The sequence below is a fragment of the Nicotiana tomentosiformis genome, chromosome 6 (genome assembly GCF_000390325.3).
Source record: "Nicotiana tomentosiformis chromosome 6, ASM39032v3, whole genome shotgun sequence".
In the NCBI taxonomy this organism is placed as follows: Eukaryota; Viridiplantae; Streptophyta; class Magnoliopsida; order Solanales; family Solanaceae; genus Nicotiana; species Nicotiana tomentosiformis.
Genome location: NC_090817.1, coordinates 111347019 through 111419107, shown reverse-complemented (window position 1 = coordinate 111419107; position 72089 = coordinate 111347019). Strand labels below are relative to the sequence as shown.

General features: G+C 39.0%; 3 protein-coding genes across 5 annotated transcripts; 2 read left to right on the top strand and 1 right to left on the bottom strand.

The window, feature by feature from the left end:
- The first annotated feature begins 25959 nt into the window (after positions 1 to 25959).
- Positions 25960 to 29999, top strand: LOC104086688 (protein cornichon homolog 4-like). Its single transcript, XM_033653528.2, has 4 exons — positions 25960 to 26258; positions 26636 to 26817; positions 29386 to 29508; positions 29591 to 29999. Exons 1-4 carry the CDS (start codon positions 26187 to 26189, stop codon positions 29631 to 29633), a joined length of 420 nt encoding a protein of 139 aa, XP_033509419.1. The 5' UTR covers positions 25960 to 26186; the 3' UTR covers positions 29634 to 29999.
- Positions 30000 to 34799: 4800 nt separating this feature from the next.
- LOC104086689 (general transcription and DNA repair factor IIH subunit TFB5-like) lies at positions 34800 to 39741 on the top strand. Of its 3 annotated transcripts, XM_070177683.1 has the most exons (4): positions 34800 to 35105; positions 35458 to 35490; positions 38781 to 38834; positions 39095 to 39741. In XM_070177683.1, the coding sequence occupies exons 3-4, from the start codon at positions 38800 to 38802 to the stop codon at positions 39270 to 39272; spliced, it is 213 nt and encodes a 70-aa protein (XP_070033784.1). In that variant the 5' UTR covers positions 34800 to 35105; positions 35458 to 35490; positions 38781 to 38799; the 3' UTR covers positions 39273 to 39741. The 3 variants fall into 3 exon arrangements, with proteins under 3 accessions (XP_070033784.1, XP_009589305.1, XP_009589306.1); XM_009591010.4 differs by lacking the exon at positions 35458 to 35490; XM_009591011.4 differs by lacking the exons at positions 34800 to 35105; positions 35458 to 35490 and adding an exon at positions 35513 to 37315.
- A 3980-nt stretch (positions 39742 to 43721) lies between these two features.
- LOC104086690 (AT-hook motif nuclear-localized protein 1-like) lies at positions 43722 to 48609 on the bottom strand. Its single transcript, XM_009591012.4, has 6 exons — positions 48351 to 48609; positions 47735 to 48252; positions 46252 to 46319; positions 45698 to 45829; positions 44496 to 44657; positions 43722 to 44322 (listed from the first exon to the last, which is right to left on the bottom strand). The coding sequence occupies exons 2-6, from the start codon at positions 48159 to 48161 to the stop codon at positions 44083 to 44085; spliced, it is 1029 nt and encodes a 342-aa protein (XP_009589307.1). The 5' UTR covers positions 48162 to 48252; positions 48351 to 48609; the 3' UTR covers positions 43722 to 44082.
- Positions 48610 to 72089: the final 23480 nt, after the last annotated feature.

The following is a 72089-nucleotide window of genomic DNA, read 5'->3' as shown; positions in this document are numbered from 1 at the left end:
TCAGCAGTATCTGAGGCATCTCTATGTTCGGCCTCCGATACTGGGGGCCATCAACCTCGGATAATGATTTTGGCAAGTAGAGAAACTTTATGCTCGAACTGCCTAGGCTCAGTGGATAGGATTTATTGTAAGGACCAAACGGTCAAATAAACCATGCCCACGTAGACCACCTAAGCTCTGACGTGAAGCATGTACACATTTGTAACCTTGTATATTACGCATAGAAATGAAAGAATGTTTCTCCTTGCGTATAAATATTTTGTCCCTTAAACATTTCTATATTTTGTCCCCTAAAGATATTGAGCCCAAGGTCCACCTCTGTCTGGATCCAAGAGATCACTCTCACTCGGAGACTATCTTCCAAGGCAGGCTCAGGCGACCCGGGGTATCAAAGCCCAGAAGCACAAAGCTTCTTAGGCAGGCCCGAACTTTAAAGTCTATGGCCATCTTCATTCGGATCTATTGTCCTAGGCAAGTCCGGATAACTCGGGATAACGATCCCATTGGGCAACACCCAAACTTAAAAGGTTGTGTCCGTCTTAGAACGGCTCGGAGACGTCTGAGATCCGTAACCACAACATAAGGCCTTCAAAATTTCTAAACCGGTTCGAAGGCTACTCTCGGCAAAATTATAAAAAATTCTAAGTGAACATTTCAGGGAAAGCTTCGGTCATACCAAGCCCCCCACGAGACTTAAGCAAAATAGTCTTGAAAATGAACAATGTTCGAACCTCCGAATAAGATCTAATTATTACGTGTTATGACATCCAAAATCTTTGCAATCATAAAGGAAAAAGCAAAACGAATCAAGCTTGAAAATTACTGAAGAGAAAAAGCCTTATATATATATGGCCTCGGCCTCTTCCTCATCCTCGGGGTACACCAACTTCTTGGCCTCGGCCTCGAGCCTCTTAATATTTTCGAGCTCGGCCGATAAATCGAACCCCTGGGCATGAACCTCATCGAGAGCCTCCCTACGGGACTGCCACTTCACATGATCGACTATGGCCTTTAGGCGTTCCTGAGCTACCTCTGCATGGGATTTGTACTGGGCCACCATCTCATCGGTATCGACCTTGGTTATTTTAACCACTGACTTGGTTGATTTAAGCTCCTTGGAGAGGGTCTCCCGGTCAGCAACAACCGAGCTCAGATGGGATTCGAGCTCCTCAATATTTCGGGACCGTGCCTCTACTTTCTCCTTCATCGATCGAAGTTGGGCCTCCGTCGAGGCCAATTGCTCCCGGGTTGTTTCCTTTTCAGAAGTCAACCGGTATATCTTGCCCTTCCACTCCTCGTCCATGGCCTTAACTTCGTCCATCTCAGCCCGGAGCTAGTCAACCCGATCAATCTTCTACTGGACCTGTGGATTCTGACTGTTAGACACCGTGTCTAGCGCATCATCACTAACTTCAAAAATATTTACTTGTTCCAATAAGTCGGAATGTTCTTTCTGGGCCGCATCTAACTTGGCTCGGAGGCTCTTGATTTCACCCTCACGTTTCTCGCTGAGAAGTTTACACATGCTTCTTTTCTCAGCAAGCTCTTTGGCTTCGGCCTCGAGTTAGCTTAGCTCATCCCGGTACCGGAGGAAGGTCTCGTGGTGGAGCACCGAGGCTTGCAAATACGAGAAAATATATTAGAGTTATCAAAAAAATAGTTCAAATATCAGAAAAAATACTGGAATCATCAGGAATTATTAAGAGTTACCCGGTTCAGCGCCTGTTGTACTTCGTTGAGCAGGCATGGCGCGTCTACCTCGTTCATTTTGGCCTGGCCTTCTTCAGTTACCAGGAACCAGAGGTAACTGGCTATCCCTACGGGGGGCGAAGAGGACCCAAGAATCCTCAAAAACTGTGATAACTATGGCCCGCTTCCGACCAAGATCCGTGCTCGGAGCAGGGAACCGGTTGGTTAATTTCGGGCTCGAGCTCGACCCGCCAGCTTCCGAAGGTGGACTTTTCCTTGGAACCTCTAACTCACCAACCCGGTAAAATCTTCCAGGACGGATGAGTCTATACCGTTAAAAATGCATCCACCCCGTGGGCCTCCTCATGGGATCGATCCTTCGTCGTTCGGGCTTCATCGAATATTGACTCTGTGAACGAAGACGATCCCAAAATATCTATAACACCGGGCGGGGAAGGACCAGCAGATCCTTCGTAGTTCGGGCTTCATCAAACATTGACTCTATGAATGAAGGCGATCCCGAAATATCTATAACACCTGGCGGGGAAGGATCGACATCTCGCGAATCCTCGAACCTTACTTCGGCGTCGACCTCGCAAACTTGAAGGGGATCAGCTTCAGTCACTTCCGCCTCGGCTGCCACCCGTTCCTCGGGGATAGATGGAACATGGGCCATGAAGATGTCATCATCGTCAGGCTCGTCTCTGAGCCGGAGGAGTGATGCCGAATCAAGCACTCAGGAGCTGGAGGAAACCTTTGGCTTAAGAACCAGCCTCCTTCTCATTTTCTTTTTCTCCTAGATTGGTGAACTCGGGGCTCTTTTTCTTTTCTTCTCTGCTGCTATGGTCTCGGGCTATCCCGAAGCGGAAGAATCGGCAGGTAAGTCCTCGTCCCTAACTGAGGGCCTAAGTTTGACGGTCTTAGGCAAACCTGCAAAAGGGAAGTAAAGAAAAAATAATAAGAACGTAGAGCTGGAAAAGAAAACAAAAAGAGCCTAACACAACCTACTCGGGAAAATATTATCATGGGAACGGGCCTCCCAACGGCCCTTAGAGAGTTTGCGCCATGAGAGCTCAAAGTAGGGCATCTGTGAGATGATGCATTCGACCCACTCCTTGAGACGAGGAACAACATTTGGGACTCGAGCAATGGCTGCACCACCACAATTACCACTAAAAAAAGGGGTGAACTCGGAATAGACATTTGAAGGAAAACTTTTACTTATGTGATGTATTTCACTTCTCGGTGAATGGCATAAATTCGGCCGGGATCAAATTCGAGGTCCTCACCCAGACAAAACGATCCTACCAGCCTTGGTCCCGATCCTTATCAATACTCAAAAATGGGGCTTTGCTGGACCGGCGAACAAGTTTTATCAGTCCCCTCCCCTCCCCCTCCCCCCCCCCCCAAAAAATTCGGGGACTGTATAAGCGGAGCAGATGATCTATGGTGCAGGTGAGCGAATCGGTTTTATTTACAAAAAATTGGAGGAGGATCACGATCCTCCATAGTGAAGGGTGAATTTGGCCGAGGCATACCTCGTACCTCTTGCAGATCTTTATGATGACCGGATCCATCGGGCCCAGCGTAAAGGGATAAGTGTAGACACTTAGGTATCCCTCAAAGTGTGTAGTAATGGCCTTCTCAGATTCGGGGACCACTACGTATTTATCGGCCCAGTTACAGTCCTTTCGGACTAAGGGGAGATCGTGTTCGGTGATCGAGCAGATAAATCTCAATGCCTCTTCACCGTGACCCAGCACCAAGGAGGGTTTCTCGACCTTGAAGTCGTCAGCGATCGAACAACCTCCGAGAATGAACATCTTCAAAGGAGGTTCAGGAGTCGGTTTCTCGATAGCCACGTTAGCAGCAGGTCTCCCGAGGTCGACCACAACGGAAGTAGTTTCGGCAGTCATTTGGGAAGTAGAAGTAACCTTTTGGGGAACAAATTTTGAGGTTTTGGCCATTGTTCCAAGAGAAAGCTTGGAGAAGATAGAAAAGGATTGAAAATTGGAGGCTCAGATGTGTTGGCCTGAGCGGATGTTGAGTAAAAATTTCAAAGAAATCTCGAATACCGGAGGTAAAAATGCTAGAATGTAAAAGGGAATACTGAAATCCTGAGGGTACGAGGGTGGACGATTTAACGCAAAGTAATAAATGAACGAAAGAGGGGTTATTTATAGTGGTGTTGTGACACTTCGCCTCCAGGAACAGCCGACCGGCGGCTGACATACATTTAATGCCATTATAACATGACTGACGAGATGTTTCAAGTTTTTGTCGCTTACGTAACGGTGTATCGAAGAAGAGATCAGGACACTCATATCGTTCTCATTAGTTTACTTTCCGAGAAACGAGGGGACTATCTGTATATGGGTAAAAATCGGGCTCATGATACACTCCGACCTCTAACAGGATAAAACAAGCTCGAGATATGATTGCAAACGATCGAAATCGAAGCAAGAATATCCTCAAATCAGAGTACGGGGGCCGACAATCTATCCTCGATAATATCGGGGTCATGATTTGAGACCGACCTAAAACTTGAAGAACTACAGAGGGCGTCGCCGGGTAATCAAGCGCGGCTAACAGGAGGCCGTAATATCCGTGATCGGTCGGATATCACGGCGTGGATCTCAGCACGTATCGATGTAGAACTGGCAACTAATTAAACAGAAGATTTTTTTCCTTTTATAGAGTTATACTTAGAGTAGAATTCCCCTACTATAAAAAAGGGGGTCAGATAATTCATTAAGCATATGATAACACCCATTCCAAATCAATATATTATTATTTTCTCTGTTATTAGCTCTTTCTCTTGTTCATCAGTGTTGGCCATAGAGAGCCCGAATCGAGGGTAAATATTTCAATAAGGCTGAAACTATCCTCCTCGTGTGGTTTGAATCTATTTTATCTTTGTTTGTTCAATTTGACTTAGTCTATCGCTTTGTATCAAATTAATCTGTGTATTGTTAAAACCACTTATAAATTTAATTGCTCTTTGATTTTTAGGGTAAACAATGTCAGCAACTCAGCATCTCAAGATTCATCTTCTCAATTTCGGATCAGGAAATCAAGCAACTAAGATTGAGTCATAATCTTTTCTTCGAAGAGCATCAAGATCCAATCTAAGGTTAGCACGAACGAGTAGGTTAAGACAAGTTGACTCCAGAAGACACATAGATAGGAATTTTGTTAACTTTTAGCTTACAGACATATGTAGTTATCTTCTCTTTTTATTTTGATGTAAGCAACAAGTAACGACAACAACAACAACAACAACAACAGTAGTCTTAACTCTAGTTTGGTAGTCCCAGCTACCAAATTGTTTTCAGAACTACACTGACTTGATTCCTTTATAGCCAAGGATATGTAGGCAACCTTGGAAGCAAGGTTCGGTCACCTTTTTTCCAACCAAATGCTTTCATTGGAATGATACATGAGCAAAATTAGCTATGGTATTCACTTTCTTTGCACGAAAACTCTTCATGTTCTCGAGCAAAGAGGGGCAACTGTAAATATCTAATTTTTGCTCTTTCTATTTCTCCTACATAATATTTTTCTATAGGTTTATTGTGTGTGTTTATAGAATTTAGCATTAGATTATTAATTAGTTTGTTAAGGAGCTTAAGGGATTGTATTAATGCCCATTTCAGTTGAGTTATGCATAAATCATGCCCAAACTTTGAGCCCAATTCGTTTGACCCAGTCCAATTGTTGGCTTTCCAAGACCCATATCAAAACTATGTCATCTCACTTAATGAATTCAAGACTCAGTCTCCCCCATTTATCACCCATTCATCTAATGGTCCATATTTGATTTCTCAAGAGGTATATAGAAGGGGAGGTGAGGCTGGACTGGCAGGTCATCCCTAAGAGAAGGAGTTTTAAGTACCTTGGGTCTATTATTCAGGGGGATGGGGAGATTGATGAAGATGTCACACATCGTATTGGGGTGGAATGGATGAAATTGAGACTCTATTAAGGTGTTTTGTGTGACAAGAATGTGCCATCGAAATTTAAGGGTAAGTTATATAGAGTGGTGGTCAGACCAATGATGTTGTATGGAGCTGAGTGTTGGCCAGTCAAGATCGCTCATATCCAGAAGATGAAGGTAGAAGAGATGAGGATGTTGAGATGGATATGTGGGCACACCAGGTTAGATAGGATCAGGAATGAGGTTATTCGCGACAAGGTGTGTGTGGACCCTATTGAGGACAAGATGCGGGAAGCGCGGCTCAGGTGGTTTGGTCATGTGAGGAGGAGGAGCACAGACGTCCAGGTGAGGAGGTGTGAGAGGTTGACATTGCAGGGCCTACAGAGAGGTAGATATATGCCAAAGAAGAGGTGGGGAGAGGTGATTAGGCAAGACATGGCATAACTTCAGCTGACCGAGGACATGACCCTTGATAGAAAGGTATGGGGGTCGAGGATTAGGGTAGTAGAGTAGGTATCTAGAGTGTTTATAACAGTAGTATTGGCACGCTATCTCGCTTTCTGTTGGTAGTAGGTTTTTATGCCTAACCGTTGTTTTCTTTCATTGTTGATCACCTTACTGTCTTGTTGTTTTTATTCTGCTTTTATATGGCTTTTTGGTACTGTCTCTTCTTGTCTATATTTTTATTAATGTGGTGCTTATGCTTTCTTGAGCCGAGGGTCTATTGGAAATAGCCTCTCTATCCTCACAAGGTAGGGGTAAGGTCTGCGTACACACTACCCTCCCTAGACCCCACGGTGTGGGATAATACTGGATATGTTGTTGTTGTTATTGTAACAGAGATTCTATGTGAATAATAAATAGATAAGAGGACAAAAGATCACCTTGCCTAATTTCGCGAGTATGGTAGAATGAATTGGTAGGTTTGCCATTTATTAGGATGGATATGGATGAGGTTGTGACACAGGATATTATAAGTGCAATTAATTTGGGAGGAAAATTTAGGCTCACTAAGGAGCATCTAACAAAGGACCATTCTAGGTGGCCGAAAGCTTTTTCAAGTTCGATTTTCAGCATCACATGACCGGTTCTACCCTTAGCTCTATTGAATGTAGGGGTAGGCATAGTACCGACTGAACCAAAAAAATCGGCCGAACCGTAAATTTCAATTTTTCGATATTGGTTTAATAGGTTATTCGATCGGTGTGCGGTTTATATATTATTAAATTTTGGTATTCGGTGCGGTTAACGGTTTTGGTATTTCGATTTTTCGGTTAACCAAAAAATTGAAATTTTGGGTATGAGAATTGAGAAATATAGGATATTAATTATTGGGTTTGGGTTATCACTTTTGAACATATGGGCTCACCCACCTGGCCACCTCCTTTTTAGCCCAATTTACCCAATACCATCCACAAATCTGAAGCCCAATTTAGCCAAGTCTACTTACGTTACTTCCTAGACCTACTTCCTTAGAAATTAGAAATTGTCTTAGTTCTAATTAGGGTTATTGAGTCCTGACTTCCTTCCTCCTCTTGTTGGCTGTTGCTGTTGTGCCTGTTGTGCCGACTACCACTCGTCGCCTGCTATTGTTGCACCTGTTGTGACGCCTTCTTCCTCTTCCGCTACTCGTTTTGGTGTTATTTTCGATTTTTGGTCATCTTTCCTAGACGTATTTTGGTTATCTCTTGCTGGGTTTGCATATTATTATTTTTTGTGCAACAAATTAGTTTTTCAGACTTGAGCAATTAGTTTTCCAGACTTATTTTAGTTATTATTTTACGGTAGTCCCTAGCAGCCTGTAATCAAAAGGGTACTAGAGCCTAACTGCTCTGCTCTTGCGATCAACCTTCGTCTTTTCTGTAATTTGGTGGTTGGAATGGAATGATAGAGTTGACTATATGAATAAGAATGGAATGGAATTCTTACAAAGTCTGTGGTAAGGCACATGGAACGAATTAGACACATGGAATGAATAACAAATTACGTAGAGCTCAGTTGACTATATGAATTGTACATAACAAAAATTCCGCTGCATTTACTCCTTTTTATTCCAGGAATATGGATAATTTTGTAACATGTATTTGATATGGTCTCTCTTATTCATTTCTCATCTTAGCTAGTTCTTAAATTCAAGGTTCTTGTCCTTTTCCAAGGCAAGTAATCTGATTCTTTAAACACCTATTGATATTCCTTTTGAATTTGGTGTTTCGGATCAGTAAGTTAGGCTCTGCCTTGTATTAATGAGCACCAATTGACTCAATTGAATGATTGATACATAAAAAATCTTGCACCGTTAATAACTAAAAAATAAAACCAGAAATAATCGAACCGAACCTTGAAAACATCGTACCGAACTGTAAATACTTTGGTTTGATTTGGTTATTAATATTATAAAATCGAAAATCGATAAACCAAACCGTATTTTTATACTAACCGATCGAACCGACCGACGCCCACTCCTAATTGAATGAGTGAATAGCTTCTTGGACAATAATACTATTATCACTAGCCTTGTGCCCCTGAATGAAACTACATTGATTTGGACTAATAATTTTGTCTAGTAGTGGTCTAATACAGTTGACTATTATTTTTGTGATGGTTTTGTAAACCGTATTATAAAGACTAATATGTCTATACTGGGTGGTGAGTTCAGGGTTGCTAACTTTAGGGATGAGGGTGATGTAAGTAGAATTAATTTCTGGAGGAATTTGAGATGACGAGAATGCGCCCATACATGATTTATTAATTGCACAACTACTGTCTTCTCAGAACTTTTGAAAAAAGTGTGGGTGGATGCCATCGGGTCCCAGTGCGTTAAGAGGCTTAAAGAATTTGATAGCGCGGAGAATCTTATATAATATAAGGAGTTTCATAAGGTTCAATTGTTCCTCCTGTGTTAGAAAATTAATACTTTTGGGAATGAATGTTTTTAGGCTAGATCTTAGCTCAGTAGTTAAACTTCAGTAAAATAATTTATGATAGTAGATTTAATTACATCTTGGTCCAAAGTCCAGTTACCAACAACATCAGTTAGACCAAGAATGCGATTTTTGCGGTGTCTATGAACTGTAGTTATGTAGAAAAACTTTGTATTTGCATCACCCTAATTTAGCCATTGTACTCTAGATTTTAGCTTCCAAAAATATTCCTCTTATCATAATATATTATTATAAATATAAATAATCTTTGTTTCAAGATTGTGGTGGAACATGTGTTTGTGATTCAAGTCCATCTTTTGAAGACCTTCAATTCTGGTAATGAGCTTCTTCTTTTTAGTAAAAATATTGCCAAAGCAAGTAGAGTTTCAGTCTTGTGCGTGTGTTTTTGAAAGTAGTTGATGCATTGTTGTAATCAAGATTTGAGTTCCAACAGGAAGAAACTATTTTTTTTAAAACTGGGTGACACAACCACATAGTTTCAAATTTAAAGGTACTTTTAGGCTTGGTAGTCGGTCGAATAAGTTTAAGGAGTAAAGGGCAATGATCCAAATCCGTACGAGGTAGGTGAATTACTTTGAAATCTGGGTATAGGTCTAGCCATTATGGGTTGCTCATAAATCTATCCAATCTTTCCAAAATAAGCTTATTATTGTTTTGACAGGTTGGTTTTTTTGTCCAGGTGTACCGTGGGCCTACAAAACCTAAGTCTATCATATTCATAGTATTGATACAGTCAATGAAAGCAGAATTATTTTTATTTTTGATCGGGTTTCCTCCAAGCTTTTCAGAGGCTTTAGTTACTTCATTAAAATCTCCACAAATTAACCAAGAAAGATTTATAATACTAGACATTTCTTTTAAGTTATTAAACAAAATATTCTTAAATCTGGCGTTATTTTTTGCATAGAAATAGAAATAATCCATGTAGGAGAGGAGGTACTTACTCGCATAGTTGCATGTATTTTCTGTTCTGTGAGAACCATTGGTTCAACCACGACTTCATGGTTGTTCCACAGCATTGCTATTCCGCCAGAGATACCTGAAGCTGGTACTTGGATTAAATCAGTGAAGGGTAATTGTTGCAATAAAATCTCATTATCAGTCATATGTGTTTCTGTTAGAGTTAAAACAGATGGTATGTTTCCTTGTAGGATGGCGTCCAGATTATGCCTGAAGGTGGGATTGTTTCCACCTCTATAGCTCCCCAGAAGAATCTTTATGAGTAAGATTGGTGGTGTTGTTGAGTTCCCTCCTGGACCTAGGGCAGGTCCAAGTTCGTTGCAAGAGCTGGACATAGATTCACCACACATTGTTGTATTGGTGACTGATGAGTGGGGATTTTGACTACCTATCGGCACCTTTTTACTTTTGTTTTAGTCCAAAAGCGTTTAATTAAGTTCCCAAAAATTGATAAAATATGTTTAATTGCAGGAATGGTGGAAAATTAGCCTAAAAGATGAAATCCAACTCAAGAAGGAGTAATCTGAACCAAGGACAAAAACAGAAAAAAAAACTCTAAAGTGCGCTTGTCAGAGATCTGTGAGAAGTGCGGTCCGCACATAAGATATGCGGTCGCAGAAGCAAGGCAATATCGGAAGTTCAGAGAACATGCATATCAAGTTCAACGGAAGTGTGGACCGCACAATTATTGTGCGGCCGCAGAAGATCAGCTATGCGGCCGCAGTTGCATTTGTGCGGTCCGCAGAAGAGCTATGTGCGGACGCACTCAGAAATGTGCAGACCGCAGAAAGAGAGAGATGCGGCCGCGGTTCAGAATTGTGCGGCCGCAAGAGTCCAATCCCATCAAGCTGAAGCAAAGTGCGGACCGCACATGGAATTGTGCGGCCGTAGAACCTCCGAAAGGGCATTTTTGTCCGAAAATTTTAGGACTGTATAAATAGAAGAGATTCACTTTTTAGGTCAAGTTTTGACATCAGCATCTACAGTAGACGTTTTCTTTTACTCTTTTTAGTAGTTTTTTCCATTTTGAGCTTTTTGAACATTGATTTCATCATTTTAATTATCAATATGGGTTTAATTATCACTTCTTTTTCTTCTTCTCTTCCAATTTAAGAATGAGTAGTTAGATTCTCACTAGGGTTGTGGACCAACCCTAGTGTGTGAACTTAATGGGTGTTTGATTTATTGCTTGTTTATTGTTGGGTGTTCATTATCTAGCCTAGTTCTAGCTTTAATTTGAAGAATTAATAGTTGCAAACATTATTTCATGCCTATTCGACTTGGTCTCTACTTGAGAAAGAGAGATTTAGTCTAGAAAAACTTGGCTAGCAAGAAATTTGGTCAATCAAGAGATTGATAAGCCCAATTAAAGGGTTGAACTTAGAGATAGTAAACTCCGACTTGAGCTTATTATCAACTGCTTTGTTCAATATACATTTGGACTTGAGAAAGCCAAATTGGGCAAAATCACTCTTTGACCGAGAGGTATCGAGTGAGTATTTGAGTGTTGATAGCTATAATACACCCCGACCAATAAAATAAGCTTTAAGGCTTACAACCCATTAAGCGAACACATAGGTGAAGGTCATAGCCCTAGGCCTTTTATATCATTTGAAAAATAACCAAAAATAATTTCCTAGTTTAAATTCTTAGTTTGTAATCTTAGTTTAAATTAGACCTAGAAATAACCCAAGTTTGTGAAAGTGCAATTTGAGATAATTCAAGCTCATAAACTATAATATATATCCCTAAGACACATTCATAGCTCCCTGTAGAAAATTGACCCCGACTCCTTGTTGGGTATTACTATTGCATCGATCATTTTCATATCCTCAAATAGAGGAGTGAAATTGGACGAGATCAGTTTTTGGCGTCGTTACCGAAGAGCTAAAAAATGGTGTTAGCTATATATTTAGGTGATTTTTTGGAATATCTTCTTTTCCTTCCTTGTTACTAACGTATGAGTATTGTAGGTGCAATCATGGAAAATAACGAGCTCGAAAACATAGCCGTGGGGATGTAGATGTTGATGATGATACAATGGATGAGGTCCCTCTTGAACCTCAAGCAAATAGACGAGGCCGACCGCCTCAAGACAATGTGCCCGTTCCACCCCCACCTCCACCACGAGCGGCTCCACACCGGGTGTTGCCAAATGAAGGATATGCAAGTGCTATAGTCCTACCCCATATTAGGGCGGGCAACTTTCAAATAACCAACGTGATGCTCACTTTGCTCGAGCAACGATGGTTGTTCACCGGTACACCAGGTCAAAATGCATATAAACACTTGAAAGGGTTCGTTGATACGTGTTGGGGGAGCAAACAAACAAATGTCTCCGAGGACGCTTTGAGGCTAAGGCATTTTCCCTTCTCTCTACGAGGGAAAGCCTTAGATTAGTTGGAACGTTTGCCAAATCATTTCAATCATACTTGGGATGAACTAGCGGAGAAATTTATTTCAAAGTACTTCTCTCCCGGGCACATGGCCATTCTTCGGGATGAAATTCTATCATTCAAGCAAGAGCCTAATGAACCACTACACGAGATATGGGAAAGATATAGGACAATGGTGAAAGAGTTCCCCAACAATGATAAGACGGAGAACATGATTCAACAAACTTTCTATCGGGGGATCAATACCCCCAACCAATGTGTAGTGAATCAACTTGCCGGTGGGAAATTCATGACTACGCCGTATGCGGAGGCATGTGATATTTTGGATAAAATGGCGGATACTTCATCGGTGTGGCAATCTAGAGCCAATGTCCCTCAAGGTGATCCAAATGTGATTCTTCTTCATAAAGAGTTACATGACCATTAGCAAGTAATAGCCGAGTTAACAACCACCATGAACCAATTGGCAAAGGCTCAACTTCAACAAGTGCAAAACCCGAGGCAAGTCAATGCTATGGAGGGAGTCAATATGATGGTAAACAAGAGAAGAACTATAAGTTCACAAGTGCAACAAAAAGTGGATAATTTTGTGCAAGATGATTGTGGGTTTGATCAAGGATATTCTTATAATGATCAAGATGAAGAGGTCCAATATGTAAACAACTTTCAAGGGCAAAGAAATAACTACCAAGGCCCTAGTAAACAACAATGGAGACCTTCGAATAATCAAGGCAATTAGAATTCTAGCAACCAAGGTAATTGGAATAGTGGAAACAATCAAGGCAACTAGAGTGGAAGCAATAACCAAGGGAATTGTCAAAATAATAATAATAATAATCAAAACAATTGGGGAGGCAACAACCAAGGTGGGTGGAACAACAACCAAGGAAATCAGGGGTCGGGTTTTCAAAGGCCCCCGATGTACCAACAACCGAGCAACCCACATCCATATCCTTCTCAAGGTCCGAGTTCCTCCAGCAATGAAATGAGTCGTATTGAGAACATGTTCAAGCAAATGATGGAGAAGAATGTCGATTCCGATGCCTAACTTGCTTCACACAACACATCAATCCGCAACTTAGAAGTGTAAATTGGTCAAATCTCTTAAGTTTTAAATTCTCGTCCTAAAGGGGCACTACCAAGTGATACAGTAGTGAACCCAAAGGGTGGGAACATTATGGGGCATGCCATGGCCGTTACTACGAGAAGTGGAAAAGGTGGGAATGCACTTACCTCAAGCCAAAGGAAACTTATGGATGATGAGCAAGTGGTAGAAGAAGAGGAGATCCCGAACATGTGGTGCAAGAAAATGATGAAGTGCAGATTGATATTGATGACACGGTGGAAGAGACTCAAGAGGATGTGAACCCGTCTAGGTATCATGTGATTGAAATACCAGGAATGGTAGTGCAAAAAGCTAAGGATCCATTGCCTAAGCCACCTCCTCCCTATCCTCAAAGGCTTGCCAAGAAAAATGGCGAGAATCAATTGAAGAAGTTCTTTGATATGATGAAGAGTCTCTCTATAAATGTGCCATTAGTTGAAGCTTTAGAGAAAATGCCCGGATATGATAAGTTTATGAAAGACTTTGTGACAAAGAAGAGATTGATAAATTTTGAAACTATCAAAGTCACTCAGCAAGTGAGTGCAATTGTGCATTCGATGGCTCCAAAGTTGGAAGATCCAGTGCTTTCACAATTCCTTGTACTATTGGAAGTGCCGAATTTGCAAAAGCTCTCTGTGAACTTGGGGCGAGTATCAACTTGATGCACTATTTGGTTTCAAAACATTGGGAATTAGGCAACCAAGACCCACATCTATGAGATTACAAATGGCCGACCGTACAATGAAGAGACTGTTGGGGGTGATTGAGGATGTATTGGTTCGGGTTGACGAGTTCATTCTCCCTGCGGATTTTGTGATTCTTGATTGTGAAGTGGACTATGAGGTGCCGATTATTCTTGGTAGACCTTTCCTTTGCAACAGGAAAGGCTTTTGTTGATGTAGAAGCCGGTGAACTCACTTTCCGAGTGGGTGATAAAATATGGTGTTCCGCGTATGCAAATCTATGAGGCAACCGAATAGCAATGAAGTGTGTTCGTTCGTGGACTTAGTGACCGATGTGATTATTGATGATACAAGTACCACGATTAATGTGGGTGATATGTTGGAGGCCGTTTTGCTAAATTTTGATGATGATGAAATGGATGGCTTCATGGAAAGTGTCAATTCTTTGCAAGGGATGGGGTCATACAATTATGCACTTCGGAAACTTTCCTTGGATCTCGAAAATAGGAAAACTCCTCCAACAAAGCCTTCAATTGAAGAGCCTCATATCTTAGAGTTGAAGCCATTGCCTCCACATCTTAGGTATGAATTCCTTGGCCCTTGCTCTACTTTACCGGTTATTCTTTCCTCATGTTTGACTAATGTGCAGGTTGACTCTACATTGGCGGTGCTCCACAATAGGAAGAAAGCTATTGGGTGGACTTTGGCGGATATTCGGAGAATAAGCCTCGCATTTTGCATGCACAAAATTAACTTGGAGGAGGATGCCAAACCCTCCATTAAACATCAAAGGAGACTCAATGAAGCCATGCAAGATGTGGTAAAAAAGGAGATCATAAAGTGGTTAGATGCCAGGGTTGTCTACCCCATTTCTGATAGTTCGTGGACTTCTCCTCTACAATGTATTCCGAAGAAGGGGGAATAACTGTGGTCACCAATGATAAGAATGAGTTGATTCCAACAAGAACGGTGACCGGGTGGAGAGTGTGTATGAACTATCGGAAGCTAAACAAAGTCACAAGGAAAGATCATTTTCCACTACACTTTTTTGACCAAATGCTTGATAGGTTGGTCGGTCGGGCATTCTATTGCTTTCTAGATGGATATTCGGGCTACAATCAAATCTTTATTGCCCCAGAAGATCAAGAGAAAATAACCTTCACTTGTCCCTATGGCACTTTTGCTTTCAAGCCGATGCCATTTGGCTTATGCAATGCACCGACAACTTTTCAACGGTGTATGATGGCGATCTTTACGGATATGGTAGAGGACTACCTTGATGTCTTCATGGATGACTTTTCGGTAGTCCGGGATTCCTTTGATGATTGCTTGGAAAATTTGGATAAGGTTTTGGCAAGGTGTGAAGAAACGAACTTGGTGTTGAATTGGGAGAAATATCATATCATGGTCGAGGAGGGTATTGTCCTTGGCCACAAAATTTCAAAGAAGGGAATAGAGGTCGACAAGGCGAAAATAGAGGTGATTTCTAAACTTTCACCTCCAACATCCGTGAAGGGCATGAGACGTTTCTTGGGTCATGCGGGGTTCTACCGGCATTTCATAAAGGATTTTCCCAAGGCGGTGAACCCCTTGTGAAAGCTTTTGAATTGCTCAATGATGATTGCATGAGAGCATTTGAATTGCTCAAGTTTAAGTTGACAACTACTCCCATTATCACCGCCCCGAATTGGAGCATTCCTTTTGAGCTTATGTGTGATGCTAGTGATGTGGCGGTTAGAGCAGTTTTGGGGCAACGTATCAACAAGATCTTTCATTCGGTCTACTATGCTAGTAAGACTATGAATGATGCCCAAGTCAATTACATTATGATAGAAAGAGAGCTCCTTGCCATTGTGTTTGCTATTGAGAAGTTCCGCCCGTACTTGATAGGTGCAAAAGTGATTGTCCATACGCATCATGCAGCACTTCGTTACCTTATGAGCAAGAACAATTCCAAAGCTCGGTTTATGATATGGGTGCTTTTGTTGCAACAGTTTGACATAGACATCCAAGATCGAAAAGGAAGTAAAAACCAAGTGGCGGACCACTTATCTCGTTTGGAGGAGGAGGGGAGGCCGCATGATGGCCTTGAAATCAATGACTCCTTCTCCGATGAGCAACTCTTAGCCATTTCAAGGAAAGAGGTGCCCTGGTTTGCGGATCTAGCAAATTTTCTTGTAAGTGGGATCACCCCGAATGAGTTCTCTTCAAACCAAAGGAAGAAGCTCAAACGGGATTGTCAAGACTATTATTGGGATGAACCGTATCTTTTTCGGATTTGTACGGATGGAGTTATTAGAATATGTGTACCGGAGGAGGAACAAGTTAAAATTCTTCGTCGTATGGTGGTCACCATGGTAGAGAAAGAACGACGGCTAAAGTGCTAAGTTGCGGTTTCTATTGGCCCACTCTTTACAAAGATGCAAGTGATCTAGTCAAGCGTTGTGATGAATGTCAAAGGGGCGGTGGAATCTCAAAGAAAAATAAAATGGCCCTCACCATCATTTTGGAGATTGATATTTTCGATGTATGGGGTATTGACTTCATGGGACCTTTTGTGAGTTCTTGTGGAAACACCTACATTTTGGTCTCGGTTCATGTGTTTAAATGGGTTGAGGCTGTTGCTCTATCCAACAATGAAGCAAGAAGTGTGGTGGCATTTTTTAAGAAGAACATCTTCACAAGATTTGGTACTCCGCGGGCTATCATAAGCGATGGGGGGTCGCATTTTTTGCAACAAAGCTTTTTACACCTTGCTTAGAAAATATGGTGTTACTCATAAAGTTACGACTCCCTATCACCCTCAAGCTAGCGGTCAATTGGAAGTCTCCAACTGGGAGATAAAGAGTATTTTGTCCAAACAGTGAATGGTAATAGGACGGATTGGTCAAAGAAGCTTGATGATGCACTATGGGCTTATCGGACTGCTTTAAAACTCCTATGGGGATATCTCCATACCAGTTGGTGTTTGGAAAATCTTATCATCTTCCGGTAGAACTCGAGCACAAGGCCATGTGGGCTTCAAAGAAATTAAATCTTGACTGGGATGCAACTGCTAACTTGCGAGTTGCACATTTGAATGAATTATGGTATCATGCATATGCAAGTTCATCCTTGTACAAAGAAAGAATGAAGTACCTTCATGACAAATACATCCGAACAAGGGAGTTCAAGGTGGGCGATCTTGTTTTGCTGTTCCACTCACGATTGAAGATGATTCCGTTGAAATCCAAATAGAGTGGTCCCTTTGAAATTGTGGGTGTGAAACCTTTTGGTGAATTGGACTTGAAAAACAAAAGTGATAAGATATTCTGAGTCAATGGACACCGGGTGAAGCATTATTTGGAACAAGCTGATGATGGCCACATGGTGGCAGTGATTCATTTGAAGTGATGATAATCTGCGTCGTGCCGCGACATTAAATCAGTCGCTTCTTGTGAGGCAACCCATATTTCTTTTTCTTTAGATAGGTCTTATTTTTGTGCTACCTGGTTTTGAAATGTGTTGTAGGAACTGTGCTCAGAAAAATTGGCTAAGTATGGAAAAATTGTGGACCGCACATGTATTGTGCGGACCGCACAATTTTGAATGCTACAGCAGAAGTCAACTGCGGCCACACAATTCTTGTGCGGACCGCACAAACTGAGATGGAAAATTACAAACTCTCTGAAGTTTGTTTGTTAGAGAAATGGTCAAAGTGCGGCCGCACAAGGAAATCTGCGGTCCGCACCAAAACTTGCGGTCGTACACATAATTCTATGGATCGCAGATCAACGGATGGAAATTGAACAACATGTAATAGAGTGCAGACCGCATAATGAATTCTGCGGCCGCACTCGTCTCTTGAACCCTCAGCCAATCCCGTATAGTATAAATAGTAGCCCTAAGGCTATTGTTGAGACTTTACACTCTCTGAGAAATTAAAACAAAAGGATAAAATCTTGCATACTACCGAGTCAATTATCTGCCACTTAATTGAGGATCTTTAATCATTCCTTAACATCACTTCATCACTGGTATGTTCAAATCATTTCTAAAATTCTTCAATTTTCTTAGTTAGTTTATAATTTATTAGTTATTTTAGACCATTTGTCAATTTCATATCTATGAGGGGTGTAATTTATGTTATGTAAACTCCTAGTTGTTATTTGGGGAATGGGTATTTGGTTTATCATGTTTAATTGCTACTACCATGCCCAATTTGTGTAAAAGATTGAAACCCTATAGGACTGTGCCCGATTTAATTTTGAAATGTGCGGCCGCACAAGGAATTGTACGGTCCGCATAATTACGTGCTTAGGGCATTTAGTTAGGCAAAAGTGCGAACCGCACTTGAAATTGTGCGGTATGCAGAAAAGTGTGTGCGGCCGCAGCTTGGGGCATTCTCTGTCTTCAGAGAGTTTCCATTTTTAAGGTATTCACTGTGCACTCAAAAATGTATGGTCCACACTTCAGATGTGTCGCACTAAAAATTGCGCAGATCGCAGTTTCATCTCTGCAACCGCACTTTCAAATTGTGTAGTCCACACAACCCAACCTGCGGCCGCACTTGCAATTGTGTGGACCGCACTTCCCCACCATGCAACATATTTTGTTCTGTGACTTTCTGTTTATCTGCAATTGAATTAGAATTAACTCTTGCTACTATTTGTTGTAGAAAATGGTTAGATCCTGTGGTCGTGGTGATACATCAAAGGGGTTGGGTGAACCTTCCAGAGGTAGAGGCAAAAGTAATTTACCCCTCGCCCTCCAAAGAGTAATCAATAAGAAAGCCACAACAGACCGACGAAGACAACCCGAGCCTTCCGAATCAAGTTCATATGCCCTGTCTAGGGAAGCATCGGAGGGCAACTCAGTGCAAGAGCGGCCTGCTGTGTAATCATAACCACAACCGCTTCAGGACAGATACTAACTGAGAAACGAGCCTACCTCTTCTGAGAGCACTTCTAAGGGGTCAGAAGGTAACAGTCAGGCTTCAGAGCCTTCATCTACACATGCCCCCGACGCACCAGCTAACTACAGTGGATATGGATGAGATCCCGGATGATGGCCGAGTGGGTGATACCAGAGTTGCCGGCCTTGAGAGGTCAAAAAAGAAAGAAATTTGGGAAGATAGGTTCGTCAGTCTAACTATATTCAATGGTTTTCGAGAGTGGTGGCCGTCGGGATCGCTCACTCCTGAGCATTAGTTCTTGTTGAAGATGCTGATAAATACAACCTGGCAGTGTTGAGGCAATTCCGGGAGCGGAAGGGGTGGACATGGTTCACTCAAAGTGTGGTAGATGCCAAATAGTACCTGGTCCGGGAATTTTATGCCAATGTGGAGCACATAAAGAAGGGGACCAAAGTGACGAAAGTGTGGAATCTGAAAATGAGGTTTGACCAGAGCACCTTGAACACATACTTAGAGTTGGAGGATGTTGAGCCGGTGCAATACTTGGAAAAGCTGGCTATGGGCGATGCAGCTCGCCCATGGCTAGCTGAGATTCTGGCAGCTCCGGGACCACCACCACCATGGATCACAGCAGGGGTTCCTATTTAGTGGAACACCCTAAATTTTGAGGCAAAGGGATGGCAGACGTTTGTGTGTAGCAGAATAGACCCGTGCCAAAATGAAACAAATCTCCCAATCCCGCGGGCAGTGCTAGTCGCCTCTATCATGGCCGGATACCCAATCAATGTAGGTACCGTGATGTCGGCCAACATGTCTTTGGTTGGCAGGCAAAGTGACAGTTCCTACTCGTACCCCAACACTATCACTGAGTACCTTACGGATGCGGGGGTGGAGCCGAGGAATTTTGACACAAAGGTTCGGGAAAAGAAGCCTTTCACTTGATACTCTCTAAAGGACCCGAGGAACCCGAAGAATAAAGGTCAGCAGACTACTACCGTGGGCCAGTCTGATGAGCCTTCAGTGATAGCGGTAGAGTCAGTAGACATGCCTTCCCCTCCAGCAGTGCCTTCTACTAGTACAACTGTCATGCAACCACCTCTTTCTTCAAGGCCTTCAACAGCAGTTCCCTCCACCTCGACTTTAAGGCTGGTGCCTATGCCCGCCCATCCACTATCTGTGCTGCGAGTCTCCCAGACACTGGCGAGCCTCAACAACTGGATGCAGACAGCTACTGCAAAGCTATCTAACTTATCCAGTGTTGTTGTAGCACAGTCATCCACCCCGACACCCCAGATTCCTCCAACAGTGGATGACACATTGAAGAAGATCTTGGAAAACCAAACCACCATCATGAACACCTTGGTAGCACAGGGATCAGTGATTGAGGAGCTGGGGAAGCAGGTACAGAAAATGAGAAAATCACAGGCGTCCAAGAAATCAGTTGACAGGTTGAGGAGAGAGTTGACCAAGATAGCAGCAGCTGGTGAGCTTCCTTTCGATATGCTCATAGGGTCAGACCCACCAGCATCAGTAGCTCCAGCAGCACCATCTGTTCCAGTGGCACCAACTGGCTAGTCTAAGGAGCCAGACATGACTGCCGACACTGCTGAGGCGGTGCGACAGATGTTCACCCACCCAGTTACTCCCAGAGCTGAGGATGATGAGATCCAGTTAGAGGAGACTGAGGGCGGTGACACTGCTATATACACAGCCACATAGGGAGTCTTCTTCACTCTTACCCTTCTTTATTCTTCTTTTGTTAAGCATTGGGGACAATGCTTACTTTTATTCCGGGGGGGAGGGGGTGGAGTTTATTGGATATTTGGATGATTTGACATTTGGTTTGTAATAACTGATAATATTTTTCTTTTTCTTTTTATCATGTATAGATTCTCCTCTTTCTCTCTCTATTGATGTATATATTTTATCTTTTCCTCCCTCATTATGTACATTCATTATGCTTGCAGTAACTTGCTTTGTAACTTATTTATTTATTTTCTTATTAGTCAATGTTTAATTCAGTAACTTTTTTTTTAATCTAATAGCTTCGTTTTAATCTAGTAGCTTCTTTTTATGTTTGAGTGGACAATAAGCCTTTGGTTTTCTTAATGCCACGGTTCTTTCCAAAGGTAATTTTTGTGTGAACCAGGTGACTCTTCCCAACGATGGATGGCGTGACAACCTTCTTAAGGGATTGAATCTGTTTTTGGTGTTTAGGTAAGAATAGTAGTAATAAGGAATAAAAAGACCTAATTGAGTCAAGCTCAAAGAGTCAAATATGCTTCACTTGGTACCAACACACTTAACTACGTGCTTATGGTTAGAAAGATTTTTTTTTTGGAAAGAAATAGCTCTAGTTAGTGACCTTGTGACTCTTGTGTTGACTTAGGCAATCATCGAGGGGTTTAGCCGAGCCATAGTGATTATCAAATCTTGATTATGATCATTGTGGACCCTCGACTCTATCCTTTTTAACAATCCAGCTGCGTGAGAGGTGAGATGTTTTTGTTGCAAGTCCAAGCACCCGTGCAAATGGTCTAGAACTTGCCACGAATGTGTTTCTAGGCGAAATTTTAAGTTTTGCTTGGCTTGAGAAGTGATTGTAGGCTCTCCTTGACCCGCTTGAAATTTTCCATGGTCCATCAATGTTGTTATCCCTAGTCAACCCATTTGAGCCTAAAACCCTTCTCATTTAATCACCATGTTACAAGCCTTTACGAGTTCTGTTGTGACCCTCTCTTGGCACCCGAGCTTTCCTTAACACTCTTGTGAAATAGTTGGCTAAAAATATAAGTTTGGGGGAGAGACGAGGAGTTTGAAAAAGGTATCAAGGCACAAAAAGAGAAAATAAATGAAGAGATGAAAAGGTAAGAAAAAGAAAGAAGAACAAAAAGGAAAATGCAAAAAAAAAAGTGAATAAGTTGAAGAGTTGAAGGGATTTCAAAGAATAGTAATGATGCAAGGCATGGAGAAAACAAAGAAGGAGAAAATGAATATCATAACTAAGAAGGAGTGAAGCTAAGTCTCTTCAATCCCCCTATGGAAAAGAAAATACCTCAAAAAGTTGGCAAAGCATGAGCCGATAAGAAAAAATGGAGTGCTTAAGGAAAGATGAACACGTTCTATCATAACATATCCAACCTTAGTCTAAAAGCCTCCATTGCATTTCAAAAAACCCCTATGTGATTTCAAGCCGTGCGAGCTTACATTAGTGGTAATTTACATGAGGGGCAAGCCTATGATACTTAAAGCCGTACTTGTGACATTCTTTTGAGAGAGATGAGCGAACCTTTCACAAATCTTTGAATTGAGTGCTACATGCCTAAGTGAGATAAGCAAACGGAGAATAGAAGAGGAGGAGTTTGGGATCCACAATGACCTGCATAAAAGAGCGAGTTTTCTTGATGAATTAAGTCAACTCTTGATGCTCAAGTATCACATTAGAACTATTTGTGCTTAAAAGTTCAACCCATTGCCTTGTTAATAATTCATAAGTGTGTGGGTAATTGTTAGTCCCAATTGATGTGTGATTTATGCATTTTTTTTATTAGCTGGAATAGCTCTTAACTTGTGGAGGTGTGAATTACCTTATTTGCTTGAGGACAAGCAAAAACTTAAGTTTGGGGGAGTTGATGAGTGTGGATTTTGACTACTTATTGGCACCTTTTTGCTTTCATTTTAGTACAAAAGCATTTAATTGTGTTCCCAAAAATTGATAAAATATGCTTAATTGCAGGAATAGTAGAAAATGAGCCTAAAAGATGAAATCAAACTCAAGAAGGAGTAATCTGAACCAAGGACAAAAACAGACACAAAAACTCTAAAGTGCGAATCGCAGATTATCATCTGCGGCCACAGATTGTGCAGAAGAACTTGTCAGAGATCTGTGAGAAGTGCGGTCCGCACATGAGATGTGCGGCCGCAGAAGCAATGTAAGACCGAAAGTTCAGAGAACATGCATATCAAGTTCAACGGAAGTGCGGACCGCACAATTATTGTGCGGCCGCAGAAGATCAGCTATGCGGCCGCAGTTGCATTTGTGCGATCCGCAGAAGAGCTATGTGTAGCTACACTCAAAAATGTGCGGACCGCAGAAAGAGAGTTGCGGCCGCGATTCAGAATTGTGCGGCCGCAAGAGTTCAATCCCGTAAAGCTGAAGCAAAGTGCGGATCGCACATGGAATTGTGCGGCCATAGAACCTCCGAAAGGGCATTTTGTTCGAAAATTCCAGCACTGTATAAATAGAAGAGATTCACTTTTTTAGGTCAAGTTTTGACATCAACAGCTACAGTAGACGTTTTCTTTTACTCCTTTTAGTAGTTTTTTCCATTTTGAGCTTTTTGAACATTGATTTCATCATTTTAATTATCAATATGAATTTAATTATCACTTTTTCTTCTTTCTCTTCCAATTTAAGCATGAGTAGCTAGATTCTCACTAGGGTTGTCACCCAACCCTAGTGTCTGAATTTAATGGGTGTTTGATTTATTGCTTGTTTATGGTTGAGTGTTGATTATCTAGCCTAGTTCTTGCTTTAATTTAAAAAATTAATGGTTGCAAACATTATTTTATGCCTATTCGACTTGGTCTCTACTTGAAAAAAAGAGATTTAGTCTAGGAAAACTTGGCTAGCAAGAAATTGGGTCAATCGAGAGATTGATAAGCCCAATTAAAGGGTTGAACCTAGAGATAGTAAAACCCGACTTGAGCTTATTATCAACTGATTTGTTCAATACCGATTTGGACTTGAGAAAGTCAAATTGGGCAAAATCACTCTTTGACCGAGAGGTATCGAGTGAGTACTTGAGTGTTGATAGCTATAACACACCCCGACCAATAAAACAAGCTTTAAGGCTTACAACCTATTAAGCGAACACCTAGGTGAAGGTCATAGCCCTAGGCCTTTTATATCATTTGAAAAACAACCAAAAACAATTTCCTAGTTTAAATTCTTAGTTTGTAATCTTAGTTTAAATTAGACCTAGAAACCACCCAAGTTTATGAAAGTGAAATTTGAGATAATTCAAGCTTATACACTATAATACTTATCCTTAAGACTCATTCATAGCTCCCTGTGGAAAATCGACCCCGACTCCTTGTTAGGTATTACTATTGCATCGACCGTTTTCATATCCTCAAATAGAGGAGTGAAATTAGACGAGATCAGTGACCATGCACAAGACCTTATGTTGAGTGATACCTTGCGTATGTTTGGTGGTGTATGAATTAGAATTCGTTCTTTTGCATTTTCGAGAAAGGTTAGTGTGAGGCATTCCTCCGTCAAGATGATTGGCTCCATCACCTGATCTTGAATGTTTTGTGGGTTTTCCACCAGTTCCGGGACCTGTGGAGGTGGGAAATTTCCTGGCATTGAATGGAACGATTGACTTGTTGCTCCCATTTCCGGCACTATCTGCTCTAGTGTCAAGTTTTTCATTTGCGCTGCTGTGATCGGTGTCTGTAGTGCATGTAGGATCTGATTGAGCGACAAGTCTGCAAAGATGCTTAGTGGGAATGAGTGCAATTTGAAGTTCTGTTGGCGTGTTTGGTTGCTCGATTCCAGCAGCACGTTGCCCAAGGATAGCAGTTCCTCCTCCTGAACTGTGTGATTGTAAACTAAGGACTGGTAAGCTTGAAGTATCTCCGATGCGTTCATGGTGTATGGCTCGACGTTTGGAGCAGTGTTTTATAAGGCGTGGGCGTAAGGTGAAGCGTTTTACATATGCCTCAGCGAGGCGTAATCCCCGAGGCACGGGGCGTAATCCCCTTAGGTATTTAATTTTTAATATTTTATTAAAAAAATATAATTACAGTAAATATTTATAAACAGTTAAAATTGCATAAAAATTGAAGAAAACTATAAATATGTGAAATATATATATATAGATGTGTTTTATCCCCACAAAAAACTAATCAAAATAATTTATTATACGATACTTAGAAGCACAACTAACTCGAGTCGAAAAGAATAAAATTTTCTACATGGAGGACAAAAAGGATTACTAACATGTAATTTGAACTTTGAACTTGCTGCTATGAAATTACATGTAAAGGACTTATTCAATAAATTTTGTTTTAATTTAAAAAAGTCTGTGGGGATTACGCATCACTAAAAAAGCGCGTCTCAAGCACCCAGGCGTACGCCCCGAATTGCTGGGCGTACGCCTCTTGAGACTTTCGCCCCACACCTTCGCCTCGGGACGTTTTTGGTGCGCCTCGTCCCAGGGCTCGCCCCGAAAATGCCTTTTAAAACACTGGTCTGGAGTTAGAGGTGGAGTTCTATGGATCAAGTTTTGGCCGTTCCAGTTGTTCATGGGTGGTAGTATTGAGGATTCCATGAGTTGATTTCCCTGTAATGGATAGTAGTTGAGGGAGTGGAGTGGAGCTTGGTAGGGGAGTGATCGTGTTGTTCCCTAGCGGTAGGGGAGCTAGCCGGAACATGCATGGGAGTGGAGGTAGTGCGCATGGAACAAAAGTGGATGGTTTGTTGTTGGAGGGTGTGGTTGTGAGTTCATGTGGTGGGGTGGCTGGTTCTGAGAGTAGCGACGATTGCAAGGCATTTTTGTTTTGTGTTTGCAGTTGTGTAGTATTTGCTAATGATGGGAAAGTAGAAGTTGGGATTGGTTTTATAGAAGTGGAATTGTTTATTTGTAGGTGAGTATTATTTTTGGTTTGGTTTTTAAATGTCTTTTCCGTAATAGTTCATTAGGTTTTTTCACATGGGGGTGCATTGAATGAAGGATATATTGTGGGAGTAGGGGTAGTGTTTTAGTATTAGCAATTTTGAGCAATGGGATTTCCTTTGTTTTATCGTTTAGATCACTGAATTTCGTTAGATACAAACTGAGTATTACTACTATTTACCATTAAGAACCAAAGGTGGGAATAACTTCCGTCTTGTTAATGATTTCTTTTTTCACTACTTTTGAAAGAATTTTCATCACTTTTATCGCTAAAGACCAGGAAATAATTGAAAGTAAACTAAAGAGAATTTCTCTTTAAAAGAAAGACTACAGAGATTCAATTGATGTCAAATAAATTAGTATTGGGGACATAAACTTAATAAAAAGGGCCTTTGTTAGTGAAACTCTCCATTCCGTTTAGATTCAAATCAAAATCAAAATAGTTACAATTTCTAACTGTTCTTTAGGTGGCACTTTTTTGTTTAAAAGAAACTACCTAATATTTGTTAAGTGTTAGTTTCAAAAATAAGTAATTTTTTTCCCACTCCAACGCATTAAAGATTTTTAAAAAAAAAAAATTCTAAAAAAATTAAAAGGAAAACAATGTGTTTGGTTAAAAAATCAATAGTTTGTAATCTAATAGGAGTAGCTGAAAAAATTAAAGAAGTACTGTAATGATATTGTTTTTTTCTTTCCAACACCGGCTCCATCTGCTCCGGTTCCAAAGTGGATCGGTTTCCTCGGGTTGAAAACTGGAATCTTTGCCTTTTGCTCCGATTCGTTGCTTCCTCTATAGTACTTACAATCAAATCTCCAATAGAAAGCACTGGGGGCGCATCACGCACCTGGCCCAAATTAATCACCAAATCCTCCTTTTGATTTTGCTGAGCTAGTAATATGGCAGATGTTTGGGCATGGCTCCTCTTCTTCTTCATTCTCATTTCTCTTCTTGTCATGGTTGTTTTTCAGGTCTGTCTCCTAAATCCTACTCTTTTCCCTTTACTTTCACAACTGCCCACTTAGTTTCCTTTAGCTTGTGCTAGACTTAAAATTAGGGTTTTATCTGAGTTCAGTGTTTCATTAATTTGATAATGCAAATGTGAGATTTGTATTGCAGTAGTTTTTCATTAGTTAGCGTGATTTCTCAATCTACTGAAGATGATTTTTTTTTGGCAAATGTTGATTAAAATTCTGTTGCACTTTTGAATTTTCATGTGTTTATGTTCTATTGAGTTAGCATGACAAAGCTGTACCTTCTACTGAGTATAGCATGATGAAAACTGCAGAGAACTTATATGCTTTTTTATTGCTAAGGTGAATTTTCTGACATTTGAAATGTGTTACAGCTGATGTGCTTATCAGATCTAGAGTTTGATTATATCAACCCATACGACTCTGCAACTCGTATAAATGGGGTTGTTTTACCTGAGTTCATTACACAAGGAGTCCTCTGCTTGCTCTATCTGATAACAGGGCATTGGTTTATGTCACTTCTATGTGTTCCATATATGTACTACAATTACAGATTGTAAGTTTCCGCTCATCTTTTTTGGTTCATGGCTAATCTGCAAGTGAAATTAAGTTTTTATCAAATTCAGATTAGCTTATCTTCAGAATACTGCATTCATGTAGACACTGCTGAGACAGCATATGCTAGTTGTTATAGCATATTGTTTTAAGTCTTCTTAAGAACTGAAATATGTGTAGAGATGGAATTAGGTTTTGTTCCTCCATTATGCACCTCTGTTGTGATTCTCTGCAGCATTTATTTCTGATTCCCTTTATGAAGTACTTTTACATAGACTAAGCGCCCAGCATTTTCTTTCCTTAAAATTGATGGTTTTCTTAGGATTTTTATTTGTAAAATAAACTGTTAAATAGAGATCTGACAATATGTTTCTTTGCTAGAGCAAAACCTGGTTTATAGACCACATGAGGAGTATTGAATTTTGTCCAGAAGAGACTCCTTTCTTTTTTCTATTCTTATGGCGATTTACTTGTCTTAATTGTTTAGGAATTGTCACAAACCTAAATATATAAACAAAATTTGTCTTCTCTCCCGCAACTTAAGCTTTTAGATGCCGCATCACACAATTCAATATGGTATAGAAGCTGGCAAAGTTCCTGAACTCGAGAGTCTCATTATCACCCATCAATAGAAATATTTTACATTCATGTTGCTAACCTAAATAAATAAATAAAACTATTCCCGCTCTAGTTATTTATGCTTTATAGATGAGGCGGTACGTACAATTCAACAACAATATTTCTGTATAGGTGCCGTATGTGGATTTTCTGTTGTGGAGTTATTTTCTGGTCTCAAGGTTATCAGCAGATTTAGGGTGTTTCACAAATTTGTTACTTTTCAATTGTTATCAGGATTGCATTTGCATGATTTGAGCTGGCTCATATTAGCATGGGTTGTTCCTTCTCGTCCAGTTTCACATTGCTGAATTTGTAAAGCCAAAGTTTATGAAATTTAAGATGATATCGTGTTAATTTATGAAACTAACTAGGGAATCAACCCAAGTTTGAATCTGGAAAGTGTTAAGATAAGTGAAAGTAAGATAGAATATACTTGCACTGCAAGTTTAGCCCTCATAAGAAAAAAAGGTTAAGGTGAGTCTAGAGGAATTACTGATTAAAAATTGTGATATTAGAGGGGATTATGGTGCCTAAATGTCAAATTTCAGATATCTAGACTCGATCTTCCAAGAAAATGGGCATGACTGATAACAATGTAGTACATAAAATTAAAATAAGATGATTGAAATAGAGGATGGGATGCTAGGTGATAGAAAAAACCTATTAAAGTAAAAGGCAAGTATATGAAAAGTTGTGAAAACTAGCAATTGTACATGGGAGTGAATGATTTGTCTACAGTGCCCAACATATCCACAAGACGAGTGTTGCAAAAATGTGAATATTAAGATGGATGTACTGTCATACAAGATTGACTAGATTAGAAATAATCACATTCGATAGAGGCGCAAGGAGCATGCACAGAGGTGAAAAGATGAGGTCACTTGAAATGGTTTGACCATATTCTACATAGACCACTAGATTCATTGTTCCATAGGTGTGACATTATGATGATTGAAGGTGGTAAAAAGGATGAGGTTGTTGTTCTAAAATCCTATTGAGGGAGGGTGACTCGAAAGACCTACAATGGCTCGAAATTCATATGAATTTAGCTAGGAACAAATTATGATGGAAACGAAGGATCTATATAGGTGATATCAACTCTTTTAGGTTAAGGCTTAGTCGTTGTTGATACACTTGCATTAGGTCTGGTATTAGCAGAAGTTTTATTAGTTTGGTTAATTGTTGTCAATGCTGGGATAGGTGTGTGGTCTGGAAAACCTTGTTCGAAAATTACTGTGTATTGAAATGATATGGACCCAAATAGGGGAAATGGATATAGAGAAGTCATATAGCCAACCCAAGTTTGTTTGCCATTGAGATGTATTTGTTTGTTGTCTACTGAAAATGGAGGGTTTTTATTGATACCACCTAATAGATTAATTCAGAGATAATACCAGTAAGTTTTCCAGTGCATGGATGGTTTTTTTAATAATTCTTTTTCTTATTTATCCCTCTGGAAAAAAAGGTTTCCATTGAGCCTTTTACAAATTGACCAAAGAAATGGTAAAATCACTGAAAATATTGCCAGTATATCTGTTGTTATAGTTTTCAACTTAATGATGAAAGGAAGTCCATGGGGCATCTTGCCATCTGAAACTAGAGGAAAGGCTATATTGAAGTATTGTTAGGGTGGATCAGAAAGATAGTCTTAGCTGGCTTAAATCGTTGTTTGGTAAAACAATGATTGTTCACTGGAAAGCTGGTACTTGTTTGCTAAATAATATTGGTATTACCAGTACTAAGTGGTTAAAGGATCTGCATTGTGTCCTAGTTGAAACTGAAGCAGTCCTTTTTTATCCTTCCGTTACCTTCTTTTCAAATGCATTCAAAATGCCGCATGAACTTGTTAGTGCTTGATTCAGTGATTGAGATTTAATTAGATATCAAACCTCTCCAATTTTGCTGATGTGTTTCCTCAAACAAAATTTCTCATAGTTGCTTCGTGCTCTAGGTACACGAGAAGGCAGCATCTTGTTGATGTGACTGAGATTTTTAATCAGCTTGATTGGGAAAAGAAACAGAGGCTTTTCAAACTAGGCTATATCGTCCTTCTCCTCTTCATATCATTATTTTGGTAAGTAATTAAGTAGCTCTTTTTTACAGAGATTCTTATAAATAAGACACTTTTTGACCGAGTCCATGTGTTCTTTCTGCAGGCTGATCTACAGTGCCTTGGAAGATGATGAAGAGTCTCTATAGGTTCTCTAGTTTGAGCAAAGTATATGCACCCTACTGAACAGCTGCAGTTGCTCATTTATTGGCTTGTCTAGTTTATTATTCTTGCAAGTTTAGGGTTTAGAGGGAGCAGATTTGGTTGCAGATTGTAGTCTCATACAAAATCAGAACCCCCCCCCCCCCCCCCCCTCCCTATTCAATTCTCAAGCAACTACAGGTTTTTTTAGGTTCTAATGTTCTACTGCAGAGTGTAAGTTATTTTGAGTTGCATAGTACCTTTTGTTCAAAAAACAAAAAATTGGCTTCAAGAGTTCCACTATGCTGCAATGGACTTATGATGTTCTTTTGTTTTGCTCTCCATTAATGTGAAACTGCTAATTGAGGGTGCAATATTTTTATCCTATCTGTGACAACGAAATCCTTTATCCCTGTTATATTTTTTCTTGTGATGGTGAACAAGTTATACGAACTATTGACTTATAGGCAACATTTCTTGCTTATTGATTCCGTAGTTTCCGTTCATTGTAATCTGGAAACCTATTACCATTATAGCTTCTTTTATTTCCTTCTCTCTCAATTTCAATCAGACATATATATGGTTACTCACTCTAGTTGTGACCAATTTGAAACCAAGATGGCCTATCTGTTTGTTTTCCAAAATTGGCAACAAACGGTAGGAAATGGTGTATTCTCTGAGAGAAGCAGCAAAAAAGAAGCAACATGGAAGTGTAATCTTTTCAGGACTAGTACAAAACGTTCTTCCTTTATTTTCCCTCTACAAGAATTTGCAATATAACCTTTTCGTTTCAATTTAAATGACACACTTTTCTTATTAGTCCAAAAAGAATGACATATTTCTATATTTGGAAACAATTCAACTTTAAATTTTTCATTTTACCAAAGTCCGATAGAGGTATTTGCACGAATTCCAAGGTCATCCCGAGTGAGAACCTCTCTACCTTTCATAGGCTCCTGGTCATGGACCTTGAGATCATGAGGAAGAGGAGGAAGAGGGCGATGTATAGCCAACATAAGATCAAGTGGGGAGCCTTGACGGAAGCTAAAGTGCAGGAGTTGGGGGTCAAGCTGGTGACTATGGGGGCTTGGAGGAGTAGTGGGGACACAAGCGCAATGTGGACCACGACTGCACAGTGCATTAGGGAAGCCGCGGGTGAGGTATTAGGGGTCTCAAAGGGTTACTCTGGTGGTCATAAGGGAGACTGGTGGTGGAATGGAGAAGTGCAAGGTAAAGTGGAAACCAAGAAAGCATTGTATCTTAAGCTAGTGGAAAGTGTAGACGAGGAGGAGAAGAGGGCGAATAGGGAGCATTATAAGTTGGCTAAGAAAGAGGCAAAACTAGCAGTTACGGCGGCAAAAAATATAGCTTTTAGTCGTTTGTATGAGGAACTCGAGGGCCGAGGTGGGGATAAGAGGTTGTTCAGGTTAGCCAAGGCGTGAGAAAGAAAGGCGAGTGACTTGGACCAAGTGAAGTGCATCAAGGACGAAGAAGGTAGAGTTTTGTTAGATGAGGGGCTTATCCGTCGGAGATGGCAAACCTACTTCCATAGTCTCTTGAACGAGGAGGGGGACAGGAGCATTGTTCTGGGTGATTTGGAACTCTCCGGGAGTCGTTGGGACTTTGGGTATTGTAGCCAGATTAGATTTGATGAAGTTGAGGGGGCTATGCGTAAGATAAGTAGGGGCAAAGCGACCGGGGCGGATCAAATCCCAGTGGAGTTTTGGAAGAGTGCGGGCAAGGCAGGCTTGGAGTGGCTCACTAGGTTATTTAATGTCATTTTTAGAACGAAGAAGATGCCCGAAGAGTGGAGGTGGAACACGATGATTCCTGTATACAAGAACAAGGGTGATATCCAAAATTGCAATAACTATCGGGGTATCAAGCTGCTTAGCCATACTATGAAAGTCTGGGAGAGAGTGGTAGAGCTAAGGGTGAGGAAGAGGGTGTCTATTTTCGAGAACCAGTTTGAATTTATGCCGGGGCATTTGACTACAGAAGCCATCCACTTTGTTAGGAGATTGATGGAGCAGTATAGGGAGAGAAAGAAGGACTTGCATATGATGTTCATCAACTTAGAAAAGGCGTACGATAAAGTTCTGAGGGAGCTTTTGTGGAGATGTTTGGAGGCTAGAGGTATACCTGTTGCCTATGTTAGGCTGATTAAGGATATGTATGATGGAGTACACACCCAAGTGAGAATGGTGGGTAGGGACTCGGATCATTTTCCGGTTATGATGGGGTTGCATCAGGGGTCGATACTCAGCCCTTTTTTGTTTGCTATGGTGATGGATGTACTGACGCGCCACATCCAAGGGGAGGTGTCATGGTACATGCTATTTGTAAATGATATTGTATTGATTCCAGGGTCTGCCTCCATACCTCTAATTGCAAACCAAGAAAGTAGCGTATCTGAAGCTAGTGGAAAGTGTAGACGAGGAGGAGAAGAGGGCGAATAGGGAGCATTATAAGTTGGCTAAGAAAGAGGCAAAACTAGCAGTTACGGCGGCAAAAAATATAGCTTTTAGTCGTTTGTATGAGGAACTCGAGGGCCGAGGTGGGGATAAGAGGTTGTTCAGGTTAGCCAAGGCGTGAGAAAGAAAGGCGAGTGACTTGGACCAAGTGAAGTGCATCAAGGACGAAGAAGGTAGAGTTTTGTTAGATGAGGGGCTTATCCGTCGGAGATGGCAAACCTACTTCCATAGTCTCTTGAACGAGGAGGGGGACAGGAGCATTGTTCTGGGTGATTTGGAACTCTCCGGGAGTCGTTGGGACTTTGGGTATTATAGCCGGATTAGATTTGATGAAGTTGAGGGGGCTATGCGTAAGATAAGTAGGGGCAAAGCGACCGGGGCGGATGAAATTCCAGTGGAATTTTGGAAGAGTGCGGGCAAAGCAGGCTTGGAGTGGCTCACTAGGTTATTTAATGTCATTTTTAGAACGAATAAGATGCCCGAAGAGTAGAGGTGGAACACGATGATTCCTGTATACAAGAACAAGGGTGATATCCAAAATTGCAATAACTATCGGGGTATCAAGCTGCTTAGCCATACTATGAAAGTCTGGGAGAGAGTGGTAGAGCTAAGGGTGAGGAAGAGGATATCTATTTTCGAGAACCAGTTTGAGTTTATGTCGAGGCGTTCGACTACAGAAGCCATTCATCTTGTTAGGAGATTGATGGAGCAGTATAGGGAGAGAAAGAATGACTTGCATATGGTATTCATCAACTTAGAAAAGGCATACGATAAAGTTCCGAGGGAGCTTTTGTGGAGATGTTTGGAGGCTAGAGTTGTACATGTTGCCTATGTTAGGCTGATTAAGGAAATATATGATGGAGTACAGACCCAAGTGAGGACGGTGGGTAGGGACTCAGATCATTTTTCAGTTATGATGGGGTTGCATCACGGGTCGGCACTCAGCCCTTTTTTGTTTGCTCTAGTGATGGATGTACTGACGCGCCACATCCAAGGAGAGGTATCGTGGTACATGCTATTTGCAGATGATATTATATTGATTGACGAGACGCGAGATGGTGTGAACGCGCAATTAGAGGTATGGAGGCAGACCCTAGAATCTAAAGGTTTTAAGTTGAGCATGACCAAGACAGAATACTTGGAGTGTAAGTTCAGTGGCGAGACTCAAGGGGGGAAGGGGAGGTGAGGCTGGACTTGCAGGTCATCCCTAGGATGGAGAGTTTTAAGTACCTTGGGTCTATTATTCAGGAGAGTGTGGAGATTGATGAAGATGTCATACATCGTATTGGGGCGGGATGGATAAAAATGGAGACTCGCTTCCGGTGTTTTACGTGATAAGAAGGTGCCACCAAAACTTAAGGGTGAGTTCTACAGAGTGGTGGTTAGACCAACGTTGTTGTATGGGGATGAGTGTTGGCCAGTCAAGATCGCTCATATCCAGAAGATGAAGGTAGCAGAGATGAGGATGTTGATATGGATGTGCGGGAACACTAGGTTAGATAGGATCAGAAATGAGGTTATTCGCGACAAGGTGGGTGTGGCTCCTATTGAGGACAAGATGTGGGAAGCGCAACTTAAGTGGTTTGGTCATGTGAGGAGGAGGAGCACAGATGCCCCAGTGAGGAAGTGTGAGAGGTTGACATTGGAGGGCCTACAGAGAGGTACATGTAGGCCAAAGAAAAGGTGGGGAGAGATGATTAGGCAAGACATGGCGCAACTTCAGCTGACCGAGGACATGACCCATGATAAGAATGTATGGAGGCGGAGGATTAGTGTAGTAGAGTAGGAAGTCTAGAGTGTTCATAACAGTAGTATTGGCACACAGTCTCGCTTTGTGTGAGCAGTAGGTTTTTATGACTAACCGTTGTTTTCTTTCATTGGGGATTACCTATTACCTTGTTATTTTTATTCTGCTTTTATATGGTTTTTTGGTACTGTCCCTTCTTGTCTATATTTCCATTAATGTGGTGCTTATGCTTTCCTGAGTCGAGGGTCTATTGGAAACAACATCTCTATCCTCACAAGGTAGGGGTAAGGTCTGCGTACACACTACCCTCCCAAGACCCCACGGTGTGGGATAAGACTAGGTATGTTGTTTGTTTTTTTGTTTGTTATCTTTAATGAGAAACTTTTATACCCACATAAATATCATTGTCCCACAAAACTTTTGCCCCTTGAGCTTTTAGGACCACATATTTCAAAAAGTCTTCTTTTTATTCTTAAATTTTGTGTTAAATTGAAACCGAGGGAGTAAAACTTATACTCCCTCCGTTCCAATTTATGTGAACTTATTTCTTTTATGATCCGTTTAAAAAAGAATGACCCATTTCTAAATTTGGAAACAATTTAGCTTAAACTTACAATTCTACCCTTAATGAGAAGCTTTTAAAACCACACAAATACGTTGCGCCCCTTTTTGACTTATTTAGGACTACAAATTCTAAAAGTCTTTATTTTTTTCTTAAACTCCGTGTCTAGTCAAACAGGTTTACATAAATTGGAACGAAGGGAGTAATAAGTACTCGGTACAATTAAAGACTTGTGGATGCTTCTTCCTAAGCTTCATATATCAAATAGTGTAATACTCCACATTAAATAAAGGCTATTTATGTAATTATTTGAAAATAAAATGGAAAAGAAACAAATATATATATATATATATATATATATATATATAAAAAAAAAAAAAATTGGGGGGCCGAAGGTTAGGGGTTTGGAAGAGTTGTCTTCAACTTAAAGAATTAAAGGGTATTTATTGGAGAGGAAGCTTAGCGCAGCAAACAAAAACCGGAAGAAAAAAAGAAGAAGAAGAACAAAACATTAGAGTAAAACGAAGAAGCTGAAGAAAACATTACAAATCCAGCGTTTTCAATTGAAAACAGAGAGGGAAAAGAAGAGAAACATAGAGATTTGAGGGTGTTCATATCAGCAAAAAGTTTTGCATTGCAACGAACTAAAAGCCACACAATAGCACCTGAGAACTCTAAGCACTTTTGAGTACTGCAGGTACCATCTAAACTCTTAATTGAGTCATATGTACAGTACAGATTCTCTACTTAGTTCTTTTCTGAAAATTTAGCAGTTTATATAGATTGTGAATAGATTATTTATATACTAGAAATAGACAGAGGTGCATGTGTATATTTTTGGTGAAGAATTGGATGAAATAAATTATATGAACAAGTCAAATTGATAGATTTTGAACTAGTTGAATTACTTATAGCATGAGAAAAAAAACAAAATAATAATTTGACCAATTAAGGGTCAATCATAAACCTCGAGAGTTGGGTATCCTAAATTAGTTATGAATTAGCCTAAACAAGAAAATTAACACGAGATCGATGTGATGTGATTATAGATTGATTGAAGGAAGTCGTACGGATTGCTTGAGGTGAACACCTGGTATTTCGACAGGAGTTCTATGAGTAGTAATCTTACCGCAATTTGTGTTTCCATAACTTGTATGGTTTACACATAATTTTATTATGAATATGTTTACCGATTGTTTTGAATTTGCATGTGGGACAAGTCATTTACTTGATATGATACCGAAATATTTATTGAGATGATTACCGTTACTTTAAATATTCTCTGTTACTAGACATGTTTTACCATTACTTGAGATATGATCATCGTTACCGAAATGAAATTTCATGCTTTGATAAGAGCTGATATGCCCTGTACTGTTTTGAAAATATTTTCATACGAGTATTTACTGATTACAAGGACAAGTATAAATGGGAGGAGACTTTGAAGGATCCCGTAGCTAATGGCGGGTTCGTTAGACCTGGTGCACCTTGTAAATTCTGGATTACCAATTACCGTTACAGCCCTCACTAGTGGGAAGGTAGAACCAGCATACCGTTACTGAGTTCCCTCGAGTGGGGACTACCGTTGTATTTGAGTTCTTGCAAAGAGGTCCAAAGTTATACCGATTACATGATCTATTCCTGGAAACCTCCCAAACATAATAATTGATATGATACAGTATTACCAAGTTCATTACCAAATAATTGATTGATTTCTGTCTACATGAAACACATGATGAGACTGATTATTGTTTACCGGTTCTGAAAGGGCATTTTATGATATTTTTTGATTATTAATATATTGACAAATTTTTTGACCTGTCCCCATTAAAAACGGTTGTGGTTAACTGTTATTACTCACTGAGCTAACGACTCACTCCCCGCTATTTTTTTTACTGTGACAGTAGTTGCACATGTGAGAATTTTGTTAGCTAGAGCATACGAGATGACAATTCTAGTGACTCACGCATTGCTTTATATAGGCAAAGAGTTTATTTAATGGTTATTGTTCTTTTCTTTAAAGCTCTTAGAGTCGCTTCGTAGTTATTAATAATGTCATGAGTATTAGTTTATTGTTTTAGACTTGTTGACTAGATCAGACTTTCTTATCGTATTTTAGAGATAGATTTAGCATCAGTCTCTTGCAAGTGGTTGATTAATAGTAGTGGAGAACTAATTGGATAGTCGATGAAGATTATGAATTATTTTTGTTGGATATTGGTTGGCTTTATTGTTGCTTTCTGGGACGCTTTCTGGGACAGGCAATTTGTGGATAGTTCTAAAATAGGGAAAACTCTGTCGTTTTTCTGTAAATTACCGATAAGGCTTACTTGGGGGCACTTGCTCCTAAGCGCCGGTCATGATCCTAAATTGGATCGTGACATATAGCGATCTAGTGATAAATGTCAAACAATCTGAGTAGAACAAGATATCGTGAATGGAAAAAGCTTATCCGCCTAGTGTATTTATAAAACCAAAAGTGGCGAGACATATATTGAGTAAAATTCATAATGTTTGATCACTTACTATACTCTATGTAAATATAGTGCCTAAAAATATAAAACTAAGAAATTTTTTCCTTCAAAAACTAAGCGAATAAGTTATAATATAATAAAAGAAAAAGAAATTATTTTGACATTTATGTCAATTTTGTCGTCTATAAAAAGACATGATATAAGGAAAAATATATGGTATAAGAAAGAAATATATAGTATATATGTACTTTAGTAATAATTTTATACAAAATAAATCGAAAAATATTTTAGGGCAATATTGGAGTCATCTAGTCCTTCACGGATCTCAAACGTACATCCAAATTCCTTGTAGCGGGTTCATGGGCACTAATTCCCATTGATTTCCAGTCCAATCTCCCTCGGCTGCGAAATCTTGCTCTTCTCCGCTTGACTGGTAAGTTCTCCTTTTGTTTCTGAGATAGACCCCAATCCCTTTTTCCAATTAATTTCAAATTACTCCAAATTCAGTTGTCCCAAACTGGCCTCTGTGTGGAGAGGTTAGTATGTTCCTTCTCTATGTAGTTTGTAATTTGGTCTACCAAAATTAAAAGTTTGTCGAGAGGGGTTTGTTCATAGTGCATTTCACTTTGATTGAAGCTATTTACTTATGCTTATAGATTTCTCTGTGCTTGATTTGGCATTAAATTTCATATTATTGTGATCAGGCACATGAGCTGTTATGTCCTTTTGTTTAATTTTCTTATTTTAGTTTGACCTTCCAGAACCAATTTATGTCATCTTAGTATCATTCTCTCTGGATTGCTTAGAAGCAACCAGATCAACAACAACAACAACCCAGTAAAATCCTACAAGTGGGGTATGGGGAGGATAGTGTGTACGCAGACCTTACCCCTACACCGAGTGAGTAGAGAGGTTGTTTCCGATAGACCTTCGGCTCAAGAAGGGGAAAAGATACATTATATCAGTACCATAAACAGAAACCATAGAAATAATATCAGCATCATAAGGACCAGAAAGTAGATGAAAAACAATAACAATAACTTAGAAGCAACCAGATCAAATAGATTTATTTATTTATTTTAATAATTGTGGTGTCCGGGCCAACTTGCACACACTTCGACTAATTCCACGGTATATCTGTCACTTCCCACCAATAATAGGTAATAGGTAACCTCCCACCAACAATAGGTAATAGGTAACCCTGAACCAGATCAAATAGATTTAAGTTTCTGTATTCAACTAGTTTAATATATACTCTTCAGCTTCTTACTTGTTCTTCCCCTAGATAAATTTTCGATAATATCCTTGTTCAAGAATCTCTTGCTCAGCTTGTCCGATCTGTTACAAATGATTTTAGGCACTTTATGTACTGGCATTGCCTACTCCACCTTGTTTGGGACTAAGCATAGTTGTTGTATATACGGGCATTATGTAGTTTGGATGTGTAAGCCGAACCATCTTTTTGTGAGGATTGCTACTAGGTTGTGACAGAATGATCCTTCTCATCCATATTGTTTACCATGGAAGTATCAGCACCGTCTTAAAAATGGTGTTTCTTCTGTAGTATTTTGGGGAGAAAACCAAACTTGAAGTACAGTATCCTTTTTTTATCACTATCCAAAGTTTTGATATGTGATTATCAAGTTATTGTAGTATCCCAAAAAGAAATAAGAAATGTCAAGGGCTGCTTTTACGAATTCCCTTCTAATTGTGTCATTAGCCTTACTGTATTTTTATTTTAGGGTGAAGGATCCATCCTTTCTTCTCTTTTACCTAATATATTAGAAGAAACTGAGTCAATTGTGATAAATTAAATATTCTGCAAAAATGCATTTTGGAGAGGGGAAATATCATGTGTGGGCTGTCATTTTTTTCACTAATTGCTGTTTGTTTTGCAGCTGAAGCCTTAGATAAATCATGGTGAACGCCATCAAAGGATTGTACATATCATGGTAAATTACAATTTAGAGCAAGCAAATATAACCAAATATATTAGAAACTAATTGGGTCAGAACGCCCAAGATCTTGATTTGGGCTAAACTCATGATTTCTACATCTGCTGTAATTAAATTGGTTTAACTACACATATTTATAAAGACTACTGCATTCATTTTATCTCTGTTCGAATCTTAACATACAATTCCAACGCCAGCTTTATTTCAAATATTTTTGCTTCTTTTAGAATGCTGAGATCTGCTTTCTCCCTTTGCAGTGATGTACCCATGGCACAGTTCATTATCAATATGAATGCTGCATTGCCCCAGTCACAAAAGTTCATAATACAGGTCTTGGACAATACACATCTCTTTGTACGATCTGATGTTGCTGGAATGATCCGTAGTGCTATTGCAGAATTTAGAGAGGCAAATACCTATGAGAAGCCTGCTTAGGCTGTTTGATAAAGTCTTTCTGGAATAAACCTTGGACCGTGCACCTTTTTTTCCCTTGATTCAAAGAATTGAACCTTTGCCCTGTGCTTGAGTACAATCTTTTGTGGAGTTACTATGGGGAAAAGAAAGATCCAAGATTTAAAAAAAAAAAAAAAAAAAAAACCAAATAGTCATCTCTGTGACATCTACGAAGCAATTGATGGACGACATTTGCAGCTCCAGCTTTCATTGGTTCTGCTTCTGATTTTGTCTAAGGTGCGAGTTAAATTAAATTCTGTGTCTGAATATTTTTTTTACTGTTTTCTGAACATGTTGCTATATATTTCTCACATGTTCTCCCTGTGATAAGATCTTTGTATTGAAGAGATAATTGGATTTTCTGTTGTGTTCTATCAGTTGTAAAGCAAATTGGACCAAGGTGTAGTGACTTCTTATCAGTAATATTTTCCCTTTTTCTCCTTTCTGAAAATTGGTGATTTCTTTTGGAGTACTATAAATTATGAAGTATATGCTCTCGAACAAGGATTCAGAATAAGTTGTCACCTCAAACTATTAGTTGCAATTACTTAACAAGATTTTGTTATTCAGATTGTTTTGGAGTTAATCTTATCATTGGCCCTTATTTAGAAGAAAAAGAAAGGGAAAAGGAAAACACAAGAAATAAACAATGCGCCATGGATTTGGATTTACTCTTATCTCTGTAACAGTACTTGTGATGTGAATGTGAAGAAATATTGGTACATTATCCATGTTAAGATATATATTTGATCATGTTATAATCATTTGTTGTAACATGCATATTCACATGACCTAAGCCAAGTCAAGCGTTTCAATGCTCAATGCTCCCCAAATGGCTGTGGTATGGCTTTACATTTTTGTTAAGGTTGCTTGTTTACGAGTATAGCGAATCTTCTGCTACTTTACCCCAAAAAGAACTTCTAGTCCAAAAAGAAAGGTTAAACTAGGCCCATAGTCGAAGATAGTTTTGGTGCGAGGTGTAAAAAATCATGAGTAAATCCCCCATAGGAAACAACAAACAGCTGGAAAAACAAAGAAGAAAGTGAAATCTACTGAAAGCAAAGAGAAAACCCACAAAGGACATGCTACAATACTTCTGAATAGGGGTGTACAAATAAAATCGATAAACCGCACCAACCTGATAATTCGAGTCAAATCGAAAAAAAAACCCTGACTATGGTTTGGTTTGATTTGGTTTGGTGTTGGAAAAACAAAACCCGACCATATTTGGTTTGGTTTGGTTTTAACTAAAAAAAGTCAAATTGAAACCAAACCAACCCGACATTATATGTATAAAAGTTTTCAATATATTTAATTCATAAAAATATTTATGGTAGTGTAGTTTATAAATATTTTTTAAGCTTTTTCATAGTTTTATCTTTTAACGTATTATTTCAAGGTTGAGCTTATAATTTTTGGATGCTCCTATAAGTTTTAGAGTCCATAAATATTAGTAACTCGAATAAATTCTAAACCAAAATCAAATCAATACTAATGCTAATAAAAGACATTCAATTCAATTGTACTATGAATGAAAATAGTGTTGGATATCTAGTTTTTAGTTTTTCCATGATTTAGATAAAATGTATAACTTATTTTTCTTTTAGTGGTTAGTCATGTAAATAATAGTAGTACTTATTAGTCATAATTTTAAATTATGTTTGTTTTCATTATGACTTATTAATAATGTTTATTTTATGCGATTTTATTATCTTTATTGTTGAATATTTTAGTACAATGTCATGACTCATCTCGTATTTATGTTATTTTATTGAAAAATACCTTATATAGTTATGTCTTACTAGGATTAAAGAAATATTTGGAGCATAAATTTTATGTTTTGTGCTATGAAGACTTTATGGAGAAAAGAAACCCCGAAAAAACCCAAAAACTCGAGAAAAATCGAGATTAAAAAATCCGATTTTTATTGATTTGGTTTGGTATTTAGATTTAATAACCCGATACAATTAGTTTGATTTGATAATTAGAAAATCCGAACCAACCCGACCCATGTACACCCCTACTTCTGAAGCACGTGTGGTTCGACAAAATTAAAACTGCTTCACTTGCTCTCGAGGGAATAGCACAGAGCTCTCGAGGGTATGTTTGGTAGTTTGTAATATATGTGCTTCACTATTGTTGTACCTAAAGGCTTCATATATAGATATACTACGGCACAACTCTTTTTCCGTGTTGACTATTGTACTTAACTTCTAGCGTTGCTTCAATGGCAATTGAAAAGTCATAAAGTAGTTCTTGATTATATTTTAGACATCATTAAATCAAAATAAAATTGATTAATAATGTATCATATACTTCAAAATTTTGAGTAATACCGACGCTGCTTTGTACTCCTTGCCATTGTTTGGATAAGTTTTCAAAAAATAAAATTAAATTAAGGATTAGTATTTGGTTAACAGATAAAAAGGAGCTTCCCGAGAACTATTGTGTAAACTCCTCAAAACCTTAAAAAATTTGGCACGGCTATTTTATTTGAGTATGTACTCCTTTAATAAATATATATTTTGTTCCATATTTGCTTAAATTGATATAAATGAAAAATGGGAAAGAATGTAGCCAATATAATCAAACGTTCAAATCTTAAAGATATTATTTTCCTTATTCATATTCAAATAGCTATGAACTTCTCTGGTGGAGAATAAGTGTCATTTCAGCTTAATTAATTTGGCAAAAACAGATCGATGTTCGTTTGAAAAAGCAAGAACAAATTTATTATAGTTTTTCAAATCTATCCTTAATCCAATAAATAATCTATAAAATATAAGAATATATAAAGAGTAATTTGAAAAGATACAACAAAAATTTATTAAATAACTCTTATATTATTGATACTAAATGATTTTCTTAATGAGTGTGCAAAAATTTAAATGACATTGACCCGATTTTAGATGGTAGAGTACATGCTTATTCCTAATTTAATTAACTTGGCATTGTAAGGAAAAATCATGATGTTATAAGTAAGAATTTATATTGTTAACACGGATAAGTTAAGCTGGACATTTACTCATGCTAATTAATGCAACATTACTATGAAGAAAGCTCCATTTCAATTTTATGAGAATATATAAAAAGTAGTTTGAGAAGATATAACGAAAAATGAGTTAAGTAACTCTTATATTATTGATACTAAATGATTTTCTTAGTGAGAGTGTTAGAATTATAAGTGACACTTATTTTAGACCGTAGATAGCGTTACCTGAGAACTTATGCATGACTATTTTAATTAACTTTACATTGTAAGTAAAAATGTAATGTCCTAAATAAAAATTTATTGTTAACATGAATAAGTTAAGCTGAACATTTACTCATACTAATTAATGCAACATTATCATGAAGAAAACTCCATTTCAATTTTAATTTTTCAGGTAAATTGGCCTAACAAAATTAAAATTAACTTTACGATTGTTTAAACATGAATTCTAATATGAGTTCTTTCATAGAAAAATAAAAGGAAGAAAAAGGAGAAAAAATGGCATGGTATGACAATGCATAAGAGAATTGACAGTTTTTAGCCTTACGTTAGGTTTGACAACTGAAGGCCAAAAAAATTAACACCTAATAACCAAAATGATTTTTATTAATTATAGTAAAAAGCATTTAGAACCCTCTATCTCTCTTCTCTCTTCTAGCGGTCGCAGCCATGTTCCTGGAAATTAAGTTTCATTTCCATTAAAGTTTTTGTTTAAGTAGTTTAGCATACGTATTCTCTTCTGTTTAAATATTTTTGTTCACTATATTAATGTATAATTGGTTTAGAGCAAGTTCTAAAATATAAAAATAACAAATATAATTATGGGAGTAAATAATTTTGATATACAAATAAAGAAAATAAATTTTTGATATAACATGTTTAGAGCAAGTTTTAATATAAAAATAATAAATATAATCGTTGGAGAAAAGAAATTTTTGATATACAAAGAAGAAAAATAAAATTTTGATATATACAAAGAAAAGGACAGCCCGGTGCACTAAACTTCCACTATGCGAGGGGGCCGGACAACAAAAGTCTATCGTACACAGCCTTACAAAGAAGAAAAATAAAATTATGATACATTTTAGTGTACACATTATTTGATGTATTATACACTTAGATATACAAGTAATACAATTATTTTTGTTGTGATATATATTGATATAGAGACAACAATAAATTTTAAATAGCTATACATATTATATTTTAGATATACAAAGAAGGAAAGTAAAACTTTGATATACATTTTGATATACATAAAGAAGGAAAATAAAGTTGTGAGATACATTTTAATATACACATTAATGTTGTGATATACGTGTATTGGTTACATAGTATCAATATCTATAACTATAGCTTTTTTTACTAATTATGTAGGTACGTTGTCATACCATGCCAAAAACCAAAAAAACAATCTCCGCATAATGTTATTGGGCCCGTGCACAACACTACTAGTATTTGTAATAGAGGCAAATCCACCAGTTCACATACATGCCTTGACACGAATAGCAAAGATGCCCTACACCTGCTAAACACTAGAAAGAAAACCTCATCTATGCTGAAATTATTTTTGTTGGGACCATTATACATCTACAATCAGACACCAGATTGGAAGGGCAAAAAACAAAATTTCTAAAAAACTAGTTAAATTTACTAACAGACCTCACCAGAAATGGACATGCCAGCACAAGGTTTAAAGAAAAACAACAAATAGCTAGGAGTGAGATGGATCAATAGGAAGTGAAAGAAATGCAGCTATCTTAGTTCACGTTAACTGATAAACTCCATTTCGACAAAAACCTATGCAGGTTGAGATACATTGATGTCAGCAGGCTTATTCCTCGAGTCGGGGGCTAATGATGACCAGTTATCTTCATGGAAGGAAGAATACGATACTACAGTTGGTTTTGCTGATGATGAGTGATAGGCGTTTTCCATATCTGTACTAGATAGAGGAACAGCTGCAGCTATGGGCTCGGACTTGTTTTTCTTGGTCGTCTGCTCGTGCTGAATTCCAGCAAGGAAGCTGCCCACAACAATCTGATTCACACAAAAAAAAAAAGAGAAATGTGCCGACTGTCATAACTGAAAAACTACTCTGTATTGGAAGTATTTTGCTAATTTGTTCATGAGAATAAATAATTCTACTTTTCGTATAAGCACAACGTCATTCCCATGCATAAACAGCACACTGAATATGGGAGAATCAATACCTGCACAGGACTGGCAGCTACCAATAGACCGGCAACTCCACCACCAATAACACGTCCATCAGGGCTTGCTAGAGACACACTCATCCCTCCAGATCTGTTTCTCATTCCTCCAGTCTCGGATTGGATAAATGATCCCATCAAAGACAGTATCTCAAATCGGCCCTATAGGAAGGATGGTAGTGGCAGTTTATACGTAAATGTCAACCACAGACAATAAACAGACAGAGAAATGACATTTCATCTATAATGCCAATCACAAACTGATTTCAGGGACTTGGATGATACCATAGTCTACATGTTCAATACAAGGCACATAGTCCATACTAGACAGTAGACACTGACGAATGAAGGCACAAGTTTTAAGATAACAAAAGCATTGTGCCTTAAAGGAAAGAAATTGCACCAATGAGATCAATTTCCTAATGTGATTGTTCTTTCAACAAATAATATCCCTGCCCTCAAAGTGATCATTCTTTCACTAAATAAGATCAATGCCCTCAATCTAATTAGTCTTCTTCAACCAATACAAGCCAGTCATTCCAAGTCAAATACAGAGCAGGCTATGCATAGTCATTCTCAACAAATTTGTGCTCCCCCTCAACAATAACAATTTTTTTAAGGAAACAGATTACAGCTGATGGAAGTATGCGCATAAATATGGCATGAAGCCACGGTCTTTTAATTATACCGTTTCTCTTTGATTGGTACGGTCTTTAGTTACACTCACCAACCATAGCTAGATCTAATCCCAGAACTTGTTATTTGCCGTTATTTTTTAGATAAGTGATTTTAATGAGTTATATTGAGCTCTCAGGGTTGAGTTAAACAACTTTACCCAACACTTGATTACCTTTTTTTAATCAAGTAAGCAATATATTCATTAATAAAGGGATAAAAACTCCCGTAAGCAAGAGGTATGCATAAAAAAAGAGAACCTACAAAAATAAATGGTTCTCTACAGCAGACACTCGAAGAGGGATGAAAGACACCTAGATGCAATGCTAAAATGTCTATAGCTCTTCATTTGATTGATTACTAAAAGTGAAGAGTACTACATCATTTGATTGGCCAAGAAAAATAACAAAACAATGGAGTATCACGCCAAGAAGCCAAGCTCAAATGTCTATGGCTCTTCAACAATGATACGGAACAAAAAATGAGAAGATTAACCATAGCAAGAGCAAAGTAACTAGTTGCAACACCTCATATGTTAATGTACCACCAGATGAGTCCGGTTGGCGAAGTGTGACATTGGAAATTACACCATTTGCTGAGAGAATGCATATTGCTCGAGGCCCTTGTTGGGAGAATGATATAACCTTCATGGTGACATCCTAAAGAATTTATCATAATACGAAATATAAGTAATTTGTTATATTGATATGAATTGACAAATAACAAAAGTCGCCCCTTTCTTCAGTCACAGATGGGGTTGGGGTTGTGTGGGGGGGGGGGGGGTGTAAAATTGCATTGTCATTGTTCAGGTGAAACCATGAACTACCATTTCCAGGTATTTCAACTTTTTCTGAATCAATCATCAAGTTTGTTTCTTACAAGAATCATTAGATGCAACAATTTCAAAAAATTAAGAAATCTGGTGTAACCAACAATGTAAAATGGATTGGGAAAGAGATGCATCATATCCGAACTGAAAGAAAGATCAAAAAGAGATTGTGCATGGAACTCATTATCATGCAGACTTTAGTCATGCCATAAGGAGAAGTTCCATACGTACTAGTTATGGCTAACATTTTACCTCTCCAGTGTTAACAGTGATAATATGGGGCGTAAAACTAGCACCGACTGAGCATGAAACCCATTCGCCTACAGAAAAGACTTAGTATTAGTAATGTGACATGACCTTCAGATATACCAACATTCAACTACAGAACCATATTTCATGTTCAGATGGGGAAAAGAAAATAATGGAATTCACATCTCTTTTCTGTAAAATAAGAAAACTCTCGTTTATGATCTGAATATTATTACATGATGCAATCATGAATTACCATGGCAAATTGTTTTTTGATGGAGTAAATAGTGCCTGAACAAAAACAGCCACCCCTACCAATCAAAAAGAGAAAAAGAAAAAGAAAAGGACAGAAATCATTCAAGTAATTTTTACTACTTGCAAATATTTATGAACATACAACTTAAGCTTATGATAGAAGTTTAGAACATGATCTGCAACCTCTGCCAAAGAGAAAAAGGGAATAGGAAAGAATGAAGTCTTAGTTTGTTACAAAATTCACAAAGAGACACATTTCAGTCATAATGTTTTATAGTTACAAATATTTGAAACCACTGTATTCAAAGAAAAAAAATGTTTTGGCTCTCTAAACAGTAATTGTTATTATTCTTGGGACAAAGAATATGAAATAAGAAAAAGTAATCTAAATGTACGGCCTCTTGCAAAAATGTAGGGTAAGACTGCATACAATAGACCCTTGTGGTCCGGCCCTTCCCCGGACCCCGTCTCCATCGGATAGGGGTAAGGTCTACGTACACACTACCCTCCCCAGACCCCGCACCTATGGGATTTTACTGGGTTGTTGTTGTTGTAATCTAAATGTACAAATTCTTAATTTTACACAATTAATAAGAATATGTTGTAAAAGTAAACCTACACTTATAAAACAAAGCAGATGCATTCTCACCCTTAAATGGTGGAGAAAGTAAAAAATCTCCAAAAAAAATAAAGTAGAGGATAAATGGCAGCATAAGTAAAGCAAACAAGGCACCAATTGTGAAGAGTAATTGAAAAAGGCATACAGAAACACAAGAAAATAATTTGAGTTATTTTCCAGGAACATATGAACATGCGTGTTTACAATGAAAATCTGTTTAACATAACTCCTTTATTTTATGAGCAGTAGATAGGTTAAGAGTTAAGACTAACCCCTGCCATTAACTTTAAGCAGTAGATCAGTGAGTGTACTTGTTTAGTCTTATTCTATTAGTAGCAGCAACTCTATACCAAATCTAGAAAAATCAACTTCTACATTTACAATCATGTCCAAAATGACACCTATAAGTTTAAGATTCCCTACTTCTCAGACCAGCACAAAAATCTCACAGGTCCCACGTCTACACACACACACACGCACTTAAATCCAAACACCAAACACTAATTCCTCTAATAAAAATAGATCAAAACATATACTACTACAGAACTTAGAACTTCTCAACATAACTAAACAAAAAAAAACACTAATCTAAAAAACTCTTTTTTTTTTTACCTGAATTCTGAACATCAGCTTTAGGTTGATAGACCTTAAGAGCTGACCCAACAGGCCGGACTTTCGCCGGTTTCTCCGACGAAAAATCAATGACCGGAGATGGTGCAGCGGATGAAATGGGTTTAGGAGAAATAACAGACGTGGGTACTGACCCATCTGGCCCATATTTTCTGGGTCTACCTCGCTTTTTCTTCACTGTGATCAGTGCTAAAGCAGAAGAACCTGTGGTCACTGCCGATGGTGGTGAAACTGAGACACCCACCTGGGCCTGGGCTGCTACTGCTACTGGTTGAGCTGCTGATCCAGTCATCACCTGTGTAGAAGGATTTTCAGTGGTGGTCCTAGGTGCCATATGGTAGTCTGACGGAGCATCTGATCCCACCACTCTTACTCCACTACTGCTACTCACATTTTCCCTTCCTTCCATACTTGCCCAAATATTCCACCAACAATATTAACCCTAATAAAAAAAAATAATCTCTTTTCTACTTCTTGGATTCAAAAGTCCATAACTTTTCCTGTATCCAAACACCAAAAATCAAAACTTTCACTAGAAAATAAAAAACCAAAATCCAAATAAATGGAGCTTAAATTCTACTGAAGTTTGAAGTCTTACCAGGTTCTACAATATTACTGTTCGTTTTTTTTTCCTTCAAAAATTTGAGATAAAACAACAAAGCAACTGATGGCTACGATCAGAAAATTTTACAAAATTCTGCAGCTATTTTTCAGAAATGAAGAATCAAATTTAAAGGGAAAAGATTGAATTTTTAAGTGATGAGAAAATGTGAAAATTTGGAGTTTTGAGGAGTTAAAAAAGCTAATTTATGTTCTAACTTTCCTCAGATTGTCCGAATCGTAATTTAAGGAAATATAATAAAGATGGAAAAGGAAATTACTAAATATTAGGTTATTGTAATAATTAATTATTGAAAATAGGGAGAGATTATGTATTTTGTTTAAGAAAATGGTTGGAGTCCGGTAGAAAAAAGAAAATTCTGAAAATGAGAAATTGTAGTTGGGAAAGGTGAAATTAGGTTGCCAATGCATAAAGACAACCATCATTTTTTTTCTTCTTTTTCTTTTTAAAGAAAGGAAAAGAAAGAGAAATAAATTAGTAACTAAAGTAAACAATAGGCATGTAGTTATTTCTTCGTCTACATCATTAATTACAATTAATAAACCTTTCTTTTACCGCAAATACAGACAAAAAGGTACGAACATGAATCTGAAAACTATGAAAATTTGGTAGTAAGAGAATAATTTAATCCGACTTTTCTTTTTCGTTATTTAATTTATAAATATCCTCTGCTTTTTCTTTTCTATTCTTTTTTTGTAAAACTTGTCAAAGTGTACTACTTTCCAATTAAGAGCTGTGGCGCGCCATATTAGAGAAAATGACAAAAATAATTCATTTTGAGGGTAGGTTCAAAGCCGTCCTTTAAATATATTTTGAATAGTTTTGGTCTTTTAAGTTTGCAAAATTTAATATTTTTGGTCTCCATAAAATAATTAAGGTACTTCTCTGTCTGTTAGGGACTATTTTTGTCGAAGAATCCCTTTTCTTTTCCTTTTAATTCCAATTATTTTCATTTTCTTGTTTAGTTTGGGTTTTTATCCTCTTAAAAGTTGTATTTAGCGTAGGCATTTTTTTGGCGTGCAAAACAAGTTTACAAATGTATTTGGTTTTAAGAAAGACATTTTGTCTTTCAAAGTTTGAACCATATGTTTTACGGAAATAAAGAATAACCTAAAAAAGAGATTCTTACAAAATCCAATATAAATACTCTAAAAAAAAATCATTATCACAAACTACTTCAAAATAAAATTATTTATACTTTTTTTAAATAAATAATAATTACACCTTAGTCCCATATAAATTAAGGTGATTATATGATAGTTATTGGGAGCAATACCATACTATGGGACACACAGAGCAAGGCTGAAAATGCAACAAGAGCATTTCAGTAACAGATCAAAAGTGTACATTCGTATGTTGACATGGAGTTCAACACGAAAAGAGTAAAAAATGTCCCTCCATTAGGGGAAATATAGCAAATTTGCTCTTGTTTTAAATTTGGTCTCAAACATGCCCCTTATCATTAGTGAATATATTCATATTTGCATATCAACTATGAAAAACAGAACAATTTTGCTCTCCATTTGACTTTAGTCTCAAGTTTGTCTTTATCATGAGTAGATTGTCTCATATTTCCCCTTCAAACTAAACGGGATTTTATTTTAATCAACCCTTTTATTTTAGGGTCAAAAATTTATTTGGCTACTATGTCTAAAATAAAGGAAGAACAAAGAGAAGAAGAAAGAAAGAATATATAGATTTTTTCCCACTAAAATATATATCAAAAATAGAGATTCATAAAAGATTTTATTTTGCTCAAATGATAACTAATAGTAATTGTTATCTCTTTCAGCTCTATCTTTCTAACTATTAATAATTTTTTGTCTACTCAATTGCAATTATATGCTAAATTTATCTCAAAAGAAATAAAATTGTTATTTTATAGATTTTATTTTTTCTAGCATGGCAACAATTACATTTTTTGGTAAAATAAAAACTTGTTGTTAAGTGTATATAATAAATTTTTGCAATTTCTCTATTTAATTTTAATTATTTTCACTAATTTAAGAATTTCAATTTGTATTTGGGTCTTTGAAGACTATTTATTTTTCATAACAATTGGTGTTCTGTAATTCTATTTAATTGTTGTTAAATTTTAGGAGAGTAGAGATCTTTTAAATAGGGGAATGACATGAAGATGATGAGCTATTATATGTACTTTGGATCTTTTAACTATCTTGGATCTCTGTAATTTTTTGGGTATATTTTTACAAGAATTCTTTTGGGCTAAGATTATTATCTCGCAATGTGACACTCCATCTTAAAAATAAAATATATTTAAATAGATTAAAATAAGAGGTTGGAAGTCTGTTATGTATGAGGGATAGCTTGTTCACTCATGATAAGGGCATATTTAAGATTAAACTCGAAAAGAGGGCAAGTTTATTCTATTTTACATAGTTAAGGGATAAATATGAACTAATTCACTATTAACAAGGGCATGTTTGAGACCAAATTCAAAATAAGGACACATTTGCTCTATCTTTCGTAGTTGAGAGGTTTTAAAAGGCATGAGTATGAGGTGAGGCATTTAATCTAACACGGGGCGAGGTATAAGTTATGAGGCGTGGAGCATAAGCCCCGAGGATATTAAATTTTTAATATTTTATAAATTAATGAAATAAATAAAATAATAAAAATATATTAAAAGTTATAAGAATTCAACAAATTTATAAAAATAGTAGGAAAATGTATATATCTATTACAGATATGCTAATATGTGCATGAACCATACAAAAGAATATATTTTTTAACTTGAAAAAGTGAAAGACGTAAAGATACATTACACCTACAACATGGATGTGATGCAATTTATTTAGAATTGTAAATTTTTTTTTTTTTTGGTTTAAGGGATGATTATATTAGCAACTAAGATGAAATAGGTACATCATCAGAGGGGTATATAGCATCCCCTAAGTTTTGTTCTATAGTATTAATATTACATTCCAGAATATCTCTTGAAAAAATAGTAACTAGGATGTCCATCCAAAAAGTTTCATTTGCGAACAACGGAGGAACTACCAGCATGGTTGTTCTCCCAAAAAGTTGTTTTTTTTCTCCTTCCTTTGCCAGTAGATCAGCTACCATGTTCTTCTCCCTGTAATTGTGTTTCACCACTGTTCTTCTCATCCTTTGAATTATGGACCTGCATTCAGAGATAATAGAGTCATAAATATAGTTTCTCATTTTAAGCATTCTTATTACCTTTATGGACTCTGTGTTAATTTTCAGTGAAGTTAGTCTTTTCAGTGAAGTTAGTCCTCTTTGATTTGCAATTTGCAGTCCCTGTAATAGTACAAGGAGCTCGGCTTAGGTATTAGTTATGTGTGGCAGACCTCTTATAAAGCCCAGAACCCAGTCGCCATTGGAGGTCCTGAAAATACTCCACCCCTCATTTTTTCAGGTTCTCTAGTGCCGCCTCATCAGTGTTGAGTTTGTATTGACTCCTTAAAGGGGGATCCCGTTAACCCAGACGACTACCTCTTTTCGAGATGTATCTCCTAATGAAATAGCATAGAATTCAATGGCCTTTGCTATGACATTGGGGACAGAGACCTAGTCTCTTCTATTGTAGAATAGATTGTAGTTCCTGGTTGGCCACATGTGCCAGAAGCAGAATGGGAAAATGGCTTCCTAGGAGAGGTTATTGTTGAAAGCTCTCTTCCGGAGGTTGGTCCAAGTGTTAGACCAAGAAGGGATTGTGAAGGTATGATTGTGATGTGGGTCTGTGGTAGAGCTTCTAGTGGTGAGGTTGTACCAGAATATCTTGGCAATGGGGCAGTCAAAGAAGATGTGGGCAGCTGTTTCAATCACGTATGAGCAAAAATAGCATAGTGGGTTGTAGTTAAGACCAATTTTCTGGAGGAAAGCACCTCTAGGAAGCCTTCTATGATATAGAAGCCATAGGAAGGTCTTAATCTTATTAGGGACCCTGAACTTCCATATCCTTGTTTAACTAGTATTTTCCTTGTCCAATGTGTGGATAGTTTTCCTGGTGAGGAAGGTATATGCTAATTTTGTGCTGAAGAGGCCATTGCTTGTTAGGCCCCAGATCATTTTATCCTCCTTGATGGAATTGCAGGGGATGAATGTGGATGAGATCAGATCCTTGATGTTGGCAGGGATATTTAAAGAGATGGAGGAGGTATCCATTCATCATTATTGTAGATGGTCGCCACTTTGGAATCCTGATTATTTAAAGTGAGTGGTCCCTCAATCATGCTCTTGATGGGAGTATTGTTTGGGATCCAAGAGTCATTGAGGAAACTGACTCTGTCACATTTATTAACTACCCACCAGGCTGCATGGCTGCTTGTATCCCAACCTTTAAGGATACATTGCCATATAAGATATTTTGCCTTTTGGGGGATGTGGTTCCAATTGCAGTGTTTTGCAATGAGAATTTTAGCCCAGAGGGAGTAGGGGTTGTGAAAGAGTCTCTATGCAAGGCCAACATTAATAGCTTTATTTTTACATTTAGCTTTTTGAATCCCTAGACCTCCCTGACTCTTAGACTTGGTGACAATGTCCCAACCTACCAGGTGAATTTTCTTCTTGTTGGTGGTAGTACCCCAAGTAAAGTTTCTTTATATTTTATCAATTATCTTGGTGGTTTCTTAAAATAACTTGATAAATTGCATGACATGGTTTGGGATGCTATTTAATGAAGCTTTAGCTAGGATGGTCCTCCCAGTCATGTTTAAAAAATTAGTCTTCCAGCCATCTAATTTGGATTGCATATGGTCAATGATGAATTGGAAGTCATTATTTACTGGCCTTTTATGGAAGATTGGGTAGCCCACGTATTTGCCAAAGGTAGAGGATGCTTGAATGGACAGGTTGGCAGTATGTGCCTCCATCTGATTAGGTTTGTAATTGGTAAAGAAGAAGACTCTTGACTTGGTAAAATTTATTTCTGGCATGATGCTTCATTGAAGTACTTAAGGGTATTAATAATAGCGGAGCAGTTTTTTGGAGTCAGCTTTAGCAAAGAGGGTTAGATCATCAGCAAAGAAAAGATGAAAAATCTTAGGGCCAGACCTACTAATGCTGATTGGGCACTAATCCTTGGCATACACTGCATTATCTATTATCCTAGAGAGTTTATCCATGCACATGATGAAGAGATAAGGGGATAATGGGTTCCCTTGTTTTATACCTCTGGAGGGTTTGAAAGGAGTAGTTTGGTTCCCACTAACCAAGATGGATATGGATGAGGGACTGACACATGATAGAATGAGCTTGATTAATTCAGGGGGAAAATTAAAAACATGGAGAGTATCCTTAATGAAAGACCATTCAATCCTGTTAAAAGTCTTTTTCAGGTTATCTTAGGATCATGTTGGCCTTTCTCCCTCTTATCTTTCCAAAGTGGGTGATGAATTCCTGGATAATAATTTTATTATAATAGGCTCTCCTATTTGATAAGAAACTGGCTTGACTGGGGCCTATGATATGTGGGAGATATAGCTTGATTCTTTTAACCAAAATTTTGGTCACAGTTTTGTAAATAGGGTTGCACATCCCTATAGGTCGAAAGTTTTTTTAGCATGGATACCTGAGGGGATTTTGGGATAAGGCATATAAGAGTTTCATTCATGCTTGGATGCATTTTTTTTTGTTTCAAAATAGTTTTTGCAGAATTGGATGACATCTTTTTCCACTATATTCTAGTATTTTTGGTAGAAGAAAGGGTGCAGGCCATCAGAGCCTAGTGCTTTGAATGATTTAAAAGAGAAGATGACACTTTTAATTTCACTGTCCCTGAAGGGGAGGGTTAGGTTGGTTCTTTAAGTGCTAGACAGGGTATGGTTCTGGTGTTTGGATTTGTGGTATGGAAGGAGGAATGTGTGTGTGATGAGGTGTGGAGCGAACTAAAGTATCTGGTGATGGAATTTTGGATGTCTTGTGGATTATGCTGCCAGTTACCAGACTCATCTTTGAGAAAGAGTATCATATTTCTTCTTCTCCTGTTTAGAGTAGAAGTGTGAAAGAATCTGGTGTTGGCATCCCCATCATTGAGTCATATGATTCTGGACTTCAGTTTCCAGAAGTCCTCCACATTTTTTAGGATTGAGTCTAATTTTTCAAATAGATTGTTTTCTAGATTCAAAAGGAACTAACTGAACTGGTAGCTAGGAGACTTTTGGATGCTAGCTATCCTGCCGAATGTGGTTCTGTTCCATTGAGAGACATTATCTTTGAACACTTGTGATGATGGGATAAGGGTAGAGGTTGGTGGAAAGGAATCCAGTATGAGTTTTTGAATGGCAGGGTGGCTACACCACATTGTTTCAAATCTGAATGGCATGTTGTTAGTTGGACCTAGGAAGGTAGGTTACTGTAGCCTCTGGGTATTCTGAAATCCAACAGTTATTAGCAAAGCACCTATCAATTCTTTCTAGAATTAGATTGGTCCTATTTCTATATCTCTTGTTGGTCCAAGTGTATTTACTACCCTTGTAACCTAGGTACCCTAGTTTACACCGTTAATACATTTCTAGAATAGGCTGCTTCTGTTGGTGTTAATGCAATTCCCACCAAAATTATTCATAGCATTCAACACTTTATTGAAGTCCCATCCCACAAACCAATTGCCATTAATACTACTGGAGATATCCATTAAACTATCCCATAGCCATTTCTTATTAGCTAGGGGATTACTTGCATAAATAGCAAAAACAAAATAGAGGGGTATGAGAGGGCAATGCCTTGACGTTCATAGATACCTTGGGGGGAGGGGGAGGGGGGAGGGAACCTCATCTACCTGAAGTATATCTTCCTTTAACATTATCACAATGCCTCATGAAAGGCCAACTGCGGGGAATTGAATGTGGAGGTCGAATTGGAGTTCCTCAGCAAGTTTTTTATGGTCGACCATTTTTGTTTCCAACAGCACTAGCATGGCCGGCTTGTGAAGCTTGATCATGTTGAGTAATGCTTCTTGAACTCAACATTATTTGCCCTTCTAACATTTCATATGATGTAATTCATTAGAGGGTTGTGATTGGTTTAGAAGGCCATTGCTTGTGCCTTTTCCATCGCCTGGGCAAGCATATCTTTTTTCTTGTGTGAGTGCAGCATCGAGGTCAGTATTAACAGGGGATTCAGCACCCCCTAACTCTGATGAGATCCCAGTCCAATCCACATTTGGTGAGGGTTTTGGGGCATAAGAGGATTAGGATCTTGCTGCACTCCACGCTGAATTCTATTGCTCTCGTTGCATCCATCCATAGTGAATCTGTCCTCAGAGGGCCGTAGAAGCTTTGAGCCGCCTTGGGCTCCTTGGCCGTCTGCCCTTTCAGGAGATCAAGAGCTCTAGTTATCTCTCTTGAGATGTTCCCCAGTGCTGGGGTATGGCTTCTCCTTAGTGTTGAAGACGAAGGTTCCACTGATCGATCTCTATAAATTGCGATGTTTCCACCAGATCCACTGTTGTTGGGTCTCGGAAGAATGGGATTGAGTAGAAAGTTTGTTGCATGAGATGGTTAACTAGTGGGGGTTCGATATTGGCTATTATGCTATTGAGACTGCTCTGTAGGACCATCGATTGCCATTAGAGATGTCCAGCCCCACCAGCCCACGTGGGCTTTAGCAATTGGAGGGCTAGGCTGGGCTAGCCCACCATTTTGATGGGCCTTATAATGGCCAGCACACCCTAGCTCTATGTGGGCCGCAGGCCCATCATTTTTAAAAAATATAATTTTATATTTTTTATTTAAGTTAAAACCTAAAAAAGATAAATATTTAAAAGTTAAAAAAATCTTATTGGAAAATTTTCACAAAAACTTAATAACTTTTTATATTGTTCCAATATATCACAATAAATACTAAAAAAGTAAAAGACAAGACTTTATTGCATCCACTAAATGTCAAAACTCAAAACAAATTATTCAAGAGAACGTCCATGACGCTTATGGGATATCCAACATATCATCTTCATCAAACATATTTGAATCCGCTTGTGAGAAGGTTGTCTTAATATCTTCACTTTCATCTACATCTACAATATATATGCAATATTAATTAGTTAAATATTAAGAATAATTAAAATTTTAAAACTAATTAACGTTTTAAGACTTTGATCTTTTAATATGATGAGCTTAATAAACTTTAAGCTTGGGATACTCTTTTTCTTATTTTTTGTGTCATATACTTTTTATATTTTATATATTTTAAATACGTATTTTTATTAGGCCCACGGACCGGCCCAGTCCAGCCTCAGTCAAGCCTCACGGGCCACGGGCTTACTCGAGCCGGACTTAAAAGCCTCATTTTTAAATGGGCTCCAAAAATTCTAGTCCAGCCCTGCTAAATTATGGGCTGGGCTGGCCCAACGGGCCAAACCCATATTGATGGCTCTAATTGCCATAGTTGAGTTCCAAAGGTTGCCAAACCCCTATTCAGCACCTCCATCGTCACCCTTGCTAGGTGGACCGGATTTTGGATGATGAGGGTGATGGGTTGATTGCCCAAGTGAAAACCGTAGGACAGATCTTGGCCCTGCTGAGCCAGCTCCAACCAAGACGCCGGTGTATGGTCCTGTGGCAATGGAGTGGAGGTTATGAGTATGGGTGCCTGGTTGGGTTGTTCCATTTTTTTTTGGTGTTTTTATTATTCCTTTTTTTGGTATTGTAGGGTATTGGGAGGGATTTGGGGTAGATATTAGTGGTCTCCATTTTTGGGGTCAAGTCATTACCTGGCTGCTGGGTTTTGATAATTGCGACTAATACCGGAGATTTAGTAAAAGTTTTATATCCGGTTGAATTGACAAAGACTGTCAAATCACCTGAGCTTGGGTGATGTGATTTCGTAGGTAACACACTCGAGTATCAATGGATTGTGGTAAGAATGCCTCTGCAGAGTGGCTTGGTAGGGATGTAGTTGTGTAAGGTATATCATTGGTAACGGGGCTCTCCAAGTGGGTATAGACCCCTGTAATGGGAGGGGTTATTGGGATTGGGTGGGTCATCTGTAGATTAGTTGGCAGACCCCTTATTGTAGCCTTTGGGCCTTGCCTTTGTTTTTCACTATGGACCGCTTGTTCGAAGATTTGTACTTGGGTAGGGCCTGTAGTGGTATTGGTGCTTGCGATCTTCGCTCCTGGGCCCTTTTTTGGCATTTTATTTGGGCTGGTCTTGCATGGCCTGACTTTTTGGAGGGGGGATGCTTTGTTTGAAATCATTTGTTAAGTTAATAGATCGTTGAGTGTTGATTAGCTTAGAATTACTTGATAAAGTGTGAAAGGTGCATATGTGAGCACGTAATTTTTGACCCGCGCAACGTTTAAAAGTAGTATTTACTTATTTTCAGTTTAATAGGATTTCAGTCAACTTTTAATTTTAATTTCAAAAAAACATAAGTTTAAAAATACAAAAAAAAACAATTTTATAATACTTCTTCTCCTATTAATTAGTATATTTTGGTAGTATTTTTTTTATTTTTATTTTTTGTTCAATGAGAAAGAATTGAATTTGGGCCAATTGGGAGCTCATTTTCTAATTTTAGTGGCCCAACAAGACAAATGTCATTCTTCCCAATTGCTTTTAGCCCAAACCCTTTTCTCACCCATAAAACCCCTCTCTTAATCATAGCCATTGATCGACTTTCATCCAAGGGCCACTATTAATTCCAACACCCCAATATAACACAAGAGGAGCTAACCTAATTCCTAAGGTTAGAACGGTCGCACACACTTCTGAAAAAACAATCTCCAAGACTCACCCCTCCCCCTTCAGATCTTCCAAAAAAAATTAAAAATCTCTTCAAGGTAAAATCCAAAGATCCTAAGATAAAGAAAGCTAACCGCATCTCCCTTCATCAAGAACGAAAGTCCACCAGCCTAGTTCCAAGGCAGCAGTCGTCCCCCTCATTTTGAGATCTTCAACCCCCCCCCCCCCACACACACACATACGATAGGGAAAGAGCACGAGAGAACAAAGAGAGGAGATCTGGGGAGAAATTCCGTTTCCATCTTATTTTGGCTCGAACGAGATTATACTATACGTGAGAGGTCCGTTCGAGTCGAGGTCGTGGTTGAAATTCATCGGTGAAGGTTCGTGGTATAGGTCCTGGTCACGGTTGATTTCGTACGCTAATTTGAAGCTCCTCTTCGTTGTAAACATTGGAAAATTTCAGCAATAGAAGATCTTCATCTATAAAAGGTTCATCCTTTTCTTAACCGTTGTTTCCATTGCTGCTCTTTCACCATGTTTCCTTCTGATTTGTATATCATATTTTGATTGTCTACCTTCAATGATTCATTGTTCTGGGTTTGTTTTATTTGATTTGAGTGAATACCGGTTGGTGATTAACTAGTCAGTCCATCTTGGCTCATGAAATTTGGAAGGTTGGCTGAATTATGTTGATGAAATTAAATCTCTGTTGCTCGCTTTGTTTTTAAAAACTATTGTACATTAGATCAAAAATGGAATTCGGAGCAGGGGACTTCAAAGTTAGTTATTAGTGATTGATATAGTGGTTGTATATGTGGCTTATCTTGTTTTTTGGTTAAGATATGAGATTTTGTTTTAGATCAAATATGGCTTATCTCGTTTCTTTTAGTGTAACTACTAATATATATTTTTATTTTTCTACTTTATTAACTTAAGTGCGAATATGAAAAATCAAGGGTGGCCACAGATAACTATTGAAATAATTATAATTTCCATAACTACGGGCCTTTACAATAATCTCATATTAGTATAGAATAAATAATCACTCTTGAATACTGTAGTTTTCTTTAGGCACGATTAATGAATCATCGTGGCCACGGGTACGGTTCCCGTGGCATGGTCACGATACGTAAATCCCATTCGGGTGTGCATTTCATGTGACCCGACCACAACTTCTAATAATAATAAAAAATAGGCATGTTGTAAATCGCGGGTGCATTTTATGTGGTGCGGTTTGCAACATGTACTAAATGACAAGTGCACAATATCGCGACTTGTTCAAATAAATTCCATAAGTATTAAAAGCGGTTAAAAAGTAAAAATGCATAATAGGCTTTAAATATGTAATAAATCAGATAATTAGGCCAAGTATTAATTCTTAAGCGACCGTGCTAAAATCACGAAACTCTAGAGTGCCTCACACCTTCTCTCGGGTTAACAGAATTCCTTACCCGGTCTTCAGTGTTCGCGGACCATAAATAGAGTCAAATTTCCTCGATTTGGGATTTAAAATAAACGGGTGACTTGGGACACCATAAATTATTCCAAGTGGCGACTCTAATAAATAAACAATCTCATTTCGAAAAATGTCACTTTAATTGGAAAAACTCTCTTATCCCATATCCTCTAGGGAAAAAGGAGGTGTGACAGCTCTGGCAACTCTGCTGGGGACACGAACCCAGAATCTCTAGTTCAGGGTTCAGAATTCGAGCTTAGAATAACTGTTATACTTGGTTTTTTCCTATTATCTGATTTTTACGTGTTTGAGCCTAATGTGCTAAATGCCGCTTTTTACCGCTTTGATATTGTTTGAACTGTATATAAACTGCTACGAAACCCTCCTTCTCTCTGAGTCTTCTAAATCTTCTGGGGAGCGTGCGCTTCGCGTGGCTTCTTTTCTGTTAGAGTCATATCCTAATTTTAAAACGAGGTTCGGACTAGTTGCAAAGCCGGTGAAGCTTCTGTATTCCCGGTATGCTACCCTCTCTCGGCTCGAGTTGTCCGCTCGGGTAAGCCAGGTCTAGAATAATACACCCAGGATTTAAACTTATAATAACACATCCTCATGCCGGATCCCTAGTAGGTACGTTTGCTTGCATCACGTGCATTTGACTTAGGGAACTCAACACAGGGGTTGGATCCGTCTAGGATAGGTGTACCCAAAATTAAAGGGCCATATTGATGCATTCTTTACGTGCTACTCGTGCATTAATTTGCTTGTTTTGTATGTTGATCGGCTTCTTGAGTTAGAAAAAAAATAAAAAAAAACAATAGAAGAGAAAAACCAAAGAGTGAGGTAGGATAGAAAAACGCCTGGTTTTGATAATCCCGGTATTCAAAAATCTCGTTACTCTGTTGAAATTTCAAAAAACAAAAAGAGAATCATTTCAAAACAAATCATATTTTTCTGTGCATAAAATTGACCGAACTACGCGGGTTTGATTCTCACCGGATGTGAGATACGTAGGCAACCATCATCGGGTCCGACCCCGTTTTTGCAAAAATAACCAAAAAATACGTCATTTTGTCATAAATAAATTTAGGGGATGTCATTTTCTGTCTAAATAGCCAGAAACGTCCTGACGGGACGCCGAAAGGCTTGTTTGCAAAAATAGCCACCTATGGCTCTTTTCCTAATTTTGAACACTTAGCAAGCACATTTTTAAAATCTTCATTTCTGAAGGGCTGAAGGGCCGTATTTGCAAAGGTGGCCTTGAGTTGTTTGAGTTTTATTTTGCAAAAAATAATCTTTCTTTTGGGGTCAAAAATCAAAATCAAAAATCAAAAATAACTTGTTTTTAACCAGTCGCCCTAAATAAAAATGTGCAGGATGAGCACGGTTGAAAATATACCTTTTCGAGGTGTAGATCAGATTCCACTAGGACTCCACATGTGGTGGAACGACCTGGGGGAGGTCGCCAAGCGTTCTGTGACAAAGGCTTTTGGTGGGTTCACTGGTCTTCTGGAGATTAAACCAAGGGTTGATATAATCGAAGCTTTGATACCGTTTTGGGACCCGACACACAATGTTTTCCACTTCTCTGATTTCGAGTTGACCCCTACACTAGTGGAGATAGCAGGTTATGCTGGTTTCGAAGGGAAGCTAAGGCATCAATATCCAGTAGCACCAAGAACTGTAACCCCTCATAAGTTTTTGGACCTCTTGAGTATTAGCCGGCATGTTAAAGATGAAAATTTAGCCGGGGGATTCTGCACATTCCGTTTCTTATACATGCGGTATGGGGACCCCCACGGATTTGAGGCTCCAGACACTGGTTTGAATCATCAGGGAAATAAAGACAAATGGGAAGCACGTAGGGGTTTGGCCTTTGTGGTGGCATTTTTAGGCACTCTGATATGCCCAAGGAGTGACAGACATATAGAATTGGGGCTCGCAGGAGTGGCCGACTTTATGGTCAAAAAGGCAAATGGCACTATCATACCGATAATTCTCGCAGAAATTTACCGATCTTTAACCGCTTGTCGAACCGGGACAAAGTTTTTTGAGGGTTGCAACTTGCCTTTACAAATGTGGTTGGTATAACATCTTTGTCATTGCCCAGGCTACATGAACTACGATTTGACCGGTCATGAGTTGCCAGAAGGTACTGAGGCATGGTTCGCGTATTTGGGTTCTTTAAACGCAAATCAAATTGAGTGGACTTTTGGTTGGCTTCCAGTCGATGAAGTGATTTACATGTCCGCCGGAGTGTGCTTTCTTTTATGAATGGGTCCTCGGAGTATTCAGCCATATGCCCTGCATCGGGTCCTACGCCAATTGGGCAGATACCAAACAGTCCCCTATGACGAAGATTTGAGTCCACGGGTTATTGAACTATGCCCAAAAGTCACATTTCCAGAAGAAAGGGTTCGCCATATTTGGCACTAATGTAGGTTCCTGGAACCATAGATTCAAGTACGAGATTTGTCCATGGGTAAAGTAGGATCCAACTATGCCACATGGTATGGTAAAAGCAGTCGGGTCGATCAAGAGCCAGAACAGCCCGCCAAAAGGCCCCATGTCCAACAATTCACTGATGGAGCACGAGAGCAAATGGGTTTGGTTAGCTAAAGAAAAGGAATATCGGACTACTATAAACAAACTAGAAGAACAAATTGAAAAAATCAAATAGTAGTTTGCAGGAAGCTGAAGATGAAGGGGAAAAGAAGAGATTGGCTAGGGAAAATGAAGCCCTTCGAGCCCAAATCCAGAGAATGAAAATAGCTGCCGAGACACCGGTAAGAAGTGAGAGAGATGAGAAAATTATAACCAACCTAAGGCGTAAAGTACATGATTATGGTTTGGACTTGACAAAGGCCAAAAGGGACTTGTTAAATGCTCAAGCAAAGTTGGCCAAAAGTACGGAAGAACATGCTAGATTAGCCCACCAGTTAAAGCAGAAATATGACAAAGAAGTAGCAATTTTACAGAAAAAGCGGGTTGCCCTGGAAAATGAAATGGTCAAGCAAATAAAGGATTTCAAGACAGAAAGAGAGCATTGCTATGTATTGATTTACCAACTACAAGAAAGCCTGCAGTAGTTACAAGACCAAAACAACACAGATACACAAGTGTTAGAGGCTCGGGCCCAGCAGATTAGATGTTTGCTTCAAGAAAAGGGTGTCATCAGAATGAGGATTAAAGAGATAGCTGATTATGTTGTAATGAAATGCCATGAATGTGAAGACATGACCAAGTCTATGTTTTTTGCTTCGGTAATAACATTCGTTCGACAGGTGATGGTTGACCTAGACCACCTTCAAGAAGATATTGCCCGTAGGCCCGTGCGGAGACCGGCTGATGTCCCGCAAGCCCCTGGAGTACCAGTGGACGCTCTTATGTATTTTTGACTTTTTTTAAAAGTTTTTGAGTCTTTTTTTTTTCCTCGAGTTTTGTTCGTCTTTGTCAAGGCTGTTTATTGCTTTATTTCGAGTCTGTAGATTTTTCTTTTATAGTCATCACTACTTTTAAGTCATTGTAATAGAAAGTCCAAAAAAATGTCTTTTATTAATGAAATATTGAAAAAAACAAAAAAAAAATCATTTCGCATTTATATCCCTGAACTAAGTAATGATCTGATTCATGCGGCGTCATGATACATAGGCAATCCCCATAGGATTCGATCATAGTCTTAAAATAAATAAAAAAGAGAAAAAGAGAGAGGAAGAGAAAAGGGTGGGAAGAAAGAAAAGAGGGGCCAAACAAAAGGAAGAAAAGAGAATGAGAATTAAAAGAGCGAAACACAGCAAAATGAGAGAGGAAAAAATGAGGATTCGAAATTTGGGAAAAGAGCCGGGATGAAACACATAAGCCGTCACAAAGCATTTAGAAACGTTTAACTGCTCAGGTGCATTGCATCCCCAATATGCGATTCCCTATCTGTTAAATGCTTCAAAACTGACCAAGTTATTTTGTGTGCATAAAAAGACAGGTTCTGTTTAGGTGGTTAGTTTGTTGGCATCCTGGCATATAATACCAGATCAAAGCGCAAGGCAGTCATGACTAGCAAAGAGTCGGACACGGGTGTTGTTGACCCGCCGAGGGAGATTGTAGAATCAGAGTTTGAATTGAAAGAGGAGGTTCACAGGTTGAAGCATCAAATGGCTGAAATGTATCAAGCCTGGATCAGGGGGCATCCTCCACCTTCATTTCCCGCTAACTACACAGAAAATCCCGCTTTCATCCCCCCACTGGCACAAGCCCAGAATCCCACTACCGTTGATCTTTCCCCTCAGCATGCACCGGGTTTTACCCCTTTCCACCACTACCCCGACACCTCGTCCCAAACTTTCCATGCTCCACCAGCCAAAACAACCGCATACTCGGCTCCGACATCTGCTCCTATTTTTGTAGCCCCTCCGCGAGCTAACCTCCACCGATGTTCTAGTGAACCCGCATTCCAAGCTCCAGATACCCAATATTATGCTCCGGAACCAACTATCAAAGTCACAGATCCTTATTCCTACACCCCTCACTTTGAACCTCCTGTTGAAAGTGAGAAACCATCCCGGAACGTGGAGCAGGATGAGATATTCAGGAAAGTAAAGAGTGTAGAGCAATAATTGAAGAACATGCAAGGGATAGGAAGCCAAGTAAGTGTGGCTTACAAGGATTTATGCTTATTCCCTGATGTCCAACTGCCCGCTGGGTTCAAGATGCCCAAGTTTGACTTGTACGATGGACATGGAGATCTCGTAGCCCATTTGAGAGGCTGTTGCAGCAAGATGAGAGGCGTCGGTGGGAAAGATGAATTATTAATGGCGTATTTCAGTCAGAGTTTGAGTGGGGCGGCTTTGGAATAGTACACCCGCCAAGACGCTAGCAGGTGGTACACATGGGGTGACTTGGCCTTTGCTCGGCACTTTCAGTACAATATAGACATTGTACCGGATCGCCTATCTTTGACCAAGGTAGAGAAGAAGCCCAGTGAGAGCTTTAGGGAATATGGTTTCAGATGGAGAGAACAAGTTGCACGGGTCAATCCTCCAATGGAAGAAGATGAGATGGTCGAGTACTTTCTTCAAGCCTTAGAACCTACTTACTTTGGCCATTTGATCTCAGCCATAGGTAAGTCCTTCAACGATGTGGTAAAGATGGGAGGAATGGTGGAAAAGGGACTTAAGTCAAGCAAGATCATGAGCTACTCCGCCATAAAAGCAACCACACAGGCAATTCAAAGTGGCACCAGAAGCCTGTTAGGCAAAAAGAAGAAAGATGATATTGCTATGTTTGTCTCTGGATCAGGGCGTGACCCAAGCGGTTCGCCTCACCAGTACACCCAACCTCGACCCCAACCTCAAGCCTATACCCAAGCTCCATATAATCCATCCCAACATTATTTCCCACCACAAGACCCTCAATATTCAGTCAGACCACCCTAATACCATGTTCACCATGCACAGTCATATGCGCAACCCCCTCCTTACCCGCAATGGCGTGCTCCAACTCCACAAAATCCTTATCCACCCCCACAACCATACCGAAACCCTACTGGTCCAAGCTTTCGATCAAGGGCGGATTATAGAAAAGAGAGGCAGCAGCGGAAAGAAACCTTCACCCCTCTTGGAGAGTCGTATACCAGTTTGTTTCAAAGGTTGAGGCAGTTGGACGCTTTGAGGCCGATTGAGCCAAAGGTACTAAATCCACCTCCAAGGAACCTTGATTATTCCCTCAGATGCGCATATTGTTCTGATGCCCCAGGGCACGACACAGAGAAGTGTTGGCATTTGAAGAGGGTAATCCAAGAGCTTATTGATACAAATCAAATTGTGGTCCAGAACCCGGAGGCACCAAACATCAACCAAAATCCTTTGTCGGCCCATGCAGAGGCACATATGATTGAGATAGTTCATAAGGATGGGGAGCCCAAGAATTCTTCCAAGTCTGTCATGATGATCCGGGTTAGCGAAAGTAATCCAGTTAAAGCTCCAGATTCTGCAAAAGCAATGCCGTTGACAGTTGAAGGGGTGTCAGAGAAGCTAAGCATGCTCAACGTGAAACCATTTGTATTGGTTGTGAAAAGGCCTCCGATTGATGTTGAAGCAAACCAGGAAAAGCAAAAAGTGGTTGTGCTAGGGGTCCCGGGCAAGCCTGTCATAATCGTGGAAGGGGCTCATATTACCCCCGTTATTATTAATCCAGTGACCCTGTTACCAATGGTTGACACAAAGTCCGTCCCGTGGAATTACAAACAGGTGATAGTAACATATAAAGGGAAAGAAGTAGAGGAAGAAGTCAATGAAACCGGAGGATTGACTCGTTCTGGGAGATGTTTTACCACAGAAGAACTGAGGAAAGCCAAGCCATTCAAGGATGGCCATGTCCCAGTAAAGAAGCAGGTCACCGAAGAAGAGGCTGAAGAGTTCCTGAAAAAGATGAAAATACAAGACTATTCCATTGTAGAGCAGTTAAGGAAAACACCAGCTCAGATCTCTCTTTTGTCTTTGCTAATACATTCAGATGACCACCGCAAAGCCCTGATGAAGATTTTGAATGAGGCTCATGTTCCTGATAAGATCACGGTAAACCACTTGGAAAAGATTGCTAACAAGAATTTCGAAGAAAACAAGATCACTTTCTCAGATGATGAACTTCCTATGGAGGGTACAGAGCACAACCGAGCTCTTTATCTCACAATGAAGTGTGAGGATTCTGCTGTCTCAAGGGTACTGGTTGATAACGGTTCTAGTGCAAATATTTGCCCTCTGTCCACTTTGCAAAAGTTGAAGATCGGCACTGAAAGGATCCACATGAACAATGTATGTGTTCGAGGCTTTGATGGAGGAGGGAAAGATTTTGTCGGTGATATAATGCTCGAATTGTCAATAGGGCCAGTTGAGTTCACTACGGAGTTCCAAGTGCTAGATATGGTTGTCTCCTATAACTTGTTGTTGGGCAGGCCCTGGATACATGCTGCCAAGGCAATCCCGTCTTCTCTGCATCAAATGGTAAAGTTCGAATGGGACAGGCAGGAAATAGTTGTGCACGGTGATGAGAACTTATCTGCTTACAATGACACAATTATTCCATTTATTGAAGTTGAAGATGATAAAGGGCCTTGGGTGTACCAAACGTTCGAAATAGGGTTTGTCAAGAAGATTCCTGAAGGAGAATGCATTCCAGGACCAAAGCTACCCTCCGCGTCCGTCATGGTAGAAAATGAAATGTTGAAGAATGGTTTTGTGCCGGGCAAAGGCCTGGGTTCGTCTCTACAGGGTATTGCACATCTGGTGTGTCCACGTGAAAGTTTCGGTACATTTGGTTTGGGATTCACACTCACAGGGAAGGACGTGAAAAAGGCTAAAAATTTGAAAAGAAAGACATGGTCACTTCCTAAGCCTGTTTCACATATTTCCAAGTCTTTTGTCAAGCCAGGGGTCGCCAAACACCCAGTATCAGTGGTCCCAAAACCTGTGGTCGACTTTGATGAAGAGTTGATCAAGAGGTTCCAGAGTCTATTTGATGAGGTTAATATGGTGGAAATCGGGGAAGGTTCCAGTAATGCCGATGTGCAGCTCGTTGGGCCAAATGTGAAGCTTAGCAATTGGAAAGCTACTCCTCTCCCCACCCGGAAGGAGTTTTGGTAGTTTGCTTTGTTTACCTTTCTGTTATCTGGGTTATTCCAGGGTTGTAATCCAGATTTTTTATTTTTTTGCTTGTTTTGATGTACAAACCCTTCTATCCTTTTATTTTCAATGAAATACAATTTCCCGTTTTTCATTATTCCTGATAACGTTTCATTTTTGTTTTGTTTCTTTTTTCTGTACAGTTCTTTTTATGCTGGTTTCAATGACATGACATGCATGAGGAATTTTTAGCTAAATCTTAAAAGCCAATCTAATTCCGAAATAAAATCCAAGAAGTAGAGTGTGATAATGAAACAGAATATGATAAAGAAGCAGCATTTCAGGAAATCAGTAGAGAACTAAATCACTTTGAAGAAAAACCCAAGCCTAATTTGAATGAAACTGAAGCAATCAATTTAGGAGATCAAGATAATGTCAGGGAAACCAAGATAAGTGTGCATCTGGAACCGCAAATCAAAGAAGAAATAATCAAAACACTGTTTGAATACAAAGATGTCTTTGCATGGTCGTATGACGATATGCCGGGTTTGAGCACTAATTTGGTAGTTCATAAATTGCCAACTGATCTTGCATTCCCTCATGTCAAGCAAAAGTTAAGAAAGTTCAAGACTGACATGAGTGTGAAGATTAAAGAAGAAATCATAAAGCAACTTGGGGCAAAAGTCATTCGGGTCACTCAATATCCCATATGGTTAGCTAATGTGGTGCCAGTACCAAAGAAGGATGGTAAGACCAGGGTGTGTGTTGATTATTGTGATCTCAACAAGGCAAGTCCAAATGATAACTTTCCGTTTCCGAACATCCACATTCTGATTGACAATTGTGCCAAGCACGAGATTAGGTCTTTTATGGATTGTTATGCGGGATATCACCAGATCCTGATGGATAAGGAAGATGCAGAAAAGACATCATTCATCACGCCATGGGGGACATATTGCTACCGGGTAATGCCATCCGGTTTGAAGAATGCTGGGGCAACTTACATGAGGGCAATGACTACCATATTTCATGACATGATACACAAGGAAATTGAGGTTTATGTAGATGATGTGATCATAAAGTCAAAGAAGCAGTCCGGCCATGTTGGAGACTTGAGAAAGTTTTTCTAAAGGCTCCGCAGGTACAACCTCAAGCTCAATCCGGCAAAATGTGCATTTGGTGTCCCGTCCGGAAAACTGTTAGGATTCATAGTCAGTCGACGCGGTATTGAGTTGGACCCATCAAAGATAAAAGCCATCCAAGAATTACCACCGCCAAAGAACAAAACCGAGGTGATGAGCCTTCTCGGAAGGTTAAACTACATCAGCAGGTTTATTGCTCAACTCACGACAACTTGTGAACCCATCTTTAAGTTGCTGAAGAAGAATGTTGTGGTTAAGTGGACGGATGAGTGTCAGGAAGCATTTGATAAGATCAAGAGTTACCTGTCAAACCCACCTGTGCTGGTCCCACCAGAACCTGGGAGACCTTTAATTCTCTATTTGACGGTCATGGATAATTCTTTTGGTTGTGTGTTGGGTCAACACGACATCACGGGCAAGAAAGAGCAAGCCATTTATTATCTTAGCAAGAAGTTCACTCCTTATGAGGTTAAGTATACTCTTCTTGGAAGGACATGTTGCGCCCTGACTTGGGTGGCACAAAAGCTGAAGCATTATCTGTCATCCTACACTACTTACCTCATTTCTCGCATGGATCCTCTAAAGTATATCTTTCAGAAGACTATGCCCACAGGAAGATTGGCAAAGTGGCAGATTTTACTCACAGAGTTTGACATTATCTATGTGACTCGGACCGCGATGAAAGCCCAAGCCCTGGCCGATCATTTGGCCGAGAATCCGGTGGATGAAGAATATGAGCCACTAAAGACTTATTTTCCTGATGAAGAAGTGATGTATGTTGACGAGGCTGATCATGATGAAAAGCCAGGGTGGAAACTCTTCTTTGATGGAGCTGCTAACATGAAAGGTGTCGGAATAGGGGTTATACTCATTTCTGAAACAAGGCATCACTACCCCGTAACAGCTCAGCTTCGATTTTATTGCACTAACAACATGGCTGAATACGAGGCATGCATTCTGGGTTTGAGGCTAGCTATAGACATGGGAGTTCAAGAAATATTGGTTTTGGGAGATTCAGATTTGTTGGTTCACCAGTTTCAGGGAGAATGGGAGACTCGAGATTTGAAGCTCATACTGTATCGACAATGTCTGCATGATCTTTGTCAACGATTCAGGTCGGTAAAATTCAGGCATATTTCCAGGATTCATAATGAGATTGCCGATGCCTTGGCTACTCTGGCGTCAATGTTACACCATCCGAATAAGACTTATGTCGACCCTTTGCATATCCAAATCCGTGATCAGCATGCCTATTACAATGTGGTTTAGGATGAACCTGATGGTGAGCCTTGGTTCCATGATGTCAAGGAATATATCAAATTGGGGGTATATCCGGTACATGCCACAGGTGATCAAAAGAGAACCATTCGACGTCTGGCTAGTGGATTTTTCTTAAGTGGGGGAATATTATACAAGAGAACTCCAGATCTAGGATTACTAAGGTGCATAGATGCTAAACAAGCTTCGACTATCATGGCCGAAGTGCATTCCGGGGTTTGCGGGCCACATATGAGTGGGTATGTCTTGGTGAAGAAGATTCTTCGAGCAGGTTATTATTAGCTCACCATGGAACGAGATTGCATCAGCTTCATTCGCAAATGTCATCAATGCCAGGTGCATGGTGATTTGATTCATTCCCTGCCATCTGAGTTGCACACAATGTCTGCACCTTGGCCCTTCGTTGTTTGGGGCATAGATGTCATTGGACCAATTGAGCCAACAACGTCAAACATGCATAGGTTTATTCTGGTGGCCATTGATTACTTTACCAAGTAGGTCGAAGCTATAACTTTCAAGTCTGTGACCAAGAAGGCGGTGGTAGATTTTGTTCATTCAAACATCATTTGCCGGTTCGGAATTCCCAAGGTAATCATCACAGATAATGCTGCTAACCTCAACAATCATTTGATGAAAGAGGTATGCCAAAAGTTCAAGATTATGCATCGAAACTCCACTCCGTATCGTCCTAAGGCAAATAGAGCTGTTGAGGCTGCTAACAAGAACATAAAGAAGATACTTTGTAAGATGGTGCAAGGTTCCAGGCAATGGCATGAAAAGTTACCTTTTGGTTTACTGGGTTATCGCATTACTGTTCGCACTTCAATAGGTGCAACTCCCTATTTACTGGTATATGGAACCGAGGCAGTTATACCTGCGGGAGTTGAGATTTTATCCCTGTGGATCGTTGCTGAAGCTGAAATTGATGATGATGAGTGGGTCAAGACCCGGCTAGAGCAATTGAGTTTGATTGACAAAAAAAGATTGGCAGTAGTATGTCACGGTCAATTGTATCAGAAAAGAATGGCAAGAGCATACAACAAGAAGGTGCGTACCTGGAAATTTGAAGTGGTTCAGTTGGTGTTGAAATGCATCCTTCCATATCAGGCTGAAGCTAAAGGCAAGTTCGCCCCAAACTAGCAGGGGCCGTTCATTGTAACAAAGGTGTTGCCCAATGGTGCTTTGTATTTAACAGACATAGAAGGTAAATGTGTGGATATGTCTATCAATTCTGATGCAGTCAAGAGATATTATGTATGATTTATTTTGCTTATCTTCAATCGCATTTTGTACTAGGCATGTTCAAAGTTGGAATGACGAAGGCATTTTATTCTGTTATCCCAAACACTTTTATCATTTGTTACCCCTTTTTGAGCCTTATTTATGTTCTTTCATACCCCTCTTTTGAAATCAGAAGTAGAGCTGGAAATAGAAAAGAAAAAAATAAGAAAAAAAAAGAAGAGAAAAGCAAAAGAAAGAAAAGAGGAAAAGAAAGCAGAAAAAGAAAAACAAAAGCAAAGTAACAAAAACAAAACAACTTTTACTAGGTTAAACTACGTTCGACCTGATTCCTTTTAAGGATACGTAGGCAGCCTTACACGGTTCGGTCCCATCAAATAGAAATCCAAAATTTCCCAGATTCGAAGAAACTGGGGTAGAAGTTTTAGTTTTGTAAAAGATATGATTCCAAAAGTTATAATTTTGAACCCTTTCATCTTAAATTATTTTTGAGCCTGCATGCCACCCTTTCTTTCTAACCCTGTCCAAAACCTACATTATAGTCCAAAGAAAGACCTTCTGATCAACTTTGAGGATGCCAAGTCAAGTGAGATGGAGGTATGATTTACATCATGGGTAGAACCTTTGTTCATGGGCACAAGGAAAAGTGAATAAATGAGAGAGTCTTATTGGTGAAAACCCTCACGGGCACCATAGGGCGATGGTGAGTCGAGAGAAAATTCAAATGAGAGAGTCTTATTGGTGAAAACCCTTACGGGCACTGTAAGGCGACAGTGAGTTGAGAGAGGAGCAAATAAGAGAGGCTTGCTGGTGAAAACCCCTCGGGGCATTACAAGCCGAATGTGGTTCATGACTTTACAGAGAAAATGAATTATGGAAACCCCGGTTTTGAAGTATGAAGACATGGCATGAACTGAAATGCGATTAGTTGGATGGATTAGGCTGATCAATCCAAAATGCATGTCATGATCATTGGAGCCAGCTGCTTCATTCAGATAAGTCTCTTTTCCATTTTTCTTCAAATAGTCATTTTTTTATTTTTTTATTTTTATCCTTTTTATTCCTAATTCTCGAAGTCACTTCGCTTCGTTTCTTTTGGGTCTATTTTTCTAAGTCTCTGTCAAATTAGTCTTTGTTAAGCAAGCAAGAAAGGACTTCAAAGCTCATTACCAGCTTTTTATTTGCACCAAGCAAAATTCGGCCAGGCATATCACAAGTGACATGATTTAGAATGAGCAATGTGGTGGTAACTGAAGTTCGGGTGATCATGTGATTCGTGAATTTGTAGGAAATGCAAAAGTTCAACAGTTGTCAGA

Excerpts from the sequence above, each read along its gene's own strand:
- LOC104086688 (XM_033653528.2), top strand. The coding sequence starts at position 26,187 with ATGGCAGATGTTTGGGCATGGCTCCTCTTCTTCTTCATTCTCATTTCT. Across the intron at positions 26,259-26,635 it reads TTGTCATGGTTGTTTTTCAG|CTGATGTGCTTATCAGATCT; the intron begins GTCTGTCTCCTA and ends AATGTGTTACAG. Across the intron at positions 29,509-29,590 it reads CTCTTCATATCATTATTTTG|GCTGATCTACAGTGCCTTGG; the intron begins GTAAGTAATTAA and ends TTCTTTCTGCAG.
- LOC104086689 (XM_009591010.4), top strand. The coding sequence starts at position 38,800 with ATGGTGAACGCCATCAAAGGATTGTACATATCATG. Across the intron at positions 38,835-39,094 it reads AAAGGATTGTACATATCATG|TGATGTACCCATGGCACAGT; the intron begins GTAAATTACAAT and ends CTCCCTTTGCAG.
- LOC104086690 (XM_009591012.4), bottom strand. The coding sequence starts at position 48,161 with ATGGAAGGAAGGGAAAATGTGAGTAGCAGTAGTGGAGTAAGAGTGGTG. Across the intron at positions 46,320-47,734 it reads AGCTGATGTTCAGAATTCAG|GCGAATGGGTTTCATGCTCA; the intron begins GTAAAAAAAAAA and ends TCTTTTCTGTAG. Across the intron at positions 44,658-45,697 it reads GTGGTACATTAACATATGAG|GGCCGATTTGAGATACTGTC; the intron begins GTGTTGCAACTA and ends TCCTTCCTATAG.